At 55.0% G+C, this 69950-nt stretch overlaps 6 protein-coding genes across 6 annotated transcripts; all 6 read right to left on the bottom strand.

Moving 5' to 3' along the window:
• Positions 1 to 2598: 2598 nt before the first annotated feature.
• Positions 2599 to 3087, bottom strand: HRG_02109 (zinc-binding domain-containing protein; the record flags this gene model as incomplete). Its single annotated transcript, XM_044860580.1, has 1 exon — positions 2599 to 3087. The coding sequence occupies one exon, from the start codon at positions 3085 to 3087 to the stop codon at positions 2599 to 2601; it is 489 nt and encodes a 162-aa protein (XP_044724213.1).
• Positions 3088 to 34181: 31094 nt separating this feature from the next.
• On the bottom strand, positions 34182 to 35020 carry HRG_02108 (geminivirus rep protein central domain-containing protein; the record flags this gene model as incomplete). The annotated part of the gene is made up of 2 exons (XM_044860579.1): positions 34182 to 34360; positions 34465 to 35020. The coding sequence occupies 2 exons, from the start codon at positions 35018 to 35020 to the stop codon at positions 34182 to 34184; spliced, it is 735 nt and encodes a 244-aa protein (XP_044724212.1).
• A 1035-nt stretch (positions 35021 to 36055) lies between these two features.
• HRG_02107 (uncharacterized protein) lies at positions 36056 to 36994 on the bottom strand (the record flags this gene model as incomplete). Its single annotated transcript, XM_044860578.1, has 3 exons — positions 36056 to 36179; positions 36471 to 36877; positions 36938 to 36994. The coding sequence occupies 3 exons, from the start codon at positions 36992 to 36994 to the stop codon at positions 36056 to 36058; spliced, it is 588 nt and encodes a 195-aa protein (XP_044724211.1).
• An 8605-nt stretch (positions 36995 to 45599) lies between these two features.
• On the bottom strand, positions 45600 to 46778 carry HRG_02106 (rad52/22 family double-strand break repair protein; the record flags this gene model as incomplete). The annotated part of the gene is made up of 3 exons (XM_044860577.1): positions 45600 to 45705; positions 46064 to 46398; positions 46428 to 46778. 3 exons carry the CDS (start codon positions 46776 to 46778, stop codon positions 45600 to 45602), a joined length of 792 nt encoding a protein of 263 aa, XP_044724210.1.
• Positions 46779 to 51689: 4911 nt separating this feature from the next.
• On the bottom strand, positions 51690 to 52292 carry HRG_02105 (uncharacterized protein; the record flags this gene model as incomplete). Its single annotated transcript, XM_044860576.1, has 1 exon — positions 51690 to 52292. One exon carries the CDS (start codon positions 52290 to 52292, stop codon positions 51690 to 51692), a length of 603 nt encoding a protein of 200 aa, XP_044724209.1.
• Positions 52293 to 55614: 3322 nt separating this feature from the next.
• HRG_02104 (uncharacterized protein) lies at positions 55615 to 56214 on the bottom strand (the record flags this gene model as incomplete). Its single annotated transcript, XM_044860575.1, has 3 exons — positions 55615 to 55727; positions 55787 to 55926; positions 55988 to 56214. The coding sequence occupies 3 exons, from the start codon at positions 56212 to 56214 to the stop codon at positions 55615 to 55617; spliced, it is 480 nt and encodes a 159-aa protein (XP_044724208.1).
• Between the last annotated feature and the right edge of the window lie 13736 nt (positions 56215 to 69950).

The raw sequence follows: 69950 nt of genomic DNA, 5'->3' as shown, positions 1-69950 counted from the left end.
CCGCGACGGGACGGAGCATGTCTGAGCGGAGCGAGTCTTTGCACGACTGGAGGGAGTCAAAGGGACTTCGACTGGCGGGAGAAGACAGTAGAGTGAGGGAGTCACTTCTACTCTTGGGCCCCCTATTACTTAAGTTTGGTTTATAGGGGGCCATGGCACAACGGCCCAGCCCATAGACAGGTTGCTTTAGCTTCCATGTAGTCGTTAGCAGTTGCGTACGGGACGGGAGGAACTAGGTTGGTAAGAGGGACTTGACGGAGGGAAAGGACCACGTCACATGAGGCAGCTGGTGTCCACTTGCATGCCGGGGTCAGGTTACGTACAGTTTCCATGACCTTCCATACGGGAAGGGTGCAGAAACCCGGACAGATCTTGTTTGCTTGTTTGGTGTGTACAAGCGGGTTGAACGGAGTATATGAAGGGCACGGGTGCCCGCCACTTTGACACTGGAACCTAGGACGGTTCTACTCTCCTCCTTCCCATTTCTTCAACCGGGTCAGGTTGACTTCGTCTTGTCGGACAAGGTATGATGAACAAGTATCTTGGAGCTAGAGTGACGGTGATTCCACCCATTGGCTCGGCAGCAGACAAGCATCGGGTTGAACTACCCACGAGAAGTGGTAACGGAGTGATCCATCACTTGCGTGATCTTGTACCCTCCACATGTGCATGTGGTACACCCTCCGACGAGAGGCTATGTCTTGTTGACGGCGCGCGGTAGTCGCTTCATCGCTCTTCTTTCCAGGCGGAACGGGGGATGTTTTTACATCCTGTAGAGACACGAGGGCTGAGTCCCGAGTCTGTCCACTCTCGGGTTCTGCTTTCCCGGTGATGCCACACGGCAGGGTTTATCTGATGGAGAAAGAAGCGATGGCAGCGCTACAGTCACGAGATCGGCTGGAGGATCTGATGAGGAAGTATTACACAGTTTGGGAGTGAAACCGTCCCTTGGAATTTCGCTGAAAAGCGCACGGACTCTTTTCTGTTCTTTTACGAGGTGGTAAAAGCCTATCTCATTCTGCCACCCGGTGGGCAAGGCTCCGCCCTCACAGACACATGGTGGACAATGCTTCGAAAGCTGTCGGAACAGGACCGGGACGACAGTCACTTCCGCCACGGGAACCGGAGACAATTCCAGGGGGTTTGGCCACCTTTCCATGCAGCAGCTTGAGGCTGCCTTCTGCCTTTCTGCTTCTTTGTACACGCCGCGGTGGAGCCAGGGTACAGACACTGGGAGACGAGATGAAGTCGGTCGGCTTGGTGAAAACTGACTGCGTTGAGGTATGATTTCTATTTGGAGCAATGTGGTTATGTTGAAGCGGAAGCGAAGGCTCGACGGCGTAGAATAGGGTTCAAGTGGGCTTTTGTGGGCGAAAGCGAAGCATGATTTGTAGAGAGTACAGACTTCATAGAAAGGTGGAGGACGATCGCATGGTAGACACCCCACTTGCCTAATACAGCTGTCACGATGGCTTCACTCGACACGGCCACTAGACTCTAAAATCGTTTACAAGTAGATCAACAAAGATAGTGTACTCACCCCTACGTTCTCGGGTTGCATGACGGGGCACCCTTGCCCTTTATACCCTGTGTCTGATCTGTCCGGGTTTCTGCACCCTCCCCGTGTGGAAGGTCATGGAAACTGTACGTAACCCGACCCCGGCATGCAACCTGTGCGGAAGCTGCCTCTTTGACGCGCGTGGTCGGTCCCCTCCCCCAGCCTCTTATGACGCACCCACTCCCGTCCCGTCCGATGAGTGTAGGACTGCATGCAATCACGTGCCGTGAAAGCTGCCTAGAACGTTGGGCCGTTGTGCCATGGCCCCCTATAAACCAAACTTAAGTAATAGGGGGCCTGGCAGTCAAAGCGACCTCCCGTCTCTTTGTGTCCACTCCTTCCTGTCGTGTACTGGTGACTTCCCTCCGGTCGTCAACTCGCCTCCGGCTCAGACAGGTACTCGCTCCGCTCGTGGCCCAACGGGTAGTTTATGGGCGTGGGTTGTATGACTGAGTGACTGGGTGAAGTGGTTTGCGTGGAGTGGTGTGTTTGTCACTCAGTCTCTAGTAAGTGACTGTTCAGCGGGTAAGTGGTGTTGTGAGTCCGTCGCGTGCCTTTCAGACACTTGCTCCTCTTCTTGGAGTCGACTCTCTTGTGAACGCATTCACTCGGTTGAAGATGTTCAATGTGGCTTCTCACGTCCACACCTTCGGCGTGTCCGCACTCCTTCGGAGTAAATTCCATAGTGATGGAATGGCCCTCCGGGGGTGATCACCCAGAGTAGTTTACTTGGAGTGTCATATTTACTATCTTGGGTGGCTCTCTTGTAAACGCACTGGGGAAGCAAGGCATGGATGATTACAGTCACTATCACGGATCAGTACAAGCACTTCCCTGTGCATGTCGTCACCATAAGGCGTACCTCTATGGTCTCACGTTCATCTTCAGTGTGCTATAGTGTCTACACAAGTCAACTCTGTCTCTCAGTGAATGCTCCCGACTACTATTCATCCCGGCTTCGCGTAGAAAATTACCGGAACTGTCCTCGAAGTTCCTTCCCTCGCATAACCCGCATTCGTTTCTCCATGCAAGCGGCACTATCAATAGCGGAGCTCGATACAATGACCGGCTTTACATCCCTCGCAAAGATTTTTGTGATGGGGTGGGCCCTCACCTTCGTTGTAGGGGGGCGCCTCCATCTGGATTCCGCACCACTTCTTGAGGCGGTACGCCGTCCTCTCGGCATATGATGAACTGTCCAGGACGGGCCTGCTGAGGCGGTTGCACTGCAAGCAGCATTGGTGGTACACGCGGACGTTGTACTGAGCCCCGGCATACATCCGTATCGTAACGGCAATCCTCTTACTTGACCAGCCGTCCGAAGAGCACTTTGGGTTGCGGCAGGGGAACCTGCCCATCACGTTGGTGTCGTAGTCCTTGACGCAGTTCTTGGCGTCATCCGCCGTGTGAAAATCGAAGAAAAGATCCTCCTCTTCCAGCAGTCGCGACACACCGTCGTGTAGCTTCGGGCACATGGACCACCTCGGGGGTGCCTTCTTCTTTGCTTTCCCCTTCCCCTTGTCGGGCATCTTGGGTGACAGTGTCGCTGAAACTGATCGATACTGGATCTCCGTGTGCGTGGGATGTGCGTGGACCTGTGCCGAAGGTGCGGCCTCGTGACCGAGCGTGTCGATCGACTGCCCGTTCGTTGACTGTGGTGCTCCCTCGCGTGAGCAAGTCATGTATGTGAAAGTCCCTCCTTTCAACTTTCGTCGAGGACCGGCGTCTCCTTACCTGGTAGGGTTTCGTGCATCCGAAGAGTGCCCGCCGGCGTGAGTCGATCATTACTCACGATCCTTCATTGCAAAGGAATGAAAAAGAGAAAGTCTGCCCGACAGTCGCTCAGCTCGGGGAAGCCCCTTCCTTTATGTCCTCGCGTACTCATATTCAACCTGAACCGGTTAAAGGGAATGTGGGACCACACCCACTTGGAATCCTTGCATGATTCTCGGCAGTCACGAGCATTGTCCTTCCCGTCCAATAGGCTGTTACGACCACCCAGGTCTTTATAACTCGTATGACGAGTGAATGTCCGGGTCCTCAACCCGGTCAGTGGTGGGGTCAGTGAAACTGTACGTAACCTGACCAATGGACGTAGCCACCTCCCTCCGTCGGTACCTTCTTATGACGCAGTCTCTTCCGTCCCGTGTGAAACTGTTATGAACTACATCCAAGCTAAAGCAAGGTGTCTAGTGACTGGGCCATGGAGCAGAGGCCCCCTATAAACCAAACTTAAGTAATAGGGGGCCTGGGTGTCCGAGTGACTCCGTCCCTCTCACAATCCTCGCCTCCAGCTGCGGTACCTTTGACTCCCTCCAGTCGTGCAAAGACTCGCTCCGCTCAGACATGCTCCGTCCCGTCGCGGGCCCAGTGTGTATTTTGTCCGTGTGCTTGTATGGCGGAGTGACCTGGGTGTGTGTGAGCAGGTGTAGATGTGTGGTGTGTCTTGTTCCATCGCGCGCCCGGTGGACGCTTGCTCCGTCAAGAGTGCTCGTCTTGTGTCGATGTTCTTGTAAACGTCTCACTCAATTGAAGAGTCGTGAGTATCTCATCCACACCCGCCCCTACGGCGCGTGCGCACCCCCCTTCGGGGGGGTTGTGTTCGTATCTCGGAAGGGGATTGGAGATGGTTGTCTGTAGCCGGGGCAGTGACTACTACTTGTAAACGTATTGGGAATACTTGTAAACGAGGGTGGGAGTCTACGATGTTTGTCCGTGGGTGTTGATGCGTAGCCGGGTGAGTGGGATACAGTACGTGGGGTGGCTCTCTTGTCAACGCATGGAGAAGTTCACCACATCACTTCACCGTGAGGGATCAGTCGGTAGCCTGGTGACCTCATCCAGGTCAAATCAATTATCTTCGTGCACTGCTACTATACTCCTTGCGTTCTTGCCGTCACTTGCTTGGTCTACAATGTATGTCCAAGGGCTTGTTGCTCATCCTGCACGGTTGAGTCTACCTGTGCACAAGGAAGTGAAGCTATCCCAGCACTGGTTTAGGCAGGCGGGGTGTCAAAGATGCGATGTGGCCGGACCAATGCGCTGCTGCATGTATCTGTTGCGTGGTGGGTGTCTCCCGTGCTTGGGTGGGAGGGTTGTACAAACAATGACCGAGTACTTCGTAAGAGTACGCCCCAAGGCAATCCAGTCCTCCGCGGCTTTGACTCTCGTGCCCCTCCGGGCGTCCAAGCGGTCATTGACCAGAGCCTCCGCTGCTTCGCGCTTCACCGTTCCGCGGAACATAGACAAAGCATATCGAATGTAAGTCGAGCAAGGAAGCCTTTTACCGCCTCGTAAAAGAGAAGTGCGACAAGGGCCGTTGCCTTGAAACCCTCACGGGTCAAAAGAATATCCGTCATGAGATCGACTCCATGGTCTCTGTCCGTGGTGACGCCGTCAGTGAGACACCCTTGCGGTGTTGAACGCATGTTCAAGAATTTTCCCCGGGAGCAAACGGTAAACGGAGCCCGTGCAGGGCGCAGTGGGAGTGCAGTGGACACTTGTCCAGCCCTTTCTCACGAGAAGGCTTCCGAGCGAGGCGCAGCCGAGGACCCAAAGGGCCGCCGGCAGGGTATCACCTCCCTGTTTCCCGTCTCCTTTCCCTTTTGCTTCTCCTGTCGCTTCATTCCGACTGTTCCTTCCCAGTCACGTACTGCTTTGCTTTGCCGTTTGACGAACACGGTTCGCCTGAAAGGACAGAACCAATCTGTCCATATCCAGCCTGGATACCAATACATACCCTCTCCGGGAATGACAGAGCGAGTGCAGCGCGCAGCGTGCACGTAGTGGAGGAGTGGACCACTCTCCTAGATCCGTGGGTGCTATTCCATCGTGTCCGTGCTTAGACAAGCGAATGTCAACCGCTGGGTTGAGGTGTAGGTGGAAAGCAGAACAATCCAGTGTCCTGTGTGTGGGCGAGGCCCCTCTTTATACCTCTGGTGTCTGTTGTGTCCGGGTGCAGCACCCGTCCAAGTGTGGGGTGCAAGGAAACTACGTAACCAGCACTTTGTGACGTACCATCCTTCGTCCCTCTGATTGGTGCTTATGACGATTGAGCTTCCCCCGGTCGCTTCAATTTAGTACTACACTCAATCACGTGCGTGAAAGGTGTCTAAAGACTGGGCCATGGAGCAGAGGCCCCCTATAAACCAAACTTAAGGATATAGGGGGCGCGGGGGTATGCGTGACCTCCCGTCACACACCGACTTCGCCCTCCAGGCTCGTACCAGTGTCCTCCCTCCAGTCGTCCAGTTCCTCGTTCCACTCGTCAGATCTCGCTCCGCTCATACAAAACTCCCTCCGGTCGTGGCCCAGGCTGTGATTGGCGGTTGTGTGTGCGGGTGTGTTCACGTGGTTGTGTGTGACTGAGTGACTTGGGGTGGTGTGTTTGTGTGTTGGTATCCGTCACTTAGTCCGTACCGGTATGCACGATTGTTCTTTGGTGCGACTGTGTAGTGTTTAGTCCGTCGCGCGCCTTTCAGACGCGCTCCTCGTGTCCTGTGTAGATTCCCTAGTGAACGGGTTGAGTCGATTTGAAGATTCTTGCAGCGTGGCTCTCCACAGTCAGTCCTTCGGCCTGCCTGCACCCCCTTCGGGGATTGCCTTCATAGCTCTGAAGGAGTCCTCCGGAGGTGATCACTCCAGTCTGTCTCTTGTAAACGCTGTCAGGTGCTTGCAAAGGGGTTCAAGGTGTAGTCGGGGCAGCGGAATCTGGATTCATTCCGTCAGTCTCTTCTAGACGAGGAGGGCTGAGTCTACTATCTGTTCCGTTCCCTTGTTAAACGGCTCATGGAGAAAGGTCTACGCGGAGGAAGAAAAGACCGTGTGCGATGTGTTGCGTCCAGTAGAGGCCGGGGATGCATTGGGGTGAAGTCTACATGTGTGTTGGAAGGGGGGGGGCGGCAGCGGGTGCCTTTATACCCTGGATGTGACCCATTTGCGTCCGGGTCTCACGCCCGGTCAATTGTGTGGGTGCATGGAAGCTTGCAGAACCTGGCCGAAGCTGCCTCTGACTAGCCATGTTCCCTCGCGGTAACTATCTCTATTTTCCCCTCCGTGTGTCTGTCTACGAGTGAGGGCATCGTGAGTGCCGTCTTGGGTGTGTGCGGGGCCGTCCCCTTCTCTCCGAGTGTTCCTTCGCAGTCACTTGACTCTCACCAAGTCCCTCAAGGCCCGGGGCACGAAAACGGCTTTGGTGAAACGCCCGCCAGGGCTGTTGAACGCAGTGGATAAGTGTAGAAACGGAAGCAAGCGGGAGCGCAGCCCGCATGGGCGGAGTGGGAGCGAGTGAACAATGTCCAACCTGTTCTCACCCGATGCCTTCTGGCAATTGAGTCACGGTGTTCGCAAGGGAGTCTTACCCAGATGCGGATACCAACCGAGTCCCCATGGCGGGGACAGTGTAGAAGAAAGAGAGTGCCGTGGACAAGTGAGTCCACTCAGAGTGCTTCTCTTCTCTTTTTTTCCCCGTTCGTTTCTTCTTGATCACTGATCCTCTGTGTCTGTCCGTTCCTCTCGTCACCTTTCTCACCTTGTTTCTTCGCAGTCACTTGACTCTGATTGTTCCTCTCGTCACTTTCTTCTCCTTGTGTCCCCCGGGCCACGTTGTATGTGTGCGTCCATCCTCCGGTCCTCTGTCTGCTGTCTCAGTCAGTCAAGGCTGGTGTGAAAGAACTGCAGCGTTCTGTGTAGTCGAGGGCGGTAGCGCCTGTCCCCTGCCTCCTCTTCAAAATGAAAGAGGAGAGTAGAACCGTCTTAGGTTCCAGTGTCAAAGAGGCGGGCACCCCTTCTTATAGCTCACCCGTGGGTGTGTTCTCCACCTGTGTCCGGGTGGTCTCCCACCCCGTCATATGACTTGACGTGCATGGAAGCTACGCAACCTGCATCCTCTGCACCGACCTGATCCCTCTCGTCTCATTGGTCGTTATGACTGCATGCACTCCCCCCCGTCGTTTCTGCTTAGTACCACACTCAAGCTGCGCAAGGTGTCTAGAGCTGGGCCGTTGTGCCATGGCCCCCTATAAACCAAACTTAAGTAATAGGGGGCCTGGGTGTCCGAGTGACTCCGTCCCTCTCACAATCCTCGCCTCCAGCTCGGTTCCTTTTCCTTCCAGTCAAGGGCTCCTTCCAGTCGTGTCCTCCCTCCGGTCGGGGCCCAGGTGTATCTTTTCCACTGCTTGTGTATGTGCCAGTGACATACAATCTGCAGTGTTCTTCTCGTCACCATTCATTCCCTTGGTCGTATTCACTCTCTCGGTCAGTCCTCCGTGACTGTGTACTCTGTCTCTGTCTGTCGCGGGCCTTCCAGACCCTTGCTCCTCTACTACGACAAGTCCCCTTGTGAACGATCTCCTCGATCGAATAGCGTCAACGCCACTCTTCACAGCCGCCCCTTCGGCGCGTCTGCACCCCCTGCGGGGGTAATGACCGTAGTCATGAAACCCTGCGGGCTTATCCTCGATCAGATCACTTGAAAGGGTTTCATCTTGTAAACGCGTAGGGTCTGCTTGTAAACGCTTTCAGGTGCTTGCCAAGGGGTTCATCTACGTTGTTTCGCCACTTGATCTCGTAGTCGAGCAGCATGGGTCCCGAGTCAAGGTTGATAGTTTATACCACACTGTGTCTGGGGTTGCGTGGGATGCAACGGGTGAGGGCATCGTGACTGCCGTATCGGGCAAACGAGGTCAACCCCTCGAGATCTTCACATTGACCGCTTACGTCGGCACGTTCCTCCAGTGCGTGTTGTATGTATCGAATCTATCCCAAGATATAGTCTACTCCCATATCGCTAATGACAGTTGCCCTGTGTGCCAAGAGGCAAGCCGCTCCGTCAAACCGATTGTCTGCTATACGATGCCCGACAAGGCGGGCCAACAACGCCAAGGTGCACGTGTTTCCCCAGGCGAAGACGATGGCTACCTGAGCCATGTTGCAATACTCCCAGCCTTCGGCACAGGCGAGTCCAAAGTCCTTACGGTCCGCCATACCCTCGTGGTCGGCGAACTGGCTCCGCAACCAGAGACAGGGACAACCCTTAGCTCTACACAGCCGGCTCGAGGCACACCCTTCTCTGAAGGTGGCAAGGCGGAAGTAAAGCCTCCGTAGCGTCGCTTCCCGCACGCGGCCATATCGCACATTTCGAGTCCTACTCCGACAGCCACTTGCCGATCTATTCTGCCAACCCAAGGGCAGGTTCAACTCACGGTGCACGCGTCGAAGCACAAGGTTCGAGAGCGCTGCCAAGCGAAGAGCAGAGTCGCGGCCTGCGTCGACAGAGCCAAAGTCCGTCAGACAGTCATCCAGGTATGCCCGCATCACTTGACGCAGTCCCTGGTCATGGAGTAGCACATGTCGCGTCTCCGAGGTCAAGTAGGCCCACTCGAGTGTAGCATCATTTGCCCCCCAAGGAGTGTCTGTCCCCGACGAGGATGAAGAGGACGGGCACTGCCTGCGCATCTCTCTGAATATGGCTCCGCCGTCCAACCACTGTGCGGTTCCTACCGTAAGTAGCCAGGAGACACTTTGCTCCAATGGCCTGTGCTCAACTTAGCGTTGTCAATGGCCTCACGGGCTGGGGTAATATGGACGACGCGTTCCTGTCCCACAGAAGAAGACTGGCCTGTCGGGAAGGAAAGGGGACTCCGCCCTAATGATTTCTCTGGAAAGCCCGCCGGGAGTAGGACAAAGAGAGGAAGAGCATCCAGGTGCTCTTGCAATGGGCGACCCCGAGGTCCTTATACCCTTCAAGGGTCAATTGTCCGGGTCTCTTGCCCGTCCAAGTGTGGTGTGTGTATGCAAGCCAAGGCAAGCTACACTCTGCGGCGTACCATCCTTCGTCCCTCTGATTGGTTCTTAGAACTAAGTATCTTCCGTCCCGTCCGACACTTCTATGTACATCACTCCTGCCCCTTGCGGGACTTTCCGTTCCTAGAGCTGGGCCGTTGTGCCATGGCCCCCTATAAACCAAACTTAAGTAATAGGGGGCCTATGGGTATGAGTGACTCCGTCCCCCATACAGTCCACTCCCTCCTGTCGTGTACCTCTGACCTCCTTCCAGTCGTCATTCTCGCCTCCGGCTCAGACAGAACTCGCTCCGCTCGTGGCCCAGGCTGTGATTGGTGGTCGAGGGTCGGGTGTGGTGTCTGGTGGACCGAGTGGCGTGTTGTGTGGTGAGAGGTGTTGGTGTGTTGAGCGCCACTCAGTCTGTCATGGTGTGTGTACGTGCTAGTGTTGTGTGTCCGTCGCACTTCGTATGCTCCTCACGGCGGGTGTGAGTTTCCTTGTGAACGTCTTACTCGATTGAAGAGTCGTAAGTGTGACGCTTCGCTGCTCTTCACAGTCGAACCTTCGGCTCGCCTGCACACCCTTCGGGCGTAGTTTTCCATAGTCCTGCCTGGGTCCTCCGGAGGTGATCTTCAAGTCTGTCCCTTGTAAACGGGGTTGGTCTAGTATCCTGTCACCTGTGTGACTACCTTGTAAACGCATTGGGGGAATACTTGTCAATGCTTTCAAGGGAGTGAGGGCATCGTTAGTGCCGTATTAGGCAAGTGTCACGTCATCCTTGAGTGTTTCTGTCTACACGATCATTGATGATCCAAGGCACCTAGCTTGCTACAAAACCAATCCTGTCCAAATTACCGCAGTAGATGGGATGTGCGGCAAAGGAGGACGCGTCTCCGGTCTCCACCACCTTGATCAGCTGATGCTTGACGCCGTCTACATATTCACGGTATGGCGCTGCCGTGTTTTGTCCGGCGAGAACCAGGACAGCAATGCATAAAGTCTGCAAGTCCAGCCAGAGGGACAAAGCCCGCAACTGGGTCGAACTCATGCGATCACGATCTATCCCACTTGGCCAACGTAGATAGATTGCCAAGATCGACACTCGGAAAGGCCTTCCCAAGGTAAGATGACAAGCTCGGTGCCTGCCTCACGGCCTCTTGGGTAATGACACCGTCCCTGTGCAGAACCAAATCTGTGCGATTCTTCCAGTTCGAACGCAGCGCAAGAAAGCAATAGAAACGCTCCAACGCGTCCACATCAAGCTCGATCAACAGCGGCTCCCTGACGCCGGCTTTCGTGTTCCACCACTTCCTGGGCTTGAATTCGGTGTTGGCCACCAATGAACAAACAATCTGGTTTGTCTGCTCGCCCAGACTGTCGAGAGACATGGTCCAGGTTCTCATCCGGACTGCGCACCTGCTGCTCGAAATACAGAAGCCCGAAGCAAGAGTCTCTAGACTTTGAACGCACTGCTCGTTCAGAAAGCACCCACGTGCACCCATGGCAAGAAGCTCCGACAACCGAGGGTTAATGACATGCACTTCCCCGTGCAACACAGAACCGAACCTGATCGGCACAACAGCCGAACCATCCGCGCCACTGGCGATCAAACGGTGCGCATTTCTCCAGAGAACGCGCTGAAATCGGAATGCAACCCATACGGATTGTGGCCAGGCCGATAAATAAAGGCGTGCCCGGCGCCAAGAAGAAAGCAGCCACTGGGCCGCTCGTAAGAAAAGATGAGCCATACTCCGTGTCTCCGTCTGTCTATGAACTCCGTCAGTGCTTTGACAAGCAAATGGAAAAGGGAAGAAGAACCTGCTAGGTTCCGTGTGTGCATAGAGGGGAGGCACCACCCTCTATATATCCCTCTGGTCTACCGTAAGTGTCCGGGTTCCTCCAACCCGTCCAAAAGTGGATGTGTACGCAACCACTGCGTTGGAAGCTACCCAATCAAAACGCGGCTCATCCCTCCCGTCTGATTGCCTCTTATGACTCAGTATCTCCCCTCCAGTCCAACACTGCTAGGACCACAGTCAATCACGTGCGTTCATGCTGTCTATGGGCTGGGCCGTTGTGCCATGGCCCCCTATAAACCAAACTTAAGTAATAGGGGGCCTGGGTGTCCGAGTGACTCCCTCACTCTCCTGTCTTCGCCCTCCAGTCGAAGTCCCTTTGACTCCCTCCAGTCGTGCAAAGACTCGCTCCGGTCAGACATGCTCCGTCCCGTCGCGGGCCCAACGTGTACTGTTCGTCTGTGTTCTGGGTAGTGGAGTGACTCCGGTTGTTCTGTTTGGCGTGTGTGCTGTGTTCTCTGCCCGTCGCTTGCCCCCAAGGGGACACTTGCTCCTCCCGTGTCGGTCTGTGATGGTCGTCTCCTCCCATTGTCCCCCTGCTCGCTACGTTCGCGTGGACAAGCCTCTCGTCTTGTGGACTTTCTTGTGAACGTGTTTACTCGATTGAGGATTCGTCAGTGCGGCTCTCCACAGTCGAACCTTCGGCTCGCCTGCACACCCTGCGGGTGTAATGTTCATAGTCATAGAGGAGTCCTCCGGAGGTGATCTTCAAGTCTGTCCCTTGTAAACGGATGAAGTGTTCTTGTAAACGCTTAGGTGAAGCCGTCGTCATTTACCGTGTGGAGCATATCAGGCCATCTCCTTGTATGATAGTCTCACCTCTATCCATAGTCATAGCCAGCTTATGAAGATCACGTCTGAAAAGCATTACCCTCCCGTTCATGTCTAGGCTCTTTGTCGAGTCAAGCATAGCCTGGCGGTGTGTAGAGAGTATGAGGCCTTGTGGACCGTCATCAAGCCAAGCGTGAGTGGTTACAGGCACAGTCAGGCATCGATGTAACTGGTTCAACATGTGACGGATATGATATGTATTGAGCGATGGCTAGATTCACTACCAAGGAAGCCATCGTCATGTCCCAGAAGGGAAAGTGGGGTGTCTACGCAAGAGTCGCCATCCATCGACTTACCACTCCGTCTGCATTTAGTCTGGCACCGTGCAAGATGCCACATCACATGAGAAAGAGACTCCATCCCTGTATACGTGAAGGAGAGCAGCCGGTCCAACAGCAGGAGTCGCGTGGCTACCGCATTAGAATGCTCAACGGGTGGTCCAAACCATTCACCCTCGTCGGGCGATGATTAAGTCATCCTCCTCGGATTGAGGATTCCAAGTCAGTTCAGAAAGTGGCCACTTCCAACTGGATGCACCAAGCAAAGAAATAAAACTCCAAACACGCCGTTGTAGGAGAAACACACAGTGTGTGTATGATCACGAGGCAGTCACTGCATAAGACAAGGAAGAGTCCCGTCTTTGTACCCCATGTGGACGGATGAAGCCCTCCCCGGGCAATGATCCCAGTGGGCGATGCTCTCGTGCACGAAGACAATCAATGACCACCTAGCCTAGGTAGTGAAATCGAAGGAGAGCCGTCTCTCACTCCGCGTGAAGGACACCCCGTCGATACGAATGCTCGTCCAACACTCTGTTTCGGTCCCATCCTCCGGAGACCATGTTGATGATGAGAGATGCACTCGCACGGTGCAATACTAAATGACGGACTCCCGTCCGCCGGCTTCTAGTATTCAAACCATCCATGTTGCGTAGAAAGGGCGTGGATTCCCCCTCGTGTCTAGCGTTGCGCCCACACGCCTGCTGTGTGTCGGTGGTGGTGACGGGACACTTGTCCCAGTTGGGTCTCTCCATAGTTGCATAAAGCAAAGGAAAAAGTCTTCCGACACTGATGAGCGACGGGCGCTGCCCTCTATATACCTCTCGGATCCAAAGTGTCCGGGCGCTCCCCCCGACCGTAAGTGGAGTGGATATGCAACCTGTCGGAAGCTATCCAATAGCGTGGCACCCTCTCTCCATCGGGTACCTTCCTATGACTAAGACTCTTCCTGCCTGTCCGAGCCTTCTAGTACTGTAGTCAATCCCTGAGCGGGAAAGCTACCTAGGACTGGGGCTGGGCCGTTGTGCCATGGCCCCCTATAAACCAAACTTAAGTGATAGGGGGCCCGGGGGTGACAGTGACTTCCCGTCACCGTCTGCACACTCCTTCCAGTCGCGTACCTTTGACCTCCATCCTGTCGTTCAAAACTCCCTCCGGTCGTCGACACTCCTTCCAGTCGTGGGCCCAGTGTGTGATTGGCTGGTGCGGGCTGGACGTGGGTGAGTGGGTAGTGTAGACAACGGGACTGAGTGGCGTGGAGTAGGGTGTGTTGTGATTGAGCGTTGAGCGCCACTCAGTGAGGTTGTGTGATGCCCGTCGCGAGCCCTTACGGACTCTTGCTCCTCTTGTGCAGTGGACTACCTTGTAAACGAGATGCTCAGTCGAGGAGGGTGAGTATGACGGTTCCCTCGCGTCGCTCGGTCCCTGCTCTTCGCAGCCATACCTTCGGCATGTCTGCACCCCTGCGGGGTGGATTCCGTAGTCATGGAAGGGGGAGAGGAGGGGAGTGGTAGCCGGGGCAATGACTACAACTTGTGAACGTTTGGAATATTTGTAAACGCTTTAGGGTCCTTGTAAACGGATTCATCTACGACATCTGTGGGATCTATCGGTAGCCAAGGCAATGTGTACTCTTGTTCACGGTCTATGCAGCCCGTCTCGTGTTGGTTCCTTGTGAACGTCTTCACTCTGTCTGTTGGAAATGGGCGCCGCTTTGTCCTTTTGCTCCCCCAGTCGCACTTCTCACGTGTGCCTCGCCTTGCTTCCGCCGCCTGTCCCACCGTTCCTCTTGTCGGAGCAGAATTCACAGTCTGTGGCAGTCGGAGTCGTGCCCTTGTTCATCTGGAGAGATAGCCATCTCCCGTCTACGTGCTACGTGAGGGCATCATGGGTGCTGCATTGGGCAAGTGGAGCTGAGTCCTTGGTGTGTGTCCCACCGCTTCCCGTTGGTTGCATGTCGCGTATCCCTGGCCGGGAATAGTCTTTGTCCGGAGCCCGTCTGTCCTGTGCCTCTCGGCAACGTGTTTTCCCGGTTCCTTTCCGTCACCAACCTGCTGGGACCTACCCGATATTGTCCGTGTTGGCCGGGGTACGGGACTTGACGAAGCGCCCAGAGCGCGGAGTGCATTTCCCTTTTCCTCAATAGGGGGAAGCAAGCGGGAGCGCAGCCCAGCATGGGCGGAGAGGGAGCGCGTGCACATTGAACAGATCGAGTTCCTCCCGTCACTCTGTCCAACCTGTGCTCTCCGTGCCTTCACCAGAAAGTGGTCGACACCGACAACTGCAGAGAGTCCCTCCGGGAACAAAGGAAGCCGAGCGCCGTGGACCTCTTGTCCTGCTTTGTTCTCTTTGTTGGAAAAGAGAAGGAGTGAAGGAACTGCCGCGTTCTTCTTCTAGCCAAGGGGCTACCGCCCCTCTCTGTTCCCCCCTGGTTTCTGTCAGTCAGTTCGTCTCCTCACTCACTCTTATCTTTCTCATTCGGTTGTCCTCCCGCCCGACTTGTGCGTGATCGTCCTCTTGTCCTTTTGTCCGTTGCTCCCTCCGGTCGCGTCTGTGTGTATGTGCACTACAGCGTGCATGCGGTGTGAGAGCAGACATGCCCGTCCTGTGCTGTTTGCTTCGCACGTCCTTGCGGCCGTTCTTCAGGAATGAAGAGTGAAGTGAAAGAAGAACAGTCCCCGTTCTGTGTGTGGGCGGCAGCCCGTGCCTTTATACCCTCCGTTGTCGATCTGTCCGGGCTCTGCGCCCGTCCGGTACCCGTGCCACGCCCCACTTTATTTGGAATTCGCAAGCTCCCACCTCCTAAAGTTGGTGCTCACCACCAGTATCCCCACACCACCGGAATACCCAGAATTTCGACTCCCCGACCTAGAATCGCTTCAACCACCGCGTACCACGCTCAGAATCGCGTACTTCCACTCGTTCTAACCTTCCTGAACCCTCCATTGGCGTGCCTTTTTGCTGCTTCCTCAAACCATCGCTTGCGTGCGTTATGCGCCTTTTCTCCGCGTCTTCTACTACCTTCCTTGCTTTAGCAATCTGATCATCTCCCTTTGTTGCACCATTTCCCGTCCTTGGGCCACTGACAATACTCCTCCTGATTGTAACTGTATATTCTTCATAGCCTTACGTTGTTTTTGGATCCGCTCCGCCATTTTGGTTCGTCCCAAGTCCCTTTAGTCTGCACGAGCTCAGTCGCCAGAGATAGCGATCCTCGAATAAATCGACTGAGATCGTGAGAAAAGTCGGGATCCAGGCTTTTATCGTCTTCAAGGACGAGATCTAATTTGTCCGCTACCTTGTTTATTTGTCGTAGAGTCAATGGTGTCTCGAAAGGTGAGGAGTGTGGTCCTGAATTGGGAGGAGGTGTGGGTGTCGTGGCTTGACGAGCTTCCAAACATTGAAGTACTACTTGTGGATTGAATGGGAAGATTCCTGTCTTGCGAAATGCGGAGCGTATAGTACTCTCCTTGAAAGCATGCAATCGTACTTGTTGAATGCAGGAGAGAAACTCAAGCTTGGTTATGTTGACGAGGCCATCTCGAACCATGACATCTAAAGCCTTGGCGTGATAGTGCTTTAGGGGCTGGAAAACGACAACGTCCAAAGGCTGAAGTGCATGCGTGAGATTAGGCGGCATGCCGAAGGGAATAATATTGTGGTTGTCGCAGTATTCAATGAACTGCCTGGTATGGTGAGAGCCATGACCATCAAGAATTAGAAGTCGCTTCGAGCTTCTTGAGCTTTTTTCCGAGTGCTTGTCAAAATGCTGGAGCCACTCCAGACTAATCACGTCGTTTGAGTAACCAGTAGGCGTGGGTCGAATAACTGTGTCAGGATCTAGCTCAGGTATTTGATACCATGAAGCCATGTGCATCTGGCCAGCGAGTATCAAAAAAGCCGGAACAACCTCCCCATTCGCCGAGATAGCTTCGATCGCAGTAGCGGATTCCCTATTCTCAGGAATGCCAAAATAATGAGCTCTCCTCCGTTTTGTCACAATCAGCTGGTCTTTTCCAACCCCGATGCGAAAACCAGTCTCGTCCATATTCCAGATATCCTCAGGAGGTATACCATTGTCTTGGATAACCTGCCGAAGATGCTGGAAATACTGGTTAACTCGTGTAAGATTCTCGGAGACTTGGCGCTCTGCTTGAAGCCTTTTGGCGCTTTTGAAGTAGCCGTGACGCTTTAAGAAGCGAGAAGTCCAGTTTGGCCCCACGGTAGGAGCGTCGCGCTGGCTAGACCGCTCGCGCAAGATACAGTTTGCCGCGTCAGTAACGAACTCGACGCGTACCGCAAGGTTTATATTATCCAAACGATCGATATAGCGACATAGGGCCTTCTCTTCTGGTTCGGAAAGCCTCGTATTTCTAGCTCGCTGGCCAGTTTTAGGAGGTCGGCCTTGAAGACGGTATCGCAATCGATCACGTGTTACACCGAATTCTCGCGCTACGGTTGCGACTTTAGCACCGGAAAATTTTCAATATATCGAAGAGCGTTTTGTACACGTGCTTCCATTTCGGCTATCGACGAGATCGTGAATTGGTTAAGATATAGGGATGCTGAAGTCGGGGAGTCGAAATTCTGGGTATTCCGGTGGTGTGGGGATACTGGTGGTGAGCACCAACTTTAGGAGGTGGGAGCTTGCGAATTCCAAATAAAGTGGGGCGTGGCACGGGTAGTGGGTGTGTACGCAACCACTGCGTTGGAAGCTACCCAATGAGAACCGGCGGCCTCCCCCCTGTCGGACGCGCCGCTATGACTGCATGCACTCCCCCCCGTCGTTTCTGCTTAGGACCACACTCAATCACGTGCGTGAAAGGTGTCTAAAGACTGGGCCATGGAGCAGAGGCCCCCTATAAACCAAACTTAAGTAATAGGGGGCCGAAGCACAGAGTGACCTCCCGTCACATACAATCCTCGCGTCCCGCTGCGGTACCTTTTCCTCCGTCAAAGAGCTCCTTCCAGTCGTCAGCTCCTTCCAGTCGCGGCCCACGTGTACTGTTTGTATTGACAATGTACGTGCCTGGTACATTTGATTTTCTTGGTTCGCCCGTCTCACTTATTCCCTTGCTCGTGCCTCGCGCGGTCAGTCCTGCTGGGACTGTATTCTGTTTCCCGTCCGTCGCGTGCCTTCCAGACACTTGCTCCTCCTGTCGCCGGGTGTTCTTGTAAACGGCACCCTCAATCGAAGATGGTGAGCGCCACTCTTCACAGCCAGTCCTACGGCCTGTCTGCACCCCCTTCGGGGGTTGTGTTCGTATCTCGGAAGGGATGGAGATTTAGGTTGGTAGCGCTTGAAGTAGATTGTCTTGTAAACGCTTGGGAGAATTCTTGTAAACGCTTTAACGTCGAACCCGATGAGTGAGGAGCAGGGTGACAGTCACAGAACATTGGAAATGCCTTGCGGAGATAGATAGTGCGTCATTTGTTTCCGTATGCAACTACAAAAAGGAGGAAGCCATCGCGACCACCGAGAAGGGAAAATCTGACTTGACTACTGTCTAACATGAACCGTCACGCGCACACTCTGCAAGCATCCAATGTCCTCGGGCAACCCGTCGTCCTCCGTCTTCAGGACTTTGCTGGGCTCGACTTGCGGCCGCACTCCACAGAGGATGGAATAATGGCCATCAAGAGGCTTGAGCTGGTCTTGGAAGACCCGAACCACCTTACTTATGTCCCACCAGACACGAATCGAGTCTCGAACATGACTGGCAATCGATCCAGCGCTGTTGTCTCCTTGCGTGACAGAGAAACACTTGCCCTGCCGGTATGAGCAGCCTTGCTCTTCCCATTGAGCGTCAGCTGGCCCTTCAGGAGGTTCCGCTGTGCAGGGCGCGTTGAAGAGGGTGCCATCTCGCGCGTTGTCGGAGAAAGCCGCTCGTGAAATAAGATCCACCAATTCATCCGTCCTGTCACGAAGGACTGGAGACACACTGCGCTCACCCTTCGGGCTGGCTGCCAAGGGAACTCTCCTCTTCTCATCCAGAGGAATCAACTGGGCCCCCCCAGCACCTGCAATGGGAAGACAAAGCGCGAAAAAGTCCACCGGACAAGCGTGAATAAGATCAAATTCGAGAGCGACGCCCGTCACATACACCGAAGTTCGATTGCCCAAGGTCAACGCGGCCTTCTGCAAGATCTCCGACACGGGTGCGGCAAAGTAATACCTCTGCGCGTTGCCTCCGAAGGGACGGACCCGAAGGTCGTCGGGGGCCCCCCTCAACGCATACTTACGTGGCTCACCGTGCTGTGCCAGCGACATGCGCTGGATCTGCTCCCGCATCTTGCGCATCGATATGCGCGAGGAAGCCGATGCCGTCTTCTTCTTTCTCGAGAAGCGCTTCTTCCCGTAGCGGGAGTATCCACGTCGTCCTCCCCTCCGACGATACGAACCACCTGAGTAGCGGGAGCCCGACTTTCGTCGATAATAAGCCATTCTCTTGGTCTCCAGACAAAGCTACCCAGCAACAGGTGTTCAGAAGTCAATCTCTGACTTGGCGGCGGACCAGGGTATGACAAAGAGAGATCCCCGAGATCAGTCGGCGAGGGACCCAGCCCTCTTTAAATACTCCGTAGCGGCGAAAGTGTCCGGGCTCTCAGCCCGTCCATAAGTGGATATTGTCAAGTAAGCTGTGCAGCAAACTGAGCAATTGACGCGCGATGTTCAGTCCTCCATTGGCTCTTACGACCCACTTCTTTCCTGCTTGTCAATTCGTGCTAAAAACTGCAGTGTATCTACTTTGTAGTAACACACTGCTCTAGTACGTTGGGCCATGGAGCAGAGGCCCCCTATAAACCAAACTTAAGTAATAGGGGGCCTGGGTGTCCGAGTGACTCCGTCCCTCTCACAATCCTCGCCTCCAGCTGCGGTACCTTTGACTCCCTCCACTCGTGCAAAGACTCGCTCCGGTCGAACAGCTCCTTCCAGTCGCGGCCCAGTGTGTAGCTTTTGTACTGTGTGTCTGCGTGCCAGTGACATTCATGCAGACTGTTGGTCCCCTCACCTTGTTCCTTTGCTCGGTGCCCTCGCTCAGTCAGTCCTACTTAGACTGTTCTGTACTGTCAGTCCGTCGCGAGCCCGTTGGACACTTGCTCCTCTTGGATTGTTTACTTCCTAGTAAACGCTTTACTCGGTTGAAGATGGTGAACGTGACTCTCCACAGTCGAACCTTCGGCTCGCCTGCACACCCTTCGGGTGTAATGACCGTAGTCGTGAAATTTGCGGGCTTAAGCTCAGGGTGGATTGCTTGGAGCTCATTCTCTAGTAAACGTTGAGTGTACTTGTAAACGGTTTCTATCTAGGATGCTTATAGGTTTCATGTGGTAGCCGGGGCGGTGGGTGCTTCTATTCAGCAGCATAGGTTCAGTCTGCCCTTGTGAACGTGGTCACTCTATCTGTACTTCTACTTCCGTGCCACATTTTCTGCCCGCCCCTGTCGCTTCCTCTGCTGTCCTGGGTTGCTGTGGCGCTTTCCCACGGTCACTGTTCCTCCTTCCGATTCTTCTCCCGAGGGCTGGGTCTACGGTCCTTGAGGTCTGCCGTCCAACTGTCTGCGCGGAGATAGTCTGAAGGTCAGGGTGCTTCTTGGCCTATACGTTCACAGGGGCTGCCGTCTGCCGTCTACGTGCCATGTGAGGCCATCGTGACGACTCGAAAGGAAGGCGGGTTGCCCCTCAGCGTCCGACTGCTTGTCTTCCGACGTTTCAGTCTTTCCTCTCGTCACTGCTTCTCCCACGGGCGTGTTTCTGCCGTGCTTCTCGGCAAGGGCTTTGGCGGTTCGCTTCTCTCACCCAACGAGTCCACACCGACTCTTGTCCTGTCCAATTGGCCGCGGGATGGTGGTCGACGGAGCGCCCGGGCGCGCGGAGTGCATTCCTTTCCTCGAGAACGGAAACAAGCGGGAGCGTAGCCGCAGGGCGCAGTGGAAGCGCGTGCACAGGATACAGATCGAGTCTCCCAAGATGCGGATACCGACCGAAATCCTCCAAGGGAACAAGTGGAGCGCAAGCCCGGCCGAGGGCTGCGGCGGGAACGCGTGCACCAGTCAGTCGGCACCCGATGCTTTCTCCTTCCACGGGAAGAAAGAAACAAGGAAAAAAACAGAACAGGCCTGTGCGTGTCTCTTGACCACCGGTATCCCGGTGATTTCAGTTCAAACGATGCTTTCTGCTCGACGAAAGTAAGAGGACAAAACCCGAGTCTGTCCATGTCTCTAGACCGTCACTGCTCGTGCTCCGGGTAGGTTCTCACCCAGAGTGTCCTTCTTGTCCCTGTCTGTGTTTGTCAATAGTCCTTACCGTCCGGTGTCTTGTCGTGGCGCAGCCACCATGTAGTCTCCCGTGACTAGACTGTTCTCACCAGGCGGTCCTCTGGTCGCGCCGTAGACGCCATTGCCCTCTTCGCCAAGGAAAAATGAAGAGGAGAGGAACCGTGCTGGGTTCAGTGGTGTGTTGGAGGGGGCTCCGTCCCCCTCTTATAATCTTTCAATGTTTGCGCTCCCCGCATATGTCCGGGTCTCCTCCCCGTCCATACTTGCCCTGGCTATGCAACCACTACGTGGAAGCTATCCAATGAGAACCAGCATCCTCCCTCCATTCAGATAGGCTGTTATGACTCACTGCTGTCCGTCCCGTCCTTCCGTGCTATGTACTGTAGTCAATCCCTGGGCGGGAAAGCTACCTATGAACTGGGGCTGGGCCGTTGTGCCATGGCCCCCTATAAACCAAACTTAAGTAATAGGGGGCCTGGCAGTCAAAGCGACCTCCCGTCTCTTTGTGTCCACTCCTTCCTGTCGTGTACTGGTGACCTCGTTCCACTCGCTCAAAACCTCCCTCCGGTCGTCGACACTCCTTCCAGTCGTGGGCCCAGTGTGTGATTGGCTGGTGCGGGTTGTATGGTGTTCACGTGTGCGGGTGTGATTGAGTGACTGGGTGAGGTTGTGTTGTGGGTGGTTCGTCACTCAGTGTTGTGTGCTTCGTGAACGTGGATGTGCTTGTAAACGTGTTGACTGGATCTGAGTCTCTTGCAGCGCGGTTTCCACGCCCAGTACTGCGTCCTGGTCGCACTTTCGGGGGTTGATTCCGTAGTCATGAGTGGGATTGGAAACGATTGTCTGTAGCCCTTGCAGCGTAGTGTTCTTGTAAACGCTTAAGAAAAGAAAAGAATCTATGGTCAAGCGGTTATTAAAAGGCTACAGTATTGTTTACTCCCTTGTAACAGAGTAATGTCTCTTGCAAAATATCCTCTTGCAAACGGTTGCAGGCATGCTATCTTTTCGGCTCTACTTATAAACGTTGTTTGGTCACCAAGTGAGGGGATCGTCAAGTCCCCATCCGGTTAAAGTTCCTAAACGCCAACGCTATCGGAAAGAAGCCTCGGGCATACAAGAAAAGACAAAGAAGAAGCATCACAGCTCCCGTGTCACTAGCCCTGTCGCAAACTTCAGATTCCTCTTCTTCTCCGCTGCCGAGCCTGTCACAGGTTCCCCTAGGTGGCGCAGCAACTGATCTACGTCTCGCGCTATCATGAAAACGATGAGTATAGCACCTGAAGACCGGGGACGTCAACTCACCATGCAGTCGCTCCAGTTGATCCACGTTGTCGGGAAAATCATCGATCACTTCGCCCGTGAGAACGCTGTGCAGGGCACCAGGTCCATGTCTCCGCGGACAACCGTGCCATTCCGAGCTCGCACCACTGCGTTCCGGTTCCTACCGAACGGGGAAGAAGTCAGCAACCGATGCTGAGAAGAAAACTCACGGCTCGACTTACGAGACCGTTACCTTCCGATCCAAACCATCTACTTTGTGGTCCAAGCCGTCCAGCTTCCTGCTGATTGTCTGCATCTCATTCCGCATTATGCGCATCTCAGACCGCAAGTCATTTCGTATCGCTTCAAGCGCTTGTGTGAGTCGAAGACCACCATCGACCGCCGGCAGGTTCTGACACCGCGAGAACTCCTCGGACAAAGCCGATAAACTGTCCGCCACCCGCGGAAAAGAGGGCTGTGGAAGGGCTGGTGCTGCCTCCATCGCTGATTGAAGAGATGTGAAAGAAAAAGCACTGCCGGTGCTAACTAGATCTGCTTGATCAGTAGGAGACGACAGTAATGGCGATGACCACCATGAGTGAAGCCAGCCCCGCAGGATCTCCCAAAACATGCGTGTCACCCTAGGAACGACGCGCGGTCACGTGACTATCTGCTTACAGAAGCAGGTTCCTCCGGACTATTATTCGTCCCTTCCGTTCCCTGGGAAGAGGGCTAGACCTACCCTGGATTGTCTCTCTTTCCGCTGGGAAAGAATGGTGCAGTTCCGTGATGCTGACTGAGAATTCCAAAAAAGAAAAACAGGTGCGAGTCCTCCTGATGGTCGCTCTGCTCGGGGTGTCCTCCCTCCCCTGTCGCTCCGGTCTACTACTGCAGTGAATCACGTGCGTTCATCCTGCTCTATGGGCTGGGCCGTTGTGCCATGGCCCCCTATAAACCAAACTTAAGTAATAGGGGGCCCGGGGGTGACAGTGACTTCCCGTCCCTTTGTGTCCCTCACCTCCGGCTCGGTACTGTTGACTCCGTCAAAGGGCTGAGTCCGTCGCGCACCCTGACGGATGCTCGCTCCTCTCTCTGTGTAGATTCCCTTGTAAACGTGTTTACTCGATTGAAGTCTCTTGAGCGTGGCTCTCCACAGTTCGACCTTCGGCTCACTGCACCTTCGGGGTTGATTCCATAGTCGTGATGTGCCCTACGGGTTTATCCTCAGAGTGGAATTCTCGGAGTCAATTCACTTGTAAACGCGTGTCATGCACTTGTAAACGGTCTGAGGCCGCTTTAGGAGGACATTGAATGTCCTGGTATTGTCATAACCATTCAGTATAAATACACGCTTCTTGTTCCATTGAGTGATCTATAACACCACGATCAAGCAGGGTGGTTACTTCTTCGCAAGGCCGGGCGCATCTTCTCCCGTCTCCAAGGCGTGCAGCACGCGAGCCCACAAACGCCGAAACTGATCCACAAACAGTTTGTACATGCTGACGCTGTGCACATGTCTCGCTAGAATAGCCAAGGTAAAGTAGCTGTGAGCGCACCATAGCGCGTCCACCTGCTCGTCATTCATCGCGATTTGTTCTTGAGGATTCTCCCGGCGAAGGAGCAGATTGCAACAAGGTCTGTCCTGCAGAGAGCAGTGTGCGAGGTCCCGGAAAACCCTGTAGACGAGTCCGCGGAGAACCGAAACCCGATCGTCCGGGATTGGATTCGCCGGCATGCGCGAGTTCGTGGCGTTCTGCAAGAAGAGATGGACAAACGAGTCCACGCCGTGTTCCAAGCACACGCGCTCACAGCAATCATAGGGGTCGTCACGGTCGCTAGCCACCCACAAGCCGCTAGCTTGCACCTGGGGCTGAGTGTCGTACTTAGACGTCGGCAGGACGTGTCGGGTCGCGAAGCGCGCAATCGCCCAAGCTTCCGTCTGCAGGACGGTAAACGAACGAGTCATGTCGTCATCCTTGACCTCAAGGACGTCGTGCGCCCGGTCAAGCTCGCTTCACCTTCGGACGTTCTCGGGCAATGCTGCCCAAGAACCAACAGTCAAAGCCAAACCCTCCTTCACCGGCAACGTTGACTCGGTCCACAGAGAATCAGGGTACAAACCCCACAGGGCCTCCGTGCCCAGCATCGTGATCTGACGAGGAAGAAGTGTCCGACACAGTGCGTTCCTTGACCGGGAAGACAACTGTCCCAGCAGCGGTATTTGCCGTGACGCACAAGCGAACCTCGGGAGGTCTACTCGACTCCCTTTAGCATAGTCCCGTCCTCCGGGGTGGGAGGTTGGCTGCCCACGAACCAAACGATGGGCAACGTAGAGAAGAGTCTTCGTGCTCCTTGACGGAAAAGGCAGTATGGGCATCAAGCCAAAGAGCAGCCTGCTCGAGATGGGAGAGAACGGACCGTCTGAGGTCGGAAGGAAGTGGGCGGCACGCCCTCTTTATGTACTTCTGCGGAAGTGTGTTCCCACTCGTGTCCGGGTTCCGACCCGCACAGCATGTGATGTATGCAAGCCAAGGCAAGCTACACTCTGTGACGTACCATCCTTCGTCCCTCTGATTGGTTCTTATGACCAAGTATTTCCCCGCCTGTTCAATACTGCTATGTACATCACTTCTGCCCCTTGCGGGACTTTCCGTTCCTATGGGCTGGGCCGTTGTGCCATGGCCCCCTATAAACCAGTTTGGTTTATAGGGGGCCTCTGCTCCATGGCCCAGTCTTTAGACACCTTTCACGCACGTGATTGAGTGTAGTACTAGAAGTCAACGGACAGGGGGGAAGTGACTTAGTTCTAAGAGCCAATCAACGGGACGGAAGATGGCGCGCCACTGGTCGGGTTGCACAGCTTCCACGACTCCACAACTGGATGGGTTCAGGCAGAACACACCCCTGCTGGGGATCAGCAACCGAGAGGAATATAAGAGGGGGCAGGCCCCCCCTCCAACACACACGGAACCATGCCCGGTTCTGTTTTCTTCTTTATTCATCCAACCGAGGCCGGTTGATCTTCTGTCGTCAGAGAACACGGAGTCTGGCTCCTGGAGTCCGGCGAAAGTCATTGCAAAGGTTTGCGCAGCAGCAAACAGACACTCGCACTGACACGCGACACCAAGTGGTGTGTTTCTCTCCTACACCCCGGAGGCATTCGGACAGGGGTCTATTCTACCGCTCTTTGCCAACTGGGACAGGTTACTTGTGCTACGCACAATGTTGGAACCCGAGGCACGGCGCCGTGAGTCCCCATCCAGGCTAGGTGGCCATTCATTGGAAGTATGCACAAGGACCATTGCCTGTCGCCATCGTATTCCCGGAGCTGGGCTTCTTTTCGTCACCACTCGGTGGGGCGTTTGCACGAGAGTGAAACCGTCCCTTGCAACTCTGCTGAACAGCACGCGGACTCCTGTCCATTCCTTTATGAAGTAGTAAATGAGGTGTTCGTTCTAGCGACCTAGCGGGCGAGACTCTGGTCGGGGAGACACGTACTCGATCTTTGTGGAGCCATTCGAATGGACTGGGGACCAGGACGAGAGTCACTGTTCCTACAGGACCTGGAAACGCACCACGGGACTGTCTGTCCTACATGCAGCTGGGGACTGCCTATTCATTGGAGCTTCTTCGACCACGCGCGGAGCAGAGCCAGAGTGAATACCACTCGGAGGAGGAGTATGCAACTTTTCTGCCTTTCTTGAGACGGACGGAGACACGGACACATGGAATGGACTGACCTGAGGGCGGGCAGTGTGGGACTGCAGCTGTCTTCGGATCAGCAGGCGACCTTGTTCACTCCATCATCGTGGCCGAGAAAGAACGTAGCTCGGACCTGGTATAGACGGGAGACAGACGGAGTCATCGTCGCGAGGCACGACATTGTACATGCGTTGTGACATTTTCATGATTGTATTGCCCGAACACGTGGCACCGACCGTAGACACCCTTGATACAGTAGTCACGATGGTCTCACCCTCGACTGAACGTACGAACCCGCGTTGATAAGTAGACTGACAAAGATAGTGTACCTAAGACCGTTCATAGGCAAATAACGGAAATGAAATAGCGAACAGCGTAAGCGTCACCCGCATACGAAAACAGACTGAGGAAATCTGTTCACAGGAAAGCTACGGAGGAGGGTGAAGTCTTACATCCGTTTACAAGATCATCCACTTCAAGCAGTCGACACTGAGCGTAAGCCCCGCAGGGCATTTCATCACTATGGAATCAACCCCCCGCAGGGGGTGCGACTGAGCCGAAGGTTCAGGCGTGGAGAGTCGCACTCACGCTATTCAATCGAGTACAGCGTTTACAAGGGAGTAAACACCACACAGGAGGAGCCAGGGTCTGAAAGGCCCGCGACGGACTGACAATGGAGTACAGTCCAAGCAGGACTGACCAAGCGAGAGAATCGAGCGAGGGAGCTGTGTGAGACGGGCGAACACATACAATGAGTACCCGGCACGTACATTGTCAATACAAACAGTACACATGGGCCGCGACTGGAAGGAGCTGTCGACCGGAGGGAGCCCTTGACTGGAAGGAAAAGGTACCGGAGCTGGCGGCGAAGGTATGGTGTGACGGGAGGTCACTCTGTGCTTCGGCCCCCTATATCCTTAAGTTTGGTTTATAGGGGGCCATGGCACAACGGCCCAGCTCTAGGAACGGAAAGTCCCGCAAGGGGCAGGAGTGATGTACATAGAAGTGTCGGACGGGACGGAAGATACTTAGTTCTAAGAACCAATCAGAGGGACGAAGGATGGTACGCCGCAGAGTGTAGCTTGCCTTGGCTTGCATACACACACCCACACTTGGACGGGCAAGAGACCCGGACAATTGACCCTTGAAGGGTATAAGGACCTCGGGGTCGCCCATTGCAAGAGCACCTGGATGCTCTTCCTCTCTTTGTCCTACTCCCGGCGGGCTTTCCAGAGAAATTATTAGGGCGGAGTCCCCTTTCCTTCCCACGACAGGCCAGTCTTCTTCTGTGGGACAGGAACGCGTCGTCCATATTACCCCAGCCCGTGAGGCCATTGACAACGCTAAGTTGAGCACAGGCCATTGGAGCAAAGTGTCTCCTGGCTACTTACGGTAGGAACCGCACAGTGGTTGGACGGCGGAGCCATATTCAGAGAGATGCGCAGGCAGTGCCCGTCCTCTTCATCCTCGTCGGGGACAGACACTTTGGGGCAAATGATGCTACACTCGAGTGGGCCTACTTGACCTCGGAGACGCGACATGTGCTACTCCATGACCAGGGACTGCGTCAAGTGATGCGGGCATACCTGGATGACTGTCTGACGGACTTTGGCTCTGTCGACGCAGGCCGCGACTCTGCTCTTCGCTTGGCAGCGCTCTCGAACCTTGTGCTTCGACGCGTGCACCGTGAGTTGAACCTGCCCTGGGTTGGCAGAATAGATCGGCAAGTGGCTGTCGGAGTAGGACTCGAAATGTGCGATATGGCCGCGTGCGGGAAGCGACGCTACGGAGGCTTTACTTCCGCCTTGCCACCTTCAGAGAAGGGTGTGCCTCGAGCCGGCTGTGTAGAGCTAAGGGTTGTCCCTGTCTCTGGTTGCGGAGCCAGTTCGCCGACCACGAGGGTATGGCGGACCGTAAGGACTTTGACTCGCCTGTGCCGAAGGCTGGGAGTATTGCAACATGGCTCAGGTAGCCATCGTCTTCGCCTGGGGAAACACGTGCACCTTGGCGTTGTTGGCCCGCCTTGTCGGGCATCGTATAGCAGACAATCGGTTTGACGGAGCGGCTTGCCTCTTGGCACACAGGGCAACTGTCATTAGCGATATGGGAGTAGACTATATCTTGGGATAGATTCGATACATACAACACGCACTGGAGGAACGTGCCGACGTAAGCGGTCAATGTGAAGATCTCGAGGGGTTGACCTCGTTTGCCCGATACGGCAGTCACGATGCCCTCACCCGTTGCATCCCACGCAACCCCAGACACAGTGTGACTATCAACCTTGACTCGGGACCCATGCTGCTCGACTACGAGATCAAGTGGCGAAACAACGTAGATGAACCCCTTGGCAAGCACCTGAAAGCGTTTACAAGCAGACCCTACGCGTTTACAAGATGAAACCCTTTCAAGTGATCTGATCGAGGATAAGCCCCGCAGGGCATTTCATGACTACGGTCATTACCCCCGCAGGGGGTGCAGACGCGCCGAAGGGGCGGCTGTGAAGAGTGGCGTTGACGCTATTCGATCGAGGAGATCGTTCACAAGGGGACTTGTCGTAGTAGAGGAGCAAGGGTCTGGAAGGCCCGCGACAGACAGAGACAGAGTACACAGTCACGGAGGACTGACCGAGAGAGTGAATACGACCAAGGGAATGAATGGTGACGAGAAGAACACTGCAGATTGTATGTCACTGGCACATACACAAGCAGTGGAAAAGATACACCTGGGCCCTGACCGGAGGGAGGACACGACTGGAAGGAGCCCTTGACTGGAAGGAAAAGGAACCGAGCTGGAGGCGAGGATTGTGAGAGGGACGGAGTCACTCGGACACCCAGGCCCCCTATTACTTAAGTTTGGTTTATAGGGGGCCATGGCACAACGGCCCAGCCCATAGAGCAGCTTGAACGCACGTGATTGCATGCAGTCATAGAGCGAAAGTGACCAGCGGGAGGGAAGCTAGTACTAAGAGGCAGGGGGAGGGGACCGACCACGCCGCGTCCAATCACAGACAGTTTGCTGGCACAGCTTACATGGATGGATCCACTACTGGCCGGGTTGAGCACCCGGACACTCACACATACACGGAGTATAAAGAGGGTGGCGCCCGTCCAAATGAGTCCAGTGGACTTCACCTTTTTCTCTGCTTTATGCAGATGTGGAGCTCACCGCGAAGGGAGTTTGTCGTTACTTACTCAGACGCAGGAGCGTTGTCTATCCAATTCGGTGGATATCTCTAGCCAAGTACGAAGTCGACGGCTTGGCCTTGGCACAGAGTACCTTGGCCCTTCTTCGCATCAAGTGGTGCACTCAACTCGATTCCAGCAGAACGAGAACCTTCTCTTCTTTCGAAAATCCTTGAAGCCTGCGCAGTCATGTCGCAGTCGGCAGGCCGCCTCTCAGATCAGAACGTGGACGTCATTCGGGGATGAAGACCGGTGGTCGTCTATGTGTTGTGGATGGACGTTTACCCACGAGCAGTGGGTACGCATCCAAGGTTGCCTCGACTTTACTAAAGCGGGGGCTGGAAGATGACCGGAACCGTTTAATGCTGTCGGATGACATGACCCGCCCGTTTGGCCAGCTCGAGAGAGAGCTGCACGAGGTACTGTGCACTGCCCTCTGTTGCTTTCCGGAGGAGGTACCCGTCTGGCCCTGGCTCATGGCATTACCGCACCAGCTGCGGCGGTTTTGTAGCCCCTACCCGAACGAGGCGGATCACAGCCTGGGCTGTTTGATTTCTGCGTACTGCCGGCATTACTCGAGTGACGCGGGGGAAGAGGGTCGAGAGCGTCGCCTCGTTGTCGACCAGGCCTTGAGTCGTGTCCGGGCGTGTCTTCTACAAGGCTATGCGCCGGAACAAGGAATTGTTCGTCGATGCTGTGATCATGCTCGGTGCATGAATCGTCTAGGTTGACGAGTGTCACTGTTGAGCAGGCCGAGGGTTTATTGTGCGTGTATACCCACTGCACTTCTGCGGTCTTCGCCGCGGTGGTTGGTAGCACCGATGCACTGGAGTTGGTTCGAATTCGGTTTGACCGCCTTTGGGAGCGAGTGCACCATCTGCTGTTTACGGGGGAGGATGACCCTACTCTTGGTGCTGGCATCGCGACTGAATGCCGGTCCAGAAAATACGGTGCTCCCTTGCACAAATGTCTCCGACTGAGTGCGTATCGTCCAGCGTCTAACGTGTTGCGTCCTGCGTCGACATACGCGTAAAGCATCAAACCTTTCCTAGGTCTGACGAAGGGAAAAAAAGAGAGAACCGTCTGGGTTCTGTAGTGGGTGGGCGGCAGCCCGTGCCTTTATACCCTCCGGTGTGGTAAAGTTGTCCGGGTGTCTACCCCGTCCAAGAGTGGATGTGTACGCAACCACTGCGTTGGAAGCTACCCAATGAACGCGCGTTGTCGGTCCCCTCCCCCAGCTCTTATGACAACCTTCTCTCGTTCCACTCCCTTTCGGTCTATGACTGCATGGATACTTACGTAACCTGCCTAGTACGTTGGGCCGTTGTGCCATGGCCCCCTATAAACCAAACTTAAGTAATAGGGGGCACATGGGTCAAAGTGACTTCCCGTCCCTTTGTGTCCACTCCTTCCTGTCGTGTACCTCTGACCTCGTTCCACTCGTCAGATCTCAGCACCTACGGCGCGTGTGCACCCCCCTTCGGGGGGGTTGTGTTCGTATCTCAGAAGGGATTGGGGATTTCAAGTCTGTTCCTTGTAAACGGGTTTAGTATGCTATTCGATGTCGCTCTCTTGTAAACGCTTTGTGAAAGGAAAAAAGGTCTCCACTCTACAGCCGGGGTGATGTCTGTCGGTGACGAGTTGATCAACAAGTCTACAGAGTATCTTGTACACTGTGATGTCAAGCCTGAAGGAGGTGGGCGCTGGATACAGCCCTAGACACAGACTCACGCAGGGATATCAAAGTGAGGGTGAGGGCATCGTGACTACTCGATTAGGAAAGAACAGCACTGGAACACAGGTGCCTCCTACACGGGTCTACCGAGAATACATTCCTTCACTCTACCATCCACCTTGCACAGCACGTCCTGTGCCCACTTTTCACAATCGATGCTACCAACGACACGCGCCACCATTTCCAACGTCTGCAGGCTGAACCACAAGGCTAAAGACTCGCGCTGGTCTCGACTGAATCTAGTCATCTCAAAAAACGTCCAGTCTGTGTCCGGATAATCCCCGTCACCAGAACAAGTGGGGAACTGTTCCGCCAGCTGCCGCCAGAGAAGCCGGCCTCCTTCGGGAGAATGATCAGCAGTGTGCATGGCAAGGGTCACATACATGCGATCGAGCATCGCCCTCTCCAGGACAATGACCTCCGGAATATGCAGCGCGACAACTCCTCGCGCCTCTAAGTCCGACTGCGAACCAAGCCAAATAAAAGAGGAAGAGCAATGTCGCAGGAAGTCACCGACTTCATACAACAAGTCGGACACCAGTCCATCCATCTCCTGTAAAGAGAGATCGGAAAAGTCATCCGCAGAAACTATGTCTGCGACAGCCACCGAGGCAAGGTGGTCCCTGACCTGTGATGCACGAAGGTGAAGCGCCACAAGGCTACCACAATCCAAGAGAGCGCCCCTTGGCTCCGAGCCAAACCCTTCCCCACGGTGGAAGGAGTACACTGGGAGGCTTCCTGCCATCGCCATGGCGCCAGCAAGAGAAGCGGGCAAAAAATGACTCCGTCGGCCGGCTTTGTAAGGTTGAGGAGTAGCGCAGCCACTGCTTGTCAACGTGAATTCTGCACACAACACACAGTGTTCAACGTGGTCTAGAGGGTAAAAGCAGATGTATTCTCCCGAATATCTGTCCTAGAGTTTAAAAAAAAGACTTACTCTGTAGAGTCAAAGAAATCTCTTTCTCCAATGAGACGTGAATACTTTCTGCCTGAAAATATCCTGCCGAGTTGAAGCGTCCCGCGAGCCGCAGGCAAGAAGTGGAAAGATGTGGCCGACCGCAGGTCTGAAAGAGACGGTAGAAAAGGAGAGTGGGCGGCAGCCCGTGCCTTTATACTCCGTTGTCGATCTGTCCGGGTTCTCAACCCATCCAAGAGTGGTGTTGCAGTGAAACTGCGTAACCTGCATGTGTGACGCGCCATCTGCCCTCCGTTCGATTGGCTCTTATGACTGCATGCACTCCCCCCCGTCGTTTCTGCTTAGTACCACACTCAACCTGCGGAAGGTGTCTAGTGACTGGGCCGTTGTGCCATGGCCCCCTATAAACCAAACTTAAGTAATAGGGGGCCCAAGAGTATGAGTGACTCCCTCACTCTACTGTCCCTTCGCCTCCAGCTCCGGTACCTTTGACTCCCTCCAGGCGTGCAAAGACTCGCTCCGCTCAGACAATGCTCCTTCCAGTCGCGGGCCCAGTGTGTGATTGGCTGGTGCGGGGTGGACGTGAGTGAGTGGGTGAATGAGGTAGTGTGTGCTGGGTATCTGTTCTCCCACTCACTCTTTGCCCGTGGGGTGTTGTGGTTAGTCCGTCGCATGCCCTCCGGACAATCGCTCCTCTCCTTCTGTGTGTTTCCTTGTGAACGCGTTACTCAATTGAAGATGGTGAGCGCCACTCTCCACATCCGGTCCTTCGGCCCGCATGCACCCCCCTGCGGGGGGGTTGTGTTCGTATCTCGGAAGGGATTGGGAGTGAGGGTTGGTAGCCGGGGCAGTGACTACGACTTGTAAACGGATGTGGTCTACTTGTAAACGGGTTGGAGTCTGGGTGTCTCTTTGTCATGATCTTGTATTGGAGGTAGTAGCCCTTGCAATAGACTACCTTATAAACGTGTCTAAGGTCTATGATCTCGTGTGGCTATCTTGTAAATATATTCACCGTTGCTGCTCCCATGTCGCGTCTCCTGCCTGGTGGTTCCTCCCGTCACTCGATCTTTGTCTTATCAATTTACGCTCCCTCCACGGTCGCTGCTGTCCACGTAACGAAGAGTGAGGCTATTCCCGGGTATAGCCTAGGCGGGTTGGGGGTAATACAAGGTGACGTGCAGCCGGGGGCCGGCGCACTCCTTTGTGCACGTGTCCTCCGCTGCCTGCTTCGTACCATTATCCTCATTCCATGTCAGCTCTCTCGCTTTTATCTGATTCATAATGAACCCAATCACTGGTTCAAATGTGTGGGTCCTCTCACTTCTCCGTGAAAGTGGACAAGGTGAGCTCCTGCCGCCCCTCCTCGTGGCTGTTCTCACGTTGTTGAACACGGCGAAAGACCTGGTGAGAGTGCAGCAGCCAGCACTGCCACCCAAGAGAGGCTCAAGGAGTCAAGCGCCTGCTGTAGCCTTCCAGTCGAGTTCGTCCCCTCACCCTGTCCGCTTCAACCTAAGGTGTCTTGCCGTCAGCATGAAAGAAAGAAGACAAGTGGAACCTTTTACTGCTTCGTAAAAGAAAAAGAAAAGAAAAACCTAGACCGCGTGCTCAGAGCTGCGGGGGAAGCATCAGTGTGCTTCTACCGAACCCAGTCGGTGTGAGATTGCTCCCGTTATGCCGTCCCTTGGTGTGTGTGCGTGCTCCTCATGTCGCATCGTTCTGTTGCTCGTATGCTCTCGCTTGGAATAATCATAAAGCAGATAAATCTGTCATGTTCATCTCCCGACAGTAAGAAGAAGAAGAGACAATCTTCCCATACTCTGTTTTGTCCTTAGGACAAGTGCTGCTCCGGGCACCTACTCCGTATGAAAAGGTTCAACCCTGGACTTCTGTCCATTTGCTTCCGGCTCGCACCCCGTGCAGGAGTGAAAGTGGATGAGAGAGAATGCCCCCAGGGCCATAACGCTTACCGGCTCGAGGTCTCCGCCTCCGTGTCTGTGGTCGACCAGGTGGGGGGGCTGTCTGTCCGTCTACTCCGTGTGATTTGACGAGCAAAATGAAAAGGGAAGAGGAAGAGAATCGTCCCATATTCATTGAAAGAAAGTGGGCGCCGCCCTCTTTATATTGCCTCTCCGTTGTATGTGTCCCACTCGTGTCCGGGATTCTAACCCGTCCACCGTGAAAAGAGGGTGTGTGGAAGCTGCGCAACCCACACCTTGTGACGTACCATCTTTCCTCCGTCTGATTGGTCCTTATGACGCACCCCCTCCCGTCCCGTCCGATGAGTGTAGGACTGCATGTAACCACTTGCGTGGAAACTGCCTAGGACTGGGGCTGGGCCGTTGTGCCATGGCCCCCTATAAACCAAACTTAAGTAATAGGGGGCCTTTCTGACAAGTGACCTCCCGTCACACAGTCCACCCGCCCTCCAGGCGTGTACCCTTTCGTTCCACTCAAGGGCAGTTCCTCCCTCCGGTCGTCTCAACTCGCTCCGCTCGTGGGCCCAGCATGTGTTTGGGGTTTGTGTGTGCAAGTTGTCGTGTTTGTGTCCGTCGCCCTTCGGTTGCTCCTCCTGTCGCGTGAAGACCGGCTTGTAAACGTGTCTACTGAATCGAAGATGGTTGAGCGTGGCTTCCACGCCCGAACCTTCGGCTCGGTCGCACTTCTGCGGGGATTGATTCCATAGTCATGAGTGGGTTGGAGATGAAGGGTGGTAGCCGGGGCAATGTGGTGAGCTTGTAAACGATTTTGATCTACGATGCTGGCGGTGTCACAACAATGCATCTTCTCGATTTGTATCTACTTCCCATACAACATCTTCCCCTTTGGCACACGATAAATCACGGCTGTCTCAAGCAAATACTGACCAATATCCTTGTCCTTGGTAACATCATTGTCCTCATTACAAGTCCAGATGACTGGTATACCCATGCGAATGGTCCGCTGCTCGCGGTACTTGCCTGTGGCGGTGATGTACCCTGACAGCCAGCAAGGTCACGCTTAGGAAAAGCCCTCAACTTGATATCGTTGAGGACAACATGTGTAATGTCCGGCTTCATGAGTTCATCCATATTCCACTCACCCGTCATGTGAGCTGGACGACCAAAGGAAAGAGCCCACTCGGTCTTGCCAGAGCGGGGCCGACCGACGATGACGAGACATGTCGGACGACCAAGCCGGGCCACGTCAAAGTTCTTTTGCCGCCACTGAAGCAACCTTCTCGGCACCTTCCAGGGTAAGGGAGGAAAGGAAGGCGCATGGGGTTTGGCAGAAGGACCCTTCTTGGTCCTCAAGAAAGCCTGGCAATTCGCATGGTTACGTACCCACCAGGACTTGAAATGCGTCTTGAGCAGCGTCTCCGCCTCCTCGCGGGACTCCGTCTCAACCGCCTGCTCCAAGTACTTGTCTTTTTCCGACGCCGTCGTCGTCTTGGGACCGATCCACTCGCCAAAGACGTCGCCACCCTTGGCGATATAAGCCTGCACGCACTGCAGGAAGTACGCAGGCGTCTCGTTCTCCGGCTTCTTGTGAATGTTGATCGACGTCGTGTCCACCTCACGACCATCCTTTACATCAATCCAGACCCTGAACTTTTCACGGGCGTTCCTCCAGTGCACGCGGGGCTCGAACTTGAGCATCACATGATAGTGGGAGTGCCATCCTCATGCAGTTCCTTGCAGCCGTAGACCTGTACTGTTCCTGCCTGTCCAGTCCTGCGGTTAACCCGTGGCAGGCTCGGCGCCAGCGACTCTCGTAGATACCTGTGGAACTCCTCTGGGTCTTCGACCCGGCTGCGGTGTAGGTGACAAACGCCATGTTTGCATGGAACACAAAGTCTTGATGCTTCTCGGTCACTCCGGGGATCTCGCGAGCATCCTCTCGACAGACTCATAACCGCTATCACTAGCAGGAGGATCAACCTCCATGGTGGAAGACATCGTTCCTCTCTATCTCTCTCGCTCTCTTTGCCACGCAGGAAACGAGACTCAAGGAGACAACTCATCCGAGTTCAACATTGGGGCACCTTGCCCGCTTTATACCCTCCGGTGTCATTCTGTCCGGGCGTCTGCCCCGGCCAGTAGTGGATACATGCAAGTTACGCAAGCTACACAAGCTGTCTTTCCATGGACGGCGTGATCCCTCTAGGCTCATTCGCTCTTAGCACTGCGTCGCTCCCCCCGTCGCTTCCGCCTATGACTGCATGCAATCACGTGCGTTCAATCTGCCTAGTGACTGGGCCGTTGTGCCATGGCCCCCTATAAACCAAACTTAAGGATATAGGGGGCGCGGGGGTATGCGTGACCTCCCGTCACACACCGACTTCGCCCTCCAGGCTCGTACCAGTGTCCTCCCTCCAGTCGTCCAGTTCCTCGTTCCACTCGTCAGATCTCGCTCCGCTCATACAAAACTCCCTCCGGTCGTGGCCCAGCGTGTGATTGGGTGGTGCGGGGTGGACGTGAGTGAGTGGGTTGAATGAGGTAGTGTGTGCTGGGTATCTGTTCTGCCACTCACTCTTTGCCCGTGGTGTGTGTATTGTGTCGTGTCCGTCGCATGCCCTCCGGACAATCGCTCCTCTTGTATTTGCGTGGATTCCCTTGTGAACATGTCTACTCAATTGAAGATTCTTGCAGCGTGGCTCCTCACAGTCGAACCTTCGGCTCGCCTGCACCCCCCTACGGGGGGATTGCTTTCATAGTCGTGAAGGAGTCCTCCGGAGGTGATCTTCGAGGCTGTCCCTTGTAAACGGTGAAGGGGTACTTGTAAACGCCTGGAGAATGCCTGTAGACGCGTGTGGTTCTACAAGGTTTGTGACACTGGTCAGGATTCAGGTACAAAACACGTCAAGTCAAGCGCAGTGGGCTCGGTCACGGATTGTTGCATGCAGCGTGCCAAATTCAATTCAAAAGTGAAGCTATCGTCATGTCCCGGTTGGGAAAGCGAGACGTGTCTCCCGCTGTGTCCGACTTGGATCCCTTGCAGGTTTCGGCTTCTGCCGCCTCTTCGCCCAAATCAAGCGAGAGCCAGTACAAGCGTCTTCCCAGGATACTCACGATCCTTCTCCCTGCCATATAGCAACCAGAGGCAGACGGCGACTTCCGTAGCCGAGCCATACGCTCGCTTTCTCGGTCCAGCGAGGCGTCCAGTCCAAACAGAAACTCTTTGAGAGAACCTAGACTATGTTCCTTGGGGATCCGTCGTAGCTGATCCAAACAGTCGGCAATGAAGACCTCCCGGGTCTGTCGGAGGGAAGGCCAAGTGATGCCCACGACTTGTCCCTGGGCTCCCTTGCGAGCCCACTTGTCTCTTGAGCACATGCTAGTGACGCGATACCGGGCCTGCGAGCAGAAGAGCACCTCTACCACGCGCTGACCATCCAGTTGTCGTTGTGCGACGTAAAGCCCCTTCCCCTTGGGCATAACACGATGCAACAGTGCGACGACGTCGTCAAACGACTCTTGTTCAGCCGGCTGATACCTTAGCCAAAAGGCCGCGGTCTACTCAGAGAAAGCAGTGGCACCTACACCACGCTCCCCTGGGCGGTGCGTCAGACGAACACTGTTCGGCAAGGGCCGATAAGGTGGGCTAAAGTCCAACGAGTCCTCGGAGGCCATCTTTCGTAAGATGGGAAAATAAAGACGGAGAGCAGTGGCCGGACACTAGTCCGACAATCCACGACCCGCGTCCACTTGGACTTAAGCGAAAGGCCGCCTAGCCTCTTTGTCCCCTTGACGGGAGAAACGAGCTCCTTCTCGTGTGAGTGACACTCCGGTTGCTCCGCTCGAGATTGGCCAAATCAGTGTGTACGTATAAAAAGAAGGCCACCGACCTTCTTCGAGTGGGACTGAAAACACGCCGTTGCTCGATACCGACTCTCGTCTACTAACTGGCCATACTCACCGTCTGGACCCTGTTGCTTCGCGACAAAAAAGATCTTGCTTGGATCTGCGTAGAGGGGCGACCCCCAGGTCTTTATATACTGCCGTATCTCATGTGTCCGGGTTTCTCCCCCGTCCAGTTGTGGAGTCAAGTAAGCCGTGCCGGCAAACTGTCTCTGATTGGACCCGCGACCTCCCCTCCGGTCGTCTTCGCTGCTAGCACTGCCTTCAGTCCGTCCCGTCCTTTTCGGCCTAGTACTGCAGTGATACTTACGTAACCTGCCTAGTGACTGGGCCATGGAGCAGAGGCCCCCTATAAACCAAACTTAAGCATATAGGGGGCCCTTGGGGTAAGTGACCTCCCGTCACACCCTCTTCTCCCTCCAGTCGAAGTCACTCCGTCCCGTCGTTTGTCCTCCTTCCAGTCGGGTACTCCCTCCGGTCGTGGCCCAGATGTACTGTTCGTATGTGTTGAGTACGTGCCCGGTACTCATTCTGTGCGTCCATGTCTTGTCACTTTATTCCCTCGCTCATTACATTCGCTTGGTCAATCGTCCCGGCTTTTGTGTTCAGTCAGTGTCCGTCGTGCGCCCTCACGGACGCCTACTCCTCCTTCTGCTGGAGTCGACCACCTTGTAAACGCCTTACCCAATCGAAGATGGCGAGTGTGGCTCTTCACACCCAGTCCTTCGGCCTGTGTGCACCCCCCTTCGGGGGGATTGCTTCCGTAGTCATAGAGGAGTCCTCCGGAGGTGAACAGAAAGTCTGTCCCTTGTAAACGGTTGTGGGGTCTACTATCTTGGATGGCATTCTTGTAAACAGTTCAAGACAAGAAGTACGGTCAGAGTCATATCAAGATGGTTCACAGGTGGTCATGTATTCGTTCACATCAAGTTGCCCCATCATCACTCTTCGTGTAACTAGCCTAACGCAAAATGAGGGCATCGTGACATGCCGATGCAACAAAGATTCCATCAACGCCGTCGCTGCGTAACCGAAGCGCAAGAAGAAAAAAAAACCTTGTCACGTCGCCCGTGTCCTGACTCCAAAAGCATGTCTTAGCTGGCGCCTCCGCTGGTCTAGTCCTCTCGGGACCGATTCACCCAACTCCCGTAGTAGGTCGGCCGCTTCCTGTGCTGGTGCCGTCTATCCGTCAGTAGACGTTTGCCAGGATGTGGGGGGGAGCACTCACAAGAAACATTGTCCAAGTCTCCCAGAGTCGCTGGGCAGCCGGGAATCGGGTTCCCCGTGCGGACATTGCAGAGGGGCGCCAAGTCGACACTCGTGAACGACGATGCTGTTCTGCATACGCGCCGTGAAGTTCTTGTCCCTGCCAAGATCCAGTTAGCTACCCGCATCGGGGAAAACAGCAGAGCGATGCTCACAAGACCGTGACCTTGCGGTCTAGGCCGTCCACTTTACGGTCTAAATCATCCAACTTCCTGTTAATCGTGCGCATCTCGTTCCGCAAATCGTTGCGCATGGCTTCCAGCGCTTGTGCGAGTCGAAGACCGCCATCGACTGCCGGAAGATTTTGACACCGTGAGAACTCCTCGGACAAAGCCGATAAACTGTCCGCCACCCGCGGAAAAGAGGGCTGTGGAAGGTCCTGCGCGGCCTCCATCGCTGAAGCAAAACGAGGGCCAAAAAAGGCACTGCTGGGTGCTAACGAGCTGCGGTCTAGATCTGCCTGATCGTTGGGTGCCTAGGTGATGATTACCGTAGGTGCACCTGCCCCACGGATGCAACAAGAGGTGTTGGACGTGTCACGTCTCCGCAGTAACGAGTGCGCGTAGTCAGCTGACTCTGCTGCTTGCTTTCTCCTAAGCAAACCAGGTCCCTCCGGACTTTTATTCGTCCCGCGCCGTGCGCTGGGAAGAGAAGGTAGCCTACCCTGGATCAAGTCCCTTTCCTGGGGAGAAAACGATGGAACTTCCGTGATCCCGACGGAAAAGTAAGAGAACAAGTGCCAAGGGCAAGTCTGCCCGACAGTCGCTCCGGCGGGGGATCGTCCCCTTTTATTTATCCCTTTCCAAGGTCTTTGTAGTATCCGTCCGGGTCTCCTCCCGTCCAGTTGTGGAGTCATGCAACCACTACGTGCAAGCTGACTTGTGACGCGCCGTCTCCGTTCCACTCAACAGGCTCTTAACACTCAGTCCCTTCTATCCTCTCCGGAACTGCTAGTACCACACTCAATCCTGACGGAAAGGTGTCTAGAGCTGGGCCTGGGCCGTGGGCAATGGGCCCCCTATAAACCAAACTTAAGTAATAGGGGGCCGAAGCACAGAGTGACCTCCCGTCACATACAACCTTCGCCTCCTGCTCCGGTACCTCTTCACCTCCATCCTGTCGGTTTTCTCGCTCCGCTCAGACAAGGCTCCTTCCAGTCGCGGCCCAGCATGTACAGTTTGTATTGACAGTGTACGTGCCTGGTACATCGTGTTCTCTTCCTCGTTGCACTCGGTCGGTCAAGACTCTGTCTTGTTCATTCTATTGACTGCCCGTCGTATGCCCCTTCGGGACACTCCTCCTGTTCCTGCGTGGAGTATCTTGTGAACGTGTTTACCCAATCGAAGATGTCAAGTGTGGCTCCTCACGCCCAAACCTTCGGTTGGTCGCACCCCTACGGGGATTGCTTTCGTAGTGATGAAGGACCTCGGGGTTATCCTCAGTGTAGTGTCTCTTAGAGTGAAGTGTTCTTGTAAACGGGTTGAAATGTCTGGTGCTGGTGGTTTTTATCCATAGCCGGGTGATTGGGAAGAATGCAGTTATGGTCACATCAGGTCATTAACAAGTGTCACAGTGTTTTAGTGCTCGTCAATTTGTTGTCACTCTCTGTGATTAAATACAATACACGAGGTGACGATGAAGGCATCACGATGTCTGGATGCGGTACTTCCCCTTAAACGCCGACGCCACGGCGAACCGGGATGACTGAGGCAACAGACAGGAAAGGAAGAAAGTGAGAATGGACTACACGATCCGTGTTGTTACACCGAAAGCTAATTTGAGGCGCCTCCTCCTGACGTCAACGCGACCATCGGACGGTTCGTCCAGGTGTCTCAACAGCCGGTCGACTTCTCCCGCTATCACCAGCCGTGGTCAGACCAAAGCCGCAGGAAATTCGGTCTAATGTGGTGCTTACCCTGTAGCGACTCCAGATCTTGGACAGTAGACGGACAACCCTGTAGCAACTCTCCCGTCTCGAAACTGAAAAGGGGCGCCAGTCGGCTATCCGGCTGCACAGCGGACTGGTTCAATGCGCGAACCCCCGCATTTCGATTCCTAGAGAGTAAAATGGTCAGTCACAACATTTTCCCAAACAGGGATCACGCCAAGTTGCCGCGACTCACGAGACCCTTAGGCGACGATCGAAGCCGTCCACTTTCCTCTCCAAGACGGCAAACCGATCAAGCAGCGTCTGCATCATGCCTACCAGACGATCACCGCCGTCCACTGCGGGGAGGTTCTCACACCTCTCCAACTGCTCTGCGACGTTCCTCAAGCTGTCCGCTGCAAGAGGAAATCGGGCTGAGCTCGCTGTAGCCGCGCTGGCTCCATCACTTAAAAGAGATAGAAGGTCTCCGCCAAAGGTCTCCGAGGACGAATAATCGATCCAGAGATCAGATCAATCACTCTGTATGTCCGCAGGGGAAAAAGCAAACCCCACTTTGCCGAGGTGACGTCTCCCCTTGACGTGTACGTGTTGGCCAAACAACACAAAAGATGCGCGTGGTCAGCTGACCTGCTCCGTTGCTTTCGTAAGCACGCAAACATGGATGGATCCCTTGTGCAGGGTAGGTAAAAGTGTGAGGGTGCCTCGCACGACGCGGCGATAAAATGTCCTCGTCCACTCGAGACCGTGCTTCCTGGCCTTCACTCCGCTGCATAAAGAAGATTCAAGTCTTCCCGACGGAACGCTCTGCTCGGGGGGGTGTCCTCCCCTTTATATGGCTTTGTCCCAAGCCGCGTGTGTTGGATCCGTCCGGGCTCTGCGCCCGTCCAGTTGTGGAGTCATGCAACCACTGCGTGGAAGCTGACTGTGAGGCGTGCCGTCTCCCGGTCGCCAGGCTCTTAGTACTACCTTCTCTCCGTCCCGTCCCTTTCGGTCTAAAACTGCAGCGTATCTACTTTGTAGTAACACACTGCTCTAGTACGTTGGGCCATGGAGCAGAGGCCCCCTATAAACCAAACTTAAGTAATAGGGGGCCTGGGTGTCCGAGTGACTCCGTCCCTCTCACAATCCTCGCCTCCAGCTGCGGTACCTTTGACTCCTCCAGTCGTGCAAAGACTCGCCCGCTCAGACATGCTCCGTCCCGTCGCGGGCCCAGTGTGTGATTGGTTGTTGAGGGTTGTATGGTGTTCACGTGCGGGTGTGACTGAGTGACTGGGTGGAGTTGTCTGTTGTGTGTCGTTCGTCATTCAGTGTGTTGTGCTTCGTGAACGTGGATGTGCTTGTAAACGGGCTGTGTTGGTTGGAGAGAGTCAGTGTGGCTTCTCACGCCCGAACCTTCGGCTCGGTCGCACCCCCCTTTGGGGGGATTGTTTTCCATAGTCCTGCCTGGGCCCTACGGGGTTGATCATACCAGGTGGATTACGCGAAGGGTTTCCCCTTGTAAACGTCTACGGAATACTTGTAAACGCATGTGTGATTATAATCCCTCGGTGTGAAGTCTATGATTCTACCATGTTCGTGGATACAGTCAATTGACCGTGCTGCCGCTATTCTGGATCGGTCTTTTCATCTACGTTAAAACGAAGCCATCGTGATATCCGAAAAAGGAAAACCGTTGAACACCAACGTCATGCAAAATGAATATAACGATGACCAAAGTCATCTATCAGTCTCACTCGCCCCGTATCTCATCCAAGAGCTTGTTCAAAAGCCCATCACAACCAAAGGTGACAGTTCCTTCCGTGGTCATGTGAAAAATCCAAAAAGGCAAATGCGCCTTCATCTGCTCCATACAGCATGATAGTGGCACAGCAATACAGTCCGAACCGGCCGACTCATTGTCAGCAACTGGAGGAAGTGAAGGTCCAAGCCGAGTCTGCAGCGTGCAGCAATCCTCGCGACTGAACCTCCGGCGTTCGGGCCAGCCCACAGTAGAACCCTGTGGATGAAGAGGCCATCCTGCGCACGCTGCGCCACCGAGTAGAAAAGTCCCTGGGACCCAGACAGTCCCTTAGAGTCTCCGAAAAAGAAGAAGCCGAGCGCTTGTGTGTTGTCACCAACAGGAGAAAAAGCCACCGCTCGCAGAAGCGCTGAATCCGTAGAGAACAACAAAACGGATGGCTGCAGCAGCATCCGCGGTCTCGTGTCCTTGCCGTGGGCAGAGAAGGGCGGGCAAAATTGTCTCGCAGGAAGCTGGCAGATCCATGCTGCCCAAAATTGACGAACCGAAGAGAGACTCTGGCCCAGGCTCCGCTCCGGGAACGTACGTACGTAGAGTTGGGAGGCCAGATCAAGGCTGCCCGGCCGCTAGGTGAAGTGAAAGGAGAAGATTTGTGTCCAGCACAAATGTAAACAATATATGGGCACCTCGGCCCCTAACTTACTCCGTAGCGCGTCTCTAGAGAGACAAAGGACGCGTTCGGGCTGGTAGACCAGTCAATCCATCTTGTCTCACGCCATTGCGGGAGACTCTGCCCAAGAGCCCAATGAAGAACCAGCGGGAAAACAATTGCACCAGGCAATATCCCACTCCGTCGTTCTGCGAGCCGATTGATTTCCGCAAGGAAAATATATCAAAAGTGAACCGTCCACAGTTCTGGGTTGGGCGACCCATGGTCTTTATACTCCGTTGAAAAGGTAAAGAAGAGATTTGACGTCTCCCCGACAGTCGCTCTACTCGTGGGCGTTCTCGCCCTTTCTATGTTCCTCTCCTTCCGTATCGAGGTGATACCGTCCGGGTGTCTACCCCGTCCAAGAGTGGAGTCACGCAACCACTGCGTTGGAAGCTGGACCAATAGCGCGGCCACCTTCCATCCGTCAGGTACCTTCTTAGCACTCAGTCTTTCCCTTCCAGTACAAAACTGCTAGTACATCACTCTCTGCCTTTGTCAAGACATTCCGTTCCTAGTGACTGGGCCATGGAGCAGAGGCCCCCTATAAACCAAACTTAAGTAATAGGGGGCCCAAGAGTATGAGTGACTCCCTCACTCTACTGTCTTCTCCCGCCAGTCGAAGTCCCAGTGTCCTCGTTCCTCTCGTCCAAAACCTCCCTCCTTTCGGTTTTTCTCGCTCCGCTCAGACAAAACTCCTCCGGTCGTGGCCCAACGGGTATTGTTTGTAGTGTGTTTGTACGGTGAAGTGACTTCTGTTTGTTGGGTGGATTTGTCTCGTCCGCTTGCTCGTTGCACTCGCGCGTCCTCCGTCCTGTCGGGTGTTGAGTTTCCTAGTAAACACTTTACTCGATTGAAGATGGTCAACGTGGCTCTTCACAGCCGCCCTACGGCGCGTCTGCACACCCTTCGGGTGTAGTTTTCCATAGTCCTGCTTGGGTCCTCCGGAGGTGATGTTGGAGTCTGTGCCTTGTGAACGGGGTTGGCGTGGTGACTGGGAAAGGAACAAGTGCTTTGGTGTCACAGAGTGGTAGCCGGGCAGTGTGATGTTCTTGTAAACGCATGTGAGGGCTACGATGGGGAGTGGAAGATCTGCTCCTGGTAAACGTATTCACTGTTGCTCCTCACGTCGCTCCTCTCTGTGCCTGCGTATGTTGCGTCTCGTGGTGGCCGGGGATGCATTGGGGTGAAGTCTACATGTGTGTTGGAAGGGGGGGCGGCAGCGGGTGCCTTTATACCCTTCAAGGGTCAACTGTCCGGGTCTCACGCCCGGTGAGTAGTGGATATGTGCATGGAAGCTTGCAGAACCTGGCCGAAGCTGCCTCTGACTAGCCATGCTCCCTCGCGGTCACTATCTCTATCTCTATCTGCCCGTCTACGGGTGTTTGTCTACGAGTGAGGGCATCGTGAGTGCCGTCTTGGTGTGAGCGGGGCTGTCCGCCTGGTGTTTCCTAGGATCAATGAAAAGTCCCTCCCGTCAAGCTCGTTCTGACAGTTCGTCTCCTCACTTCCACACTTGTCAAGCCCTGTGCGTATAAAGCAAAAGTACCCTCTCTCTGGAAAAAAAAAGGAGGGAAATCATTTACCACTTGGTAAAGAAAAAGGCCAAGAAGGACGTTGCCGAGAGACCCTCACGTGTTGAAACTGCCGGGTGGCTGAACGGGGCAACCTTGTGCCGCCTTGCACAAGACAAGAAAAGAAGACAAGTCACCACTGGCCGTGTGTGCTCCCCGTCCCTGTCGTGCACGAGGCTCTACAAAAGAGCCAGGTTTGAAAGTGCGTTGACGTCCTCTAGGCCGTGGTGACGCCGTCAGTGAGACACCCTTGCGGTGTTGAACGCATGTTCAAGATATGTTACCGGGAGCAAACGGTAAACGAAGCCCGTGTAGGGCGCAGTGGGAGTGCCGTGGACACTTGTCCAACTAAGCCTGCAGAAGACTCTCGTCTGATCCGCTCGGATCGGAAGAGAATCAAGAAGATGCCTTCCTCGTTCGCACTCACCACATTCCCGTGTAAAGCCTTCCCGGCCAAGTCAAGGAGTCTCTTGTCTCTGAACATCCAGTTGAAGATACCGGTACCATCTAGTTGTGGCGAAGCCACCATCATCAGTAGGGCCTCCCCGGCCGTTTGAAATCCTCACCTTCCGAGTCGTGGCGAAGCCACCATGTCCCTCACGGGTGAAATAAAGAGGAAGAGGAAGAACATCCGGATGCTCTTGCAATGGGCGACCCCGGGTCTTTATACCCTCTGTGTATGTGAAATGTCCGGCGCTCCCCGGACGTAGGTGGATCCATGCAACCCTTTGGGAAGCTGGATGGATGACCAGCGTTGTCCGTCCCGTCCAATCAGCTGCTATGACCACCTGCACTCGTTCCCCTCCCTTCGGTCTAGTACTACATGGAAGCTAAAGCAACCTGTCTATGGGCTGGGCCGTTGTGCCATGGCCCCCTATAAACCAAACTTAAGTAATAGGGGGCCTGGGTGTCCGAGTGACTCCGTCCCTCTCACAATCCTCGCCTCCAGCTGCGGTACCTTTGACTCCCTCCAGTCGTGCAAAGACTCGCTCCGCTCAGACATGCTCCTTCCAGTCGCGGGCCCAACGGTGAGTGCGTGGGGTGTAGCTGTTGCGTGTGGGTCCGGTGGGTGAGTGACCTTGTTGGAGGTCAGTGTGTGTGTATGTTTGTGTCCGTCGCGCGCCTTTCAGACGCGTGCTCCTCCTGTGGTGTTGAACCGTCTTGTGAACGCAGTGCTCAGTTGAAGTCTCTTGAGCGTGGCTTCACACGTCGACCTTCGGCCTCCGTGCACACCCTTCGGGTGTAATTTCCATAGCTCTGAAGCCCTCCGGGGTGATGCTCAGGTTGTAGTGTTTGGAGTCGAGTGTCCTTGTAAACGAGAGTTGGCATACTATCTTGGTGGATCACCTTGTAAACGCTTTATGAAGGAGCAGTCTACGTGGAAGGGTAACGTGAGGAGTCAAGGGCACATTCATTGGGACAGAGCGTGACTATTCCATTTTATTGTCCTACAGTCAAGTGTGGGTGATACCCTTGGATCAAGGTGAAGCTGCCATCCAGCCCCGGCGTGAGGCTGTCGTGAAGTCCTCCTTCAACGAGTCATCGACAGCACCCGCGCAAATCCAGTCACAATTGCTAACGCAGCACCACTGGACTACGGTTCAAAGCCAACATCCTCAAACAGCTCTTCATCGTCGTAGTAATCATTCGTGGGCAATGCACGCACTGATTGTCTGCCCGGACGGGGGAGACTGCCCTGCCGTGGAAAGGAAAGAGTGGATTGACTGCTCGGGAGACCACCACCTGAGGCTTCCGGACCAATATATCCGCGGTGTAGTGCTTCGTCTCATCCTGCTTGCCCTCTCGGGCCCGGACCTTCTCGATCCAGGAGAGATACGGCTTGCTGTAGAGACAGTTTCCCAATGCCTCGCCAAAGATGCGGAGGGCCCTTTTGAGAGCATCCGTCTCGGCCTCCTTGACGGCCTTTTCCATGGCTTCCGCCCTCGTGTTGCGCTTGTCGCCCCGCCAAAGCCGGTTCCATCGTGGGAAGTTGGGGCTCCGCTGGTCACCCAAAAGACGGTGACACGCACCCTGCACACGGCTTCCGTCATCCACTTCGCGGGGTTGCCTTCTGTGCGGGATTCGCAAGACTGCTCGATGACCTCCGAACTCCATCCGTCATGGCCAAACATGTCATTCGCCAACGAGATTGCATCCGCGCTGCTGAGATAGGAAAGCTTCGACCCTCCGGGCCCCGGTCTCCGCTGCACATACTCTGGACCAAGCGGCCTCCCGAGGACAGCCAAGGAGCTGCTGCTCCCCGACGCCACGTCTGCGTCTGTCAAAGACATCACTCGAGTCTTGCCCCTGGGCTGCGTCGTTCCTTCCGACGGGTCATTTACCTCATCAGCCTTGCGGCCGCGCTTCACCACGGGCGACATCCTGGCAGTACAAGACTCCGTCACTGGAAAGTGGAAGTGGCACAAGTAGGACTTGCTTCAAGAAAGCAAGATGGTAAGGTGCAACGTGTACAGCAACTTGGCTTCTGGCAGTGTCGTCCCGACAGTACGAAGAAGAGAAAGAAAAGAGGATGCCTGGATCCAAAAGAGACGGGGCTGCCCCCCTCTAAATACTCCGTAGCGGCGAAAGTGTCCGGGCTCTGCGCCCGGCCAGTAGTGGATGCAGTCAGGAAGCGTTGCAACCTGTCTGATTGACCAGGGTGATCCATCCCGTCTCACTCCCTGTTATGACCGGCTCCGTTCTCTCCAATCACATCCGCGCTATGGACTGTCTGCAAACTACGTAAGCGACCTAGTACGTTGGGCCGTGGAGCAGAGGCCCCCTATAAACCAAACTTAAGGATATAGGGGGCCCAAGAGTAGAAGTGACTCCGTCCCTTTACTAGTCCCTCGCCGCCTGCTCGGTACCTCTGACTTCCCTCCAGTCGTCAGATCTCGCTCCGCTCAAGCACCTCCCTCCGGTCGGGGTGGCCCAACGGGTAGTGTCTGTATGTGGGTTGGGTGGAAGTGGTACTTTGGTTGTTCTGGTGCGTGCGTGTCTCGTCCCTTTGCTCCCTTCGGTCGCAGGTCCTCCGTCCCGTGACTGTGCATGTGTGCTTGTAAACGATGTGCTCGGTTGAAGAGATGTGAGCGTGGCTCTCCACAGCCGCCCCTTCGGCGCGTCTGCACCCCCCTTCGGGGGGGTTGTGTTCGTATCCATGAAGGGATTGGAAGAAAGGGGTGGTAGCCGGGAAGGGGTATCGCCTTGTGAACGTGTTGGGTGTTCTTGTAAACGCTTTATGTGGGTGAAACCTACGTGGACAAGTATGAGTACAGGAACAATTCACGGTGGTATAGAGAGATGAAACCCCGTTCAGTCTATTGAGTCTATTGAGTCCATACCAATGTCTCCGTAAACGAATGAGGGTTTCGCCAACACCCAAAAGGGCTAGCGTCTCAGCGATACAAGATGTCAAGTGGTGCTCTACGCAGATTGTCTAGTCGCGATGCCAGCACCAAGAGTAGGGTCATCCTCCCCCGTAAACAGCAGATGGTGCACTCGCTCCCAAAGGCGGTCAAACCGAATTCGAACCAACTCCAGTGCATCGGTGCTACCAACCACCGCGGCGAAGACCGCAGAAGTGCAGTGGGTATACACGCACAATAAACCCTCGGCCTGCTCAACAGTGACACTCGTCAACCCTAGACGATTCATGCACCGAGCATGATCACAGCATCGACGAACAATTCCTTGTTCCGGCGCATAGCCTTGTAGAAGACACGCCCGGACACGACTCAAGGCCTGGTCGACAACGAGGCGACGCTCTCGACCCTCTTCCCCCGCGTCACTCGAGTAATGCCGGCAGTACGCAGAAATCAAACAGCCCAGGCTGTGATCCGCCTCGTTCGGGTAGGGGCTACAAAACCGCCGCAGCTGGTGCGGTAATGCCATGAGCCAGGGCCAGACGGGTACCTCCTCCGGAAAGCAACAGAGGGCAGTGCACAGTACCTCGTGCAGCTCTCTCTCGAGCTGGCCAAACGGGCGGGTCATGTCATCCGACAGCATTAAACGGTTCCGGTCATCTTCCAGCCCCGCTTTAGTAAAGTCGAGGCAACCTTGGATGCGTACCCACTGCTCGGGGTAAACGTCCATCCACAACACATAGACGACCACCGGTCTTCATCCCCGAATGACGTCCACGTTCTGATCTGAGAGGCGGCCTGCCGACTGCGACATGACTGCGCAGGCTTCAAGGATTTTCGAAAGAAGAGAAGGTTCTCGTTCTGCTGGAATCGAGTTGAGTGCACCACTTGATGCGAAGAAGGGCCAAGGTACTCTGTGCCAAGCCGTCGACTTCGTACTTGGCTAGAGATATCCACCGAATTGGATAGACAACGCTCCTGCGTCTGAGTAAGTAACGACAAACTCCCTTCGCGGTGAGCTCCACATCTGCATAAAGCAGAGAAAAAGGTGAAGTCCACTGGACTCATTTGGACGGGGCGCCACCCCTCTTTATACTCCGTGTATGTGTGAGTGTCCGGGTGCTCAACCCGGCCAGTAGTGGATCCATCCATGTAAGCTGTGCCAGCAAACTGTCTGTGATTGGACGCGGCGTGGTCGGTCCCCTCCCCCTGCCTCTTAGTACTAGCTTCCCTCCCGCTGGTCACTTTCGCTCTATGACTGCATGCAATCACGTGCGTTCAAGCTGCTCTATGGGCTGGGCCGTTGTGCCATGGCCCCCTATAAACCAAACTTAAGTAATAGGGGCCTGGGTGTCCGAGTGACCGTCCTCTCACAATCCTCGCCTCCAGCTGCGGTACCTTTGACTCCTCCAGTCGTGCAAAGACTCGCTCCGCTCAGACATGCTCCGTCCCGTCGCGGGCCCAGTGTGTATTTTGTCCGTGTGCTTGTATGGCGGAGTGACCTGGGTGTGTGTGAGCAGGTGTAGATGTGTGGTGTGTCTTGTTCCATCGCGCGCCCGGTGGACGCTTGCTCCGTCAAGAGTGCTCGTCTTGTGTCGATGTTCTTGTAAACGTCTCACTCAATTGAAGAGTCGTGAGTATCTCATCCACACCCGCCCCTACGGCGCGTGCGCACCCCCCTTCGGGGTTGTGTTCGTATCTCGGAAGGATTGGAGATGGTTGTCTGTAGCCGGGGCAGTGACTACTACTTGTAAACGTATTGGGAATACTTGTAAACGAGGGTGGAGTCTACGATGTTTGTCCGTGGGTGTTGATGCGTAGCCGGGTGAGTGGGATACAGTACGTGGGGTGGCTCTCTTGTCAACGCATGGAGAAGTTCACCACATCACTTCACCGTGAGGGATCAGTCGGTAGCCTGGTGACCTCATCCAGGTCAAATCAATTATCTTCGTGCACTGCTACTATACTCCTTGCGTTCTTGCCGTCACTTGCTTGGTCTACAATGTATGTCCAAGGGCTTGTTGCTCATCCTGCACGGTTGAGTCTACCTGTGCACAAGGAAGTGAAGCTATCCCAGCACTGGTTTAGGCAGGCGGGGTGTCAAAGATGCGATGGCCGGACCAATGCGCTGCTGCATGTATCTGTTGCGTGGTGGGTGTCTCCGTGCTTGGGTGGGAGGGTTGTACAAACAATGACCGAGTACTTCGTAAGAGTACGCCCCAAGGCAATCCAGTCCTCCGCGGCTTTGACTCTCGTGCCCCTCCGGGCGTCCAAGCGGTCATTGACCAGAGCCTCCGCTGCTTCGCGCTTCACCGTTCCGCGGAACATAGACAAAGCATATCGAATGTAAGTCGAGCAAGGAAGCCTTTACCGCCTCGTAAAGAGAAGTGCGACAAGGGCCGTTGCCTTGAAACCCTCACGGGTCAAAAGAATATCCGTCATGAGATCGACTCCATGGTCTCTGTCCGTGGTGACGCCGTCAGTGAGACACCCTTGCGGTGTTGAACGCATGTTCAAGAATTTTCCCGGAGCAAACGGTAAACGGAGCCCGTGCAGGGCGCAGTGGGAGTGCAGTGGACACTTGTCCAGCCCTTTCTCACGAGAAGGCTTCCGAGCGAGGCGCAGCCGAGGACCCAAAGGGCCGCCGGCAGGGTATCACCTCCCCTGTTTCCCGTCTCCTTTTCCCTTTTTGCTTCTCCTGTCGCTTCATTCCGACTGTTCCTTCCCAGTCACGTACTGCTTTGCTTTGCCGTTTGACGAACACGGTTCGCCTGAAAAGGACAGAACCAATCTGTCCATATCCAGCCTGGATACCAATACATACCCTCTCCGGGAATGACAGAGCGAGTGCAGCGCGCAGCGTGCACGTAGTGGAGGAGTGGACCACTCTCCTAGATCCGTGGGTGCTATTCCATCGTGTCCGTGCTTAGACAAGCGAATGTCAACCGCTGGGTTGAGTGTGTAGGTGGAAAGCAGAACAATCCAGTGTCCTGTGTGTGGGCGAGGCCCCTCTTTATACCTCTGGTGTCTGTTGTGTCCGGGTGCAGCACCCGTCCAAGTGTGGGGTGCAAGGAAACTACGTAACCAGCACTTTGTGACGTACCATCCTTCGTCCCTCTGATTGGTGCTTATGACGATTGAGCTTCCCCCGGTCGCTTCAATTTAGTACTACACTCAATCACGTGCGTGAAAGGTGTCTAAAGACTGGGCCATGGAGCAGAGGCCCCCTATAAACCAAACTTAAGTAATAGGGGGCCTCAGAGTAGCAGTGACCTCCGGCACTCCTACCATGCTCGCGTCCCGCTCACCTGTCCACTCCTCCCTGTCGTGTACCTTTGACTCCCTCCAGTCGTGCAAAGACTCGCTCCGCTCAAGCACCTCCCTCCGGTCGGGGTGGCCCAACGGGTACTGTTTGTATGTGTCTCGGGTGGTGAAGTGACTTAAGTAGGGACTGAGCGGGTGTTGGAGTGGTTGTATGTCCGTCGTGCGCCTTTCAGACGCCCACTCCTCCTGTGCCGAGTGGACTTTCTTGTAAACGATGTACTCAGTTGAAGTCTCTTGAGCGTGGTCTCCACGTCCAGTCCTGCGGCCTGTCCGCACCTCCTTCGGAGGTATTGACCATAACGATGAAGGATCCTACGGGGTTTATGCGCAGAGTGGAGTACTTGCAATGGATTCTCTTGTAAACGTATGAAGACAAATACTAAGGCTGTTTTGCATACTTGTCAACGGTTGACTGTTTGATCCCAGTCATTATTCATACTCTATCGGTATATCCTCACTGTGACTGGACACATTATTAAGTGGAGTGCGTCCTTTACTCTCACCCTGCTCTTCGCCGATGAGGGGGTTCGATGCCACGTCAGTCGATGTGTCCGTCAGCAGGTCCATCACGTCCGGAACTGTGTCCGTTATCAAGTCCATCACTTCTCATTTGCAAGGAGGGATGCAGGGAAACCCCCATCCGATGCCGAAACCTTTGTCAACACGGTCTGAAAACCCTTTTTCCCTGGCCTTGAACCACCCAGTCCTCTTCGACGGGGGAATAAGCTCCACCGTCATCCGCTGCGCACTCTTCCAGCGGGGAATGTTCCTGTCCAACTTGGAGCACCAGCCAAGGTAATGCTCGACAGCCAATTGAACCTCTCGGTAGGTCATAGGTCCCACCAATGGTGAGAGGTGGCTGAACAAGAATGCAGCGGAATGACCAGCCCCGCCTGCGTCACCGGGGGCAAAGCGGTAAACGTCGGCGTCGACGGCCAGAGACGCCTCCAACTGTTTCCAACAGCTGTCCATGTGCTCGGCGGTGTCATGAAGGAAGTAGACAACCACCATACAAGGGCTTCCTGCCTTGATGCAAAGAGCATCGACGGACCAGAGCCTGTCCACGTCGAAGACGGGATTCTCTTCCGAGTCACACGCTCGGCTTCGTAAGTAACCGTAAATGCCACTGGCGGCCAGTTTCATGGGGCAGTGTACGCGAAGGGACTTGCGAGAAGTTGCCGCAAAGATCCGTTCAGCGCTCAGGGCCATGCCTGTGTGTCTTCCGACAGGTTATCCTTCGGACTGTTGATCCGTCTTCGACTTCCTTATGGCGTACAAAATCAACCAACCCGGTTGAACGAGCAGCTGTGGCCAAGGCTTCTCAGCAGGTCCCGACGGGACGTGGGGAAGGAAACGAGGGAGGTGACACCACCCGTGCAAGGCACGTATAAAGTCGCCCCAAGGGCTGAAGTTGCGATCAACGCGTGGAGTGGTCGGCGTCCTATACGTCTTTCGACGCGGCCGCGAAGGCACAAGTGCAAGTTTGCTCTGAGCAAAGAAACCCCTCGTCTCCATGCCCTCAGGCGGTGACGCTGTCACGTGCGGTGTGGGTGGCGTCGGCAACCCAGGAACATGATGGAACTGGTGGTGGGCGGTCCACGACCTTTATACTCCGTCCCGTCTGTGGTCCCCACCTGCGTCCGGGTTCCCCCCCCCCTTCCGATTCTGGGTGGGTGTGTGGAAGCTGCGCAACCCACACCTTGTGACGTACCCTCTTCCCTCCGGTTGATTGGTCCTTACGACTACGTATCTCCCTGCCTGTCCGATACGTCTAGTACCGCATGCAATCACGTGCGTTCAAGCTGCTCTATGGGCTGGGCCGTTGTGCCATGGCCCCCTATAAACCAAACTTAAGGATATAGGGGGCCCGGGGGTAGAGTCGACATCCGTCTCCCCTACAGTCCACTCCTTCCTGTCGTGTACCATTGACTCCCTCCAGTCGTTCAAAACTCGCTCCGCTCAGACAGTGCTCCTTCCAGTCGCGGGCCCAACGGGTTTTGTTTGTGTGTGTTTCGTACGTGCCGTGTACTTGATCTGTGTGTTCGTTCCTCCCGTCACAGTTCCTTTGCTCGTATTCACTCGCTCAGTCAGTCAAGACTCCCGTCTTGTTCTCACCATTCCCTTGCTCATTGCATTCGCTCGGTCAGCCCTGCCTGGACTGTGCTCTTGTGTGTTGTCCGTCGCGTGCCCGTCGGACACGTGCTCCTCTTGACGGGGTACTACTTTCTTGTGAACGTAGTTGCTCGATTGAAGACTCGTAAGTGTGACATCCACGCCTCGACCTTCGGCCTCGTCGCACACCCTTCGGGTGTTCTGTCCATAGTGATGAAATGCCCTGCGGGGCTTAAGCTCAGTGCAGAGAGAGTCAGGGTTTGACCTTGTAAACGTAGGGTGAGTACACTATCTTTGTTGATCTACTTGTAAACGATTTTAGAGTCTAGTGGCCGTGTCGAGTGAAGCCATCGTGACAGCTGTATTAGGCAAGTGGGGTGTCTACCATGCGATCGTCCTCCACCTTTCTATGAAGTCTGTACTCTCTACAAATCATGCTTCGCTTTCGCCCACAAAAGCCCACTTGAACCCTATTCTACGCCGTCGAGCCTTCGCTTCCGCTTCAACATAACCACATTGCTCCAAATAGAAATCATACCTCAACGCAGTCAGTTTTCACCAAGCCGACCGACTTCATCTCGTCTCCCAGTGTCTGTACCCTGGCTCCACCGCGGCGTGTACAAAGAAGCAGAAAGGCAGAAGGCAGCCTCAAGCTGCTGCATGGAAAGGTGGCCAAACCCCCTGGAATTGTCTCCGGTTCCCGTGGCGGAAGTGACTGTCGTCCCGGTCCTGTTCCGACAGCTTTCGAAGCATTGTCCACCATGTGTCTGTGAGGGCGGAGCCTTGCCCACCGGGTGGCAGAATGAGATAGGCTTTACCACCTCGTAAAGAACAGAAAAGAGTCCGTGCGCTTTTCAGCGAAATTCCAAGGGACGGTTTCACTCCCAAACTGTGTAATACTTCCTCATCAGATCCTCCAGCCGATCTCGTGACTGTAGCGCTGCCATCGCTTCTTTCTCCATCAGATAAACCCTGCCGTGTGGCATCACCGGGAAAGCAGAACCCGAGAGTGGACAGACTCGGGACTCAGCCCTCGTGTCTCTACAGGATGTAAAAACATCCCCCGTTCCGCCTGGAAAGAAGAGCGATGAAGCGACTACCGCGCGCCGTCAACAAGACATAGCCTCTCGTCGGAGGGTGTACCACATGCACATGTGGAGGGGTACAAGATCACGCAAGTGATGGATCACTCCGTTACCACTTCTCGTGGGTAGTTCAACCCGATGCTTGTCTGCTGCCGAGCCAATGGGTGGAATCACCGTCACTCTAGCTCCAAGATACTTGTTCATCATACCTTGTCCGACAAGACGAAGTCAACCTGACCCGGTTGAAGAAATGGGAAGGAGGAGAGTAGAACCGTCCTAGGTTCCAGTGTCAAAGTGGCGGGCACCCGTGCCCTTCATATACTCCGTTCAACCCGCTTGTACACACCAAACAAGCAAACAAGATCTGTCCGGGTTTCTGCACCCTTCCCGTATGGAAGGTCATGGAAACTGTACGTAACCTGACCCCGGCATGCAAGTGGACACCAGCTGCCTCATGTGACGTGGTCCTTTCCTCCGTCAAGTCCCTCTTACCAACCTAGTTCCTCCCGTCCCGTACGCAACTGCTAACGACTACATGGAAGCTAAAGCAACCTGTCTATGGGCTGGGCCGTTGTGCCATGGCCCCCTATAAACCAAACTTAAGTAATAGGGGGCACATGCAGTGAGTGACTCCGTCACCCACAGTAACTTCGCCCTCCAGGCTCGTACCTTTCCTCCGTCCCGTCGTCCAAGGGCTCCTCCGGTCGAAGGGCTCCTTCCAGTCGCGGGCCCAACGGAGAGTGTTGGATGTAGCTGCTCGGTCTGTTTGTGTGGTGGAGTGTACCTTCCGTCTGTGCGAGTGACTGGTGTCTGTTGCTGTGTGCGTGTATTGTGTGTCCGTCGCGTGCCCTTCGGGGACAATTGCTCCTCCTTCCTGGGTACTACTCCTTGTGAACGCTGTACTCAGTTGAAGAGATGTCAGTGTGGCTCCTCACGTCCACACCTTCGGCGTGTCCGCACCCCCCTTCGGGGGGGTTGATTCCGTAGTCGTGAAATGCCCTGCGGGGCTGATGCTCAGGGTGGATTGCTTGAAGGTGATGATCTTGTAAACGGGTTGGGAATACTTGTAAACGGATTGGGGTCTACTTTGTAAACGGTTTAAATGGGCGGTAAAGGGACAAGTGCTTGCATTATGTCTATTGGTAGCCGGGTGATTACAGTCACGGTACCCTCGCTCGGGGTTAAGCTCCATGCGGTTAAAAGATGCTCGTTTTGTCCCATACAAACAATTTGGCAATATGAAGGTATCGCGATATACCGATACAGTAAGTCCTCCTGAACGCCGACGCTGCTGAGAAAAGGGAAGGGATGCACGAAAAGGGGAAGGAAAGCCGTCACAGCTCCCGTGTGACCAGCCCGGTGGCAAACTTCAGGTTCCTCTTCTTCTCCGCTGCCGAGCCGGCGGTGGATTCCCCCATGTGGCGTAACAGTTGATCGACGTCCCGTACTATCGTCGAGGAATAGACGTGTCAGCGTAAGGAGTTCCAGGTTCGGGAGATCACCCACCATGCAATCTCTCCAACTGGTTGACATTGTCAGGGAAACCCTCAATCACTTCGCCCGTCAGGACGCTGTGCAAAGGCACCAGGTCCATATCTCCGCGCACGACTGTGGCATTCCGCGCCCGCACCACCGCGTTGCGGTTTCTGTAAAAAGGGAGTTGTCAGCAACCGATGCCGAAAAGAGAGGAAACACGGCTCAACTGACGACACCGTGACCTTGCGATCCAAGACGTCCATCCGGCGATCTATGCCGTCGACCTTCCGGTTTAGCATGGTGAGCTGTTCCAAAACAGCATCCATCCTTTGCGCCAGACGAGCACCGCCGTCCACCGCGGGAAGATTGTCGCAGAGCTCCAGATGTTCTGCTGCCAGCCTCAGGGCACCTGCCGCGGTGGAGAAATCAGGCTGACGAAGTCCTGCGTCATGCTCCATGATTGCCAAGAGTGATGCGCGCTGTCCGAAGAGTCGCTCCCGGATCGATGGCGGTCACTTCGTCTGTCCCACGAGGAAAAAGCAAGATCCACTTGCCCGGGTGGCGTTGTCCCCAAGCGTGGTCGCTGTGTCTGCGCCGCGTCTCCGCGGTAACGAGTGCGCGTAGTCAGCTGACTGACGCTATTGCTTTCCTAAGCAAGTTCCTCCGAGTATTATTCGTCCCGTGCCGGGGTGGATACCTACCCTGGATCAAGTCCCTTCCTCTTCGAAAAACAAAACGATGCACTTCCGTGATGCTGCCGGAAAAGTGGAAAAAGAAGAGCAAGTCTGCCCGACAGTCGCTCCGCTGGGGGGTCTTCCCTTTTTATCCATCCCTCTCCGAGTGTCTGTAGCATCTGTCCGGGTTTCTAACCCATCCAGTAGTGGAGTGGCTATGTAAGCTGTGCCAGCAAACTATCCAATGAGTGCGTGGCGTCACCCTCCCTGTGTGGCTGCCTCTTAGTACGATTGAGCTTCCCCCGGTCGCTTCAATTTAGTACCACACTCAATCACGTGCGTGAAAGGTGTCTAAAGACTGGGCCATGGAGCAGAGGCCCCCTATAAACCCCCATAGAGCAGGATGAACGCACGTGATTCACTGCAGTAGTAGACCGGAGCGACAGGGGAGAGCACAGGTAGTCATAGCAGCGCATCCGACAGGGGGGAGGACGAGGGTCCAATGAGGGCAGGTTACGCCAGTTTCCTTGCCCCCACACTTGGCCGGGTCGGATCCCGGACAGACAGACAGGCAGGCGAAGCACCACCGGTTGATTGGATGGATGACGCGGGAGCGGCCGTCTTTGCAGACCACCCTCGGGGTATATAAGGTCCAGCGACCGCCCACTTTTTTGTCCTGTGGGGCTGACCCCACGATCATCCCTTCTCTTCCTCTACCACGGCCATGTGATCATGGCGGCTCTGGCACGGAGTCAAGTCTTTTGGGTCTCTTACCAGCCTGCGGCGGAAGAATCGTTTGACGATGTTCTTGAGTTGGTGGACAACGTCACCCGTGGTCAACCCGCCTTTGGGCTGGCGAAGTGGACCGTGCTGGCATTCGAGCAGTTGACGTGGTCATCTGCACTCCAAGGAGACAGAGGGTCGGCAGCGTTTGTAATGCAGCCAAGTGGAAGCGCAAGGGGGCGCGTGGAGACATACACGATGCGAAATGGCCGGAGACGGGCCAGACACCCCATTCCTTTTGAGCAAATGGACGGATGCCATGTCAGCGAATTCCAGCACCGGGAGGCTGGATCGAGAAAGGACCTTTTTCGCCATCTCGACGCTCACTATCAAAAGGAGAGGCAACGGGACAAGAAACGACGGGTGGGTCGTCAATTGCGTCGCGGACGCGGCAAGCCTTCTTCTTCCCCAGAGACCGGGTCTCGATTGCAAGCGGCCCCACTGGTGTTGTCCAAGTGGATGATGGGTGTGAATCCGAGCCGCGCTTGCCGAATGGCTCTGCGAAGGACGATCCAGGCCTATCTCCACCGCGTTGGTCCACCTCACTGCACTTGCCGGCGGCGAGTGTGATGCAGTCACTCTTGGACGAGGGTGTTCAAGCAGCTGACGAGAACTTCGTTCCAGTACCCCCTTCGGACCATGCCCACCGGAATTCGACATTGGTCTAGCGTTGCAGCAGGCCGGCGTTCTGTCTTGGGAAGACTGTTTCAACTCCGGACCGGGATTGCGACTCGGTCTTGTTTGGCGATGTAAATGTCGAGGATATCAGCGTTGACCTGAACTGGACCACCAGCTTGTCTATGGTGGACTTGCTCTTTGACGGACGCGATTTCTGTCATGTACATATGAGCGATGGTGCTTCTGGTGTTGGAGTCACTTTCCTCTTTGGGGTCCACGATCCCCTCGTTTGTATACTTGCACGCACTACATAGAGTAGCACTCTTCCGTCTCGCCTGTGCAATTCACCCGTGACTCTGTGCTTGCTCACACCCGGTCACTACGGCACACGACAATAAATGGTCGGTCTCAAACCGTTTACAAGGTGACTCGCTGCAAGTAATCCAACTTGAGCATAAGCCCCGCAGGGCATTTCATCGTTATGGTCATTACCTCCGAAGGAGGTGCGGACAGGCCGTAGGACTGGCTGTGAAGAGTCACACTCACGATATTCAATGGAATGAGACGTTTACAAGAACAACTACACAGTCACGCGACGGAGGACCTGCGAGTGCAACGAGCAAAGGGACGAGACACACACACACAACAGACGGAAACACGGACTGAGTGAGTTCAACGACACACGCAACACACTCACCCACTCACTCACGTCCAGCCCGCACCAGCCAATCACACGTTGGGCCCGCGACTGGAAGGAGCCCTTCGACCGGAGGGAGTTTTGAACGAGTGGAGCGAGGTCAAAGGTACCGATCCGGAGGTGAGGGACACAAAGAGACGGGAGGTCGCTTTGACTGCCGCGCCCCCTATTACTTAAGTTTGGTTTATAGGGGGCCATGGCACAACGGCCCAGCACATAGACACCGAGTGCAACGAAGAGTGTAGTACTAGGCGGAAACGGATGGAAGGAGTGGAGCAGTCATAAGAGCCAATCGAACGGAGGGCAGATGGCGCGTCAACAGGGTGGCTTCCTACGTAGTGGTTGCCACACCTGCAGCATGGAAGGGGATGGAAGAACCCGGACAGTGGTGGAGAACCACACAACCGAGAGGTATATAGAGGGGTGCCCCTCGACACACACAAGGAACCCAGACGGTTCTTCCTCTCTTCTTGTTTCTTGGAGAGGGCAATGGCGCCTACGGCGCAACAGGATGGCTCACTGGCGAGAACAGTCAAGTCACAGGAGACTACATGGTGGCTGCGCCACGACAAGACAGCGGACGGTAAGGATGAATTGACACCGGAGGGGCAACCTGCGAAGTGGCTGTGAAGACATTCGACAGACTCGTTCTGTCCTTTCCCTCTCCGTCGCAGGACGGCTGTACGAGAGGACGACTTGACACAGGAGACAGACGAAGTGAGGGGACGAACATGTGGAAAGACACCCGGGAAGCAGTGTCGGGGCACTCACGCCCCTCGAGCAGGAGAACCCTGCCGACTCCCGATACCTTGTCATGTTCGGCAAAAAGATCAAGGTAGGACTGGTGTCCACGACACTCGCTCTGCGCCCTGGACGGGCTCCGTTCCCGTTCTGTTCCCGCTGAAGGGAATGATTGGTATCTGCATCTCGGTGAGAAAGGTTGGAACCTTGTGCACGCGCTGCCGCTTGTTCCCGTTTTCGCACATACCCACTGCGTTCAGCATCCCCGATGGGGTGCCTCACCTAAAAGGTTTCCATGGCCCCGGGACATGACTGGAGCGGATAGCGACACGTTTGGGGAGCGAAGCGAACCGGGAGACCCTTCGCCCAGAAAGCACAGGACAGATAAAGAAAGTGACGCGAGGAACAGGACCGGAAGCGATTGCAGACATGCAGTGTTACGCCAAGGGACAGACCACCCCGCCTTCCTCTTCCAGCAGCCACGATACCCTCAGGTGGCACGTAGACCGTAGCCTAGTACATTGGCAGAGTACAGGCCAAAGACCCTGAACGTAGCGTCCGTCCCCACACAGCAGTGTGACGGCATACCCTAAGGACCCTAGCCCCAACCCTAAGGGGTACAATCGAACGGGAGGAAAAGCGACCGTAGGGGAGCGTCGAGGCAATCCGGGAGAACAGCGCGGGCGATGGGAGGATCGAACGGACAAAAAGGACACGCGAGGAGCGGGGCCGATAGAGTGACCACGTTCATAAGGGACAGACAGACTGTGCACAAGCTGCTGAACAAAAGACCATTGACCGTCCCGGCTACCACTCAGTCGAGCAAGAGCCCTCCACTCGTACCGTTCACAAGGGCATGACACACGTTTACAAGTGAATTGACTCCGAGAATTCCACTCTGAGGATAAACCCCGTAGGGCACATCACGACTATGGAATCAACCCCCCCGAAGGGGGGTGCAGTGTGTGAGGATGAACCTGTGCCCAGGGTCAGCATCGACTCCGTATTTGCGTTCAGAACGATCACCTGCTGGGTGAGTAGAAGAAGAAGAAGAGGTCCTTCCTGGATCAAGAGAGTGGGCGACCGCGCGGTCTTATACCTTCCAGTGTCTGTATCCGTCCGGGCTCCCAACCCGTCCAGTAGTGGAGTGTCTAAGTAAGCTAAAGCAAACAGACAAGTAGCGCGGCACTCGCCCTCTGGGGAGTACCTTCTTAGCACTCAGTCCCTCCAATCCTCTCCGGAACTGCTAGTACATCACTTCTGCCCTTGCGGACATTCCGTTCCTAGAGCTGGGCCGTTGTGCCATGGCCCCCTATAAACCAAACTTAAGTAATAGGGGGCCTGGGTGTCCGAGTGACTCCGTCCCTCTCACAATCCTCGCCTCCAGCTGCGGTACCTTTGACTCCCTCCAGGCGTGCAAAGACTCGCTCCGCTCAGACATGCTCCGTCCCGTCGCGGGCCCAGTGTGTGATTGGTTGTTGTCGTGTGTGGGTAAGTACTTGAGCAGACTGTCCACTGAGTGGCTGGGTGAGGTTGTGTTGTGTGTCTATGCCACTCAAACCGTCTGTGTACTTTGTCTGTCGGTGAGTTGCTGCATTGTGTTGATTGTCCGTCGCGCACCCTAACGGGACACTCGCTCCTCCTGTGCTGTACCGACTTCCTTGTAAACGTCGTGAGTCGATCGAGGAGTGGTCAAGGTGACTCTCCACAGCCAGTCCTACGGCCTGTCTGCACACCCTTCGGGTGTTCTGTTCGTATCTCGGAAGGGGATTGGAAGTTTAGGGTGGTAGCCGGGGCAACAGGTTACCTTGTAAACGTATTTAAGTATAGTATCTCGTGAGGACTCGACCAGTCCCTTGTAAACGCATCGTGTAGTGTTGTGCATCCGTCGTGTCCGCTTGTTCTCTTTTGTTTCTCCCGTCGTTGCTGATTTCCTCTTGTAAACGTCTTGGGTATCAAGTCTGTCTACGTAGTTCTACGTGTCTAGTGAAGTGCATAATCCTTGCGTCATACACCGCGTGTCACTACCTATTCGTGTCTACAGTCCACTGTCTAACGTGAAATGAATCCATCGTCACATCTACTTTAGGAAAGAGGGGTGCTCTCCGCCCGATCGATCACCCATCAACTGTGCAAACTACCCAGAACGATGCACCACCTGATATGTGCAAAACTCCAACACATCTCTTCTTGTCTCCAGCCAAGCCGTGGTGTGCGTGTGCGGAATCAATTCACACAAAACATCGGCATCTGCTGTGCCTAGCATCCCGTCCGCGTCGAACTCCGAAAGACCGCCGAGAAGCGACTGCAGCTGTGTCGCCAGCTCGGGCTCTCTCCAGAGACCCCGGAACCTCCCAGAGGACTGAAAGAGCAAAAGGAGACAACAGTCTCCCTGGTCCGAAGTGTCCAGAGCCGAGGCATTCCACTCCGCATCTGTCGTGTGTCCAAACAAGGACCCGCATGATCCTGCATGGCAGTTCCATGAAAACCAGGCGTGCACCAGCCCCTCCACCGTGTCGGAGAGAGACAACCAGGATGCCATCATGGCACCAAGAGAGGTAAAAGAAAGCAAGACTGCCGGGTCACTCGGCCCGGGTATCGTCATGTCCTCTACAATCGGACAAAGAAGAGATAGAGAGAAGAACTCCCCCCTCGGTCGCACACAGTTGCGGAACTCCCGTCCGCAGAAGTAGCAGGCGCAGGCGACGCAATCCGGCTCGGCATACTTAGACGGAGACCCAGTGGTGTCTACCCACACTACATCGGTGACGGGCCAAGCCCTCCCCATCGACGCCGTCTCCACTGTCTCCAGTGAACTATCCTGTTCTCCGGCCCCCTCCGCGTTATCTTTTCCGTCCTCGCCCAGGTCTGCCTGGTGATGAGTACGATTTCCTCCGTGTGCTTAGACAAGCGAATGTCAACCGCTGGGTTGAGTGTGTAGGTGGAAAGCAGAACAATCCAGTGTCCTGCGTGTGGGCGAGGTCCCCCTCTTATACCTTCCCAGGGTGTGTGTGGTCTCCACCCGCGTCCGGGGCTCCAACCCGTCCACCTGCCTGATGGTGTGTGGAAGCTGCGCAACCCACACCTTGTGGCGTACCATCTATCCATCCGTCTGATTGGTTCTTAGTACTGCTTGTCTCCCCCCTGTCGTCTTCGCCTATGGACCGCAGTGAAACTACTTTGTAGTAACCTGCCTAGTACGTTGGGCCATGGAGCAGAGGCCCCCTATAAACCAAACTTAAGTAATAGGGGGCCGAAGCACAGAGTGACCTCCCGTCACATACAATCCTCGCGTCCCGCTGCGGTACCTTTTCCCTCCGGTCAAGGGGTCGACTCGTCCCTCGTCGTGGCCCATTTGTGTTGGGGAGGTACTGTTTGTATTGCTTGTATGCGTGCCTGTGACTTTCAGAAAGCTGTTCATCTTGCTTACACATTATTCTTTGTCCGTCGCGCACCCTGTCGGATGCTTGCTCCTCCTTGTCGCATATCTACTCCCTTGTAAACGTGTCTACCGAATTGAAGTCTCGTCAACGTGGCTTCTCACAGTTCGACCTTCGGCCTCACTGCACCCCCTTCGGGGGTAATTTCCATAGTCATGAATGGGCCCTCCGGGGGTGATGATATAGCCAGTCTCTTGTAAACGATCTGAGGGTACTTGTAAACGCCTTAGAGATCTTGTAAACGCTTTTAGGTTCGACGATGCTTTGTGATGGTGTGGATAGAGCCAAGTCGGTGTGAGTAGAGAAACAGTGCAAGGCCATGTGTCAATTTACTCAGACGGATGGCAAGTCGTCACTATTCTATTCTACGGTGGAGTGTTGAAGTCTGCAGCTAAGCAAAGAGGTCATACATTTCCAAACCAACCACTGCCAGGGTACGGTGGTGGTGCGTCATCTGGCTCCACGTCGGGTGCAAGTCCCTGATCCTCCCAACCTGCAAAGATCCATTCTACGGTAGGCTGCCAACGCAAAAGGAGAGCATGACCACAGGAGTCAATGCAAGAGCTGTCGAGTGCCCTGCCAAGCAAGGCAAGGCTAAGAAAAGACGTAGCAAGGGACCACGCCGCCATCTGCTCCCGGGAGAGAGAACCAAAGTCGGGAACCTCCCCGCCGCTCGCACTGGGCGTGGAAGCAAACGAGAGCTTCAAGTAAGCAGCCAGATCGGAAGAACACGCCTCCGAATTCTTCCCGCGGCACGAAGAACAGCCCGAGGAGCGGGAGTGAAATGCCGCCGACTGCCTGTAGTGGGCGACTAGGGCCTCAAGCGAGAAGAGGTGTGATGCTCCGCTGCGCACTTCTGTGTCCGGTCCGCCTGCATCGAAGCCTGTCCAGGCCAAAGCGACACGAAAGGTAGACTCAAACAGACGCCACTTGGCGACCGCGCTCCTGTTCCATTCCACGATGGACTCCTCTCCAACGGGCAAGTTCAAGAGAGGCTTCCACTCCGACTTCAGCCAGTCAACCACCATCTTGCGATCGTGAGGGTAAAGCGCCTTCAAGGCTGCACAAGTGAAGACTGGACAGTAGCTACCGCATACTAACCTCCGGGCTAGATGTTGAGCCACGTCTTCCCGACTCGAATCCAGGTGCACCGGCTCCGCCTCCGCCTCCGGTGGGCTATCACTAGCCAGAGCACGAAAGTAGGACCTCACGGGACACCAAGAAACAGCCACCGGCTCCATCACTTGCCCGGCTCCGTTCGTGGCAAAGAAGGCACTCCGTATGCGTCCCGGCTACCGATCGAAGTCCCGCCCAACGGGAGTGAGGGAACGAGTGCAGCGAGCACCGTGCACGTAGTGGAAGAACGGACCACCTTCCTGGGCTTGCTCCCGGAAAGAGAGGAGGGGGGATCTTATCCCGTGCTTCCCAGCAAGAGACCTGACGGATTGAAGAGGAAAGCCATCCTCGTTGAAAGTGGGCGGCAGCCCGTGCCTTTATACCCTCCGTGTTGAAGGAATGTCCGGGCTTCTGCACCCGGTCATGAGTGGGGGATATGCAACCACGGCGTGGAAGCTATCCATTGGCCCGCATCTTCCTCTCCGATCAGCTGCTGCTAGTACTATGTCGCTCCCCCCGGTCTCTTCCATTTAGGACCTCACTCAATCCCTAAGCGGGAAAGGTGACTAATGACTGGGGCTGGGCCGTTGTGCCATGGCCCCCTATAAACCAAACTTAAGTATATAGGGGGCGCGGCAGTCAAAGCGACCTCCCGTCTCTTTGTGTCCACTCCTTCCTGTCGTGTACTGTTGACTCCCTCCTGTCGTCCCAAACTCGCTCCGCTCAGACAAAACTCCCTCCGGTCGTGGCCCAACGGGTACTGTTTGGGTGTGGAGTGTATGACCGAGTGACTTGGGGTGGTGTGTTCGTGTTGGTATTCGTCACTCGGTCCGTATTCACGATTGTTCTTTGGTGTGACTGTGTTGTTGGGAGTCCGTCGCGCACCCTGACGGATGCTCGCTCCTCTTCTCTGTGTAGATTCCTTGTAAACGTGTTTACTCGATTGAAGTCTCTTGAGCGTGGTCTCCACAGTTCGACCTTCGGCTCACTGCACCCTTCGGGGTTGATTCCATAGTCGTGATGTGCCCTACGGGGTTTATCCTCAGAGTGGAATTCTCGGAGTCAATTCACTTGTAAACGTGTGTCATGCCCTTGTGAACGGTACGAGTGGAGGGCTCTTGCTCGACTGAGTGGTAGCCGGGACGGTCAATGGTCTTTTGTTCAGCAGCTTGTGCACAGTCTGTCTGTCCCTTATGAACGTGGTCACTCTATCGGCCCCGCTCCTCGCGTGTCCTTTTGTCCGTTCGATCCTCCCATCGCCCGCGCTGTTCTCCCGGATTGCCTCGACGCTCCCCTACGGTCGCTTTTCCTCCCGTTCGATTGTACCCCTTAGGGTTGGGGCTAGGGTCCTTAGGGTATGCCGTCACACTGCTGTGTGGGGACGGACGCTACGTTCAGGGTCTTTGGCCTGTACTCTGCCAATGTACTAGGCTACGGTCTACGTGCCACCTGAGGGTATCGTGGCTGCTGGAAGAGGAAGGCGGGGTGGTCTGTCCCCTTGGCGTAACACTGCATGTCTGCAATCGCTTCCGGTCCTGTTCCTCGCGTCACTTTCTTTATCTGTCCTGTGCTTTCTGGGCAAAAGGGTCTCCGGGTTCGCTTCACTCCCTAAAAGTGTCGCCGCCCGCTTCAGTCATGTCCGCCGGGCCATAGTAACCCTTTGGGTGAGGCACCCCATCGGGGATGCTGAACGCAGTGAGTATGTGCGAAAACGGGAACAAGCGGCAGCGCGTGCACAAGGTTCCAACCTTTCTCACCGAGATGCAGATACCAATCATTCCCTTCAGCGGGAACAGAACGGGAACGGAGCCCGTCCAGGGCGCAGAGCGAGTGTCGTGGACACCAGTCCTACCTTGATCTTTTTGCCGAACATGACAAGGTATCGGGAGTCGGCAGGGTTCTCCTGCTCGAGGGGCGTCGAGGTTGCGTTGTTGCTGGAATGCTGTAAAGTGGAACGTGCCGCTTTGGTTAGCCTGCTTCCGATCGCACGGGGACAATGTTGTCCTGGGAGAAACATATTTGGGAAAGCTTTTACTCGACGAGATCCGAGAGGCTGCTCAAGGGAACAAACCGAGTGGCGAGTGTGAACGAACCACCGAGGGAGTCATCCCACCTGCCGCTTTAGGCAGTCCCGGCAGCCTCACTTGACTTGAACTGTTGCAGTAGCAACCCAGCACACAACCCTAGATTATGGCAGTAGATGACATCTAATGACTTGACATCTGCATCCACCTGGCTACCGACAAACGTCACCAAGAGCGTAGACCCAAATCTTTCACGTAGACAACACAAGCGTTTACAAGGAAATAGACTCCCAGAAATCCACCCTGCGCTTAAGCCCCGCAGGGCATTTCATCACTATGGAGGCAATCCCCCCGAAGGGGGGTGCGGACGAGCCGTAGGTTCGGACGTGGAGAGCCACGTTGACAAGACTTCGACCGAGTGAATGCGTTTACACGAGAGCAGTACACAGTGAGGAGGAGCAAACGAAGTGCGACGGACCACACAATACACTACACGCGCCCACAAACCCTGAACAAGGTACCACTCCCACACAACCCACACACAAACAATACCCGTTGGGCCACCCCGACCGGAGGGAGGTGCTTGAGCGGAGCGAGAACGGACGACAGGATGGAGGACACTGGTACGAGCAGGCAGCGAGGACCTTGTAGGAGTGAGGGAGTCACTGCTACTCTTGGGCCCCCTATTACTTAAGTTTGGTTTATAGGGGGCCATGGCACAACGGCCCAGCTCTAGGAACGAAATGTCTTGACAAAGGCAGAAAGTGATGTACTAGCAGGCACTGACTAGGAGGAAAGTGACTTGGTCATAACGACCAATGAGCCGGGGGGGATCAGGTCGGTTACATGGTGCAGTTTGCTGGCACAGCTTACGTGCACTCATCTAGAAATGGAAGGGTCTGGGAGAACCCGGACGGAGGTGGGGACACACCTGGTCGAGAGACATATAAAGAGGGGGGTCCCCCCCTCCTACACCCAACAGAACCCGGCTCGGTTCTCTTCCTCTACCCATTCATTTTGACGAGAGGAATGGATAGCGCCTACGCGCCGACAAGAAGACGGGTAGGCACGACAGACATGCGACTAGATTGCATGAGAAAGCGTCACGGGAGGAGCAAAAGGAACAGAGTAAGTGACGAGAGGAACAAACCGACACACAGGATCAGTGATCAAGACTGACAGACAAGGCGACACTGAGGGAGCAAACAGAAGACGGCAAGTGAGTGGAAACGAACAATCAGAACAAGGTGACGGGAAGGAACAATGCAGAAGAAAGTATCTAGGTACTACTGACGAGTGCACTCGTTCCCGCAACAGCCCTCGCCCGGGCTTGCGCTCCCACTTGTTCCCGTGACAGGAACAGGTTGGTAGAGAGTATCTGGGTACTACTCCCTTGTGCACGGCACTCCATCTCCGCCCTGGACGGGCTCCGACCCGTTCTGTTCCCGGGTGAGGAACTCGATTGGTGATCGCATCTGGAGTCGACTGACTGGTCCACGCGCTGCCGCTTGTTCCCGTTTTCGCACATACTCACTGCGTTCAACAGCCCTGGCGGGCGTTTCACCCAAAAGGTTTCCATGGCCCGGGGGGCATGACTGGACTGGGTATCGACTCGTTTGGTGAGTGAAGCGAGCCGCGAGAGCCCCTGTCCAGAAGCACAGGACAGATACATGCCAGACCGGAGGAGTGTCGGGAGGAACAGGACTGCAAGCGACCGTAGACGCGAGATGGCTTTCCAAGGGGGCAGCCCCGTCTTCCCTTTAGAGTCGTGACGATGCCCTCACATGGCATATGGACGGTACTCAACCCCCCGAGTAGACTGTGACTGTGACTGTGACACTGTCTTAGTACAGGGGAAGAACCCTGAACGTAGCATCCGTCCCCACGCAACAGTGTGACCGAATACCCTAAGGACCCCAGCCCTAACCCCAAGGGGTGGAACCGGGACGTAGCGAGCAGCGACCGCAGGGGAGCGCCACAGAAACCCAGGAGAACACAGGAAGCAACGGGAGGAGTAATGAGTGAGGGCGGCACGGGAGGAGCGGTGCAGATAGAGTGACGACGTTCACAAGGAGCAGACTGTACATTAAGACGTCGAATAAAGATCATGGACGGCCCCGGCTACTACTTAGCCACACAAGCACTTGATCCTCTCCCAGTCACCACGCTAACCCTCGTTTACAAGATCATTCACTCCAAGAGACACTACATCGAGGATAAGCCCCGCAGGGCATTTCATCACTATGGTCATTACCTCCGAAGGAGGTGCGACCAGGGCGAAGCTCTGGGCGTGAGGAGCAGCGAAGCGTCACATCAACACTCTTCAATTGAGTCAACCCGTTCACAAGACAGCTCAACACTACAAGAGGAGTAAGTGTCCCGTAGGGGCACACGACGGACTGAACACTACACCTCACAAACCGACACACTCATTCACAGAACACGTCCAAGTCACTCTCCCATACAGACACACTACAAACACTACACCGTTGGGCCCGCGACTGGAAGGAGCATTGTCTGAGCCGGAGGCGAGTTGACGACTGGAGGGAGTCACCAGTACACGACAGGAAGGAGTGGACACAAAGAGACGGGAGGTCGCTTTGACTGCCGCGCCCCCTATATACTTAAGTTTGGTTTATAGGGGGCCATGGCACAACGGCCCAGCCCATAGAGCAGGATGAACGCACGTGATTCACTGCAGTCCTACACTCATCGGACGGGACGGGAGTGGGTGCGTCATAAGAGGCAGGGGGAGGGGACCGACCACGCGCGCCAAAGAGGCAGCTTCCGCACAGGTTGCATGCCGGGGTCAGGTTACGTACAGTTTCCATGACCTTCCACACTGGTAGGGGGCAGAACCCGGACAGATCTGGTACGGAGTATATAGAGGGGGACGCCCCCCCTCACACACTTGACAGAACCCAGCACGGTTCTCGTCTTCCCTTCTTTCTTTCTTCACCCAAGCGGGTGTTTCTTGGAGAACACAGCAACCGGAGAGGACCGGATCTACGTTCATTGTCGGCATAAGACAGGCCACTTAGTCGGGAGACCGCATCAAGGTAGGCGTATGGACACGGAGAGATAGACTGGAAGAAGGGAAGAACGGAGTGCATCCAGGGACAGGACAGTAGAGAACAGTCAGTTCTTTCTTGATCGTCTTGGCGGACGCATTCTCACATGCATGGGAGCAATGGTCGGAGATGCACACCGAGAGGACTGTCAGAACCCGCACAGGATCCTGTGTCTACTTACCGGGGCAGGTATTCTGTTTGGACAGAAAGTCAAAGGAGTGAGCTCCTTAGGATCCCTTGGTAGAGGCCTGGGCAAGGGCGACGGGAACCCACGATCTGGTAAGTGGCTCCAGCGAGACATCCAACGGGAGACAGAGGAACGATTGTCGGTACTCGGTAGTCCGTGACGGGAAGGAAACGGTCTGATCAGCACGTCTATACTCTATAGAGACATGCACTGAACATACAGGCATGTGCACGGTTTTTGAGTATTATCCCGAGCGGGATTTATTCTCTACTTACTCGAGACGGACTCGAACTCGGACTTGGACTCGGATTTGGATCCTGACTCACAGCAGAGTCTAGATCTTCCATGTCAGCCACGAACTGCACACTTACTTCTTTTCCGGGCACGGAGAAAAGAGTAAAGAGTCGAGCCAGAGAAGGTGATCGGATTGCTCTGAGCGGTCATCGAGCAGCACATTTGAAACGTTTGTCGATTCTAGCACTCCTCACAGAGGCACGGGAGAGGAGACGACTACCCACCACGCAACAGATACACGCAGCAGCGCATTGGTCCGGCCACACAATCGCCCCGTACACACCCCCCCACCTGCCTAAACCAGTGCTCGGGATGGCTTCACTTCATTGTGCACATGTAGACTCAACCATGCAAGGATAGACGCGTAGAGAAACGCTAAGGGACGTGATGACGGGAGGAATCTACACTAAACACTGAACATATCAATTGCAGATAGTAGATTGAACTGTCCTGGTCACCGCATCCACTTGGCTACAGATAGATATCACCAAGAACGTAGACCCAAACCCTCACGTAGACAGCCTAAGCGTTTACAAGATCATTTATTCC

Source organism: Hirsutella rhossiliensis (genome assembly GCF_020360975.1).
Source record: "Hirsutella rhossiliensis strain HR02 chromosome Unknown scaffold00002, whole genome shotgun sequence".
Taxonomy (NCBI): Eukaryota; Fungi; Ascomycota; class Sordariomycetes; order Hypocreales; family Ophiocordycipitaceae; genus Hirsutella; species Hirsutella rhossiliensis.
This window is presented reverse-complemented; position numbering and strand designations above follow the sequence as displayed.